Source organism: Micrasema longulum, unplaced genomic scaffold (assembly GCF_059751315.1).
Source record: "Micrasema longulum isolate JH-2025_06_02 unplaced genomic scaffold, ASM5975131v1 h1tg002307l, whole genome shotgun sequence".
NCBI lineage: Eukaryota > Metazoa > Arthropoda > Insecta > Trichoptera > Brachycentridae > Micrasema > Micrasema longulum.
The window spans coordinates 1-72,089 of record NW_028279459.1 but is presented as its reverse complement, the minus strand read 5'-3'; the positions used below and the strand labels follow the sequence as shown (position 1 = coordinate 72,089).

Genomic DNA, 72,089 nt, shown 5'->3' with positions numbered 1-72,089 from the left:
AAATGACTTCTTTTTAGGTTGATGCATACATAAGTTGCCTGTATTTTTTAATAATGGAATATAACATGGTATTGCAAACAAAGTTTTTTTATTATTGTTATGGTGCAAAAAATATTTGGTTTATATGTCCTGTAAGACTAAGAATACAGTTATAAGCGAGACACATACTAATAATCCTAATTTTGTAGTTGTAATAGCGCATCATTTGTCACATATATATCTAAGTTAATGCTGCGTCAGTAAAGAAATAATATGCAGCTTTGCATTTATTCAATAGCGCTAATCTGAAGGTTTGTGGCTTTATATTTGATATATTTAAGTGTGGCATATTTTCCCATTGGTTCTTCTATTGGATTTGTTATTTTTTTAATATTCATATTTACATACAATAAATCTGAGGTTCCACCAGAGGTTCAAGAAAAAAAATTAACATCCTAAATTAGTGATGGATCAGTATCTCATTATTAAAATTATCAATACTGGAAATTACATCTTCCTACTGATGTAAACAATGAATTCAATATATTCATTTGAATTCAATAGTTTTAAGAAAAATTCTTATAACGTATAAACATAAATGCTTCTACTATACGCATTCTTAATGTTAATATCCTATGTCATATTGACCATACATATAATATATATGTTATATTGAAGTATTTTTATGAATCTTGTCATGAAATTTAAAGGTTCAACTTATTTTTAAAAAAATCCAAAGAAATATTTCAATTGTGTATTTTTATTAATGAGCCTAGATATGGTGTGTGAGTTTTTCCATATTATATAAAGCGGTTATCTAGCTCTTAAATAAATGAAAATGTATTAGTTATATTGTGCTTTAATCAGCTTAGACCTGTATAAATAACCTAAATTCACAACTTTTTGTTGTATTTAGGGTAGGTATTTTTTTCAATTTAAAGCATAAGTTCATGATAGAAACAAAGTGCATTACAGAAATTCAGTTCTAAACAACTGTACGGCGGGAGCAAATTAGAGCATCAAATTTAAAGTGAATTATCACCATAGAGACTTTTAATATATTCTGATGTGAAAATAATAGTAAATCAACAAGCGTAAAATTTTGTTTATACGTATATTAATGTACTTAGTGTACATAATGCATCCTGTGGTTGTGGATAAAAAATTTGTGTTATTATTATAAAATGTATTTTTTAAATAACTTCCAGAGTATGACAGTGCAATTGAAGCACAATAATTAATTTTAAAGTATTATTTTGTAAGATTAAATAATTTTTGCCAAAATTAACAAATTAGTATGATGCGAATGTCTGGCATAAAAGAATATAACCACGAGTAGTATTGCGGCACATTCTGTCCTTCAATTAGTTTCGGAATTTCGCTAACCCTTATATTCCATAAATATATTATTTTATATCATGTGTTGTTCAAATTATTGGTACCATAATCTATGTCCATTTTATTTCATTACTTTTCACTTTGGCTATAAAATTGAATGAGGACTTCAGTTCTTTTTAAAACATAAACACTTAATAGAAGGATATCTCTTAAAATATAAAGAAGGCCAAATCAAGAAAAGTATCTAGTGTCATTTGTTTCAATGTTAATAGAGTAAGTGGTGATAAAAGGTGGATGAAAATGTTTTTATTTATAAAAATAAATTTATTTGCCTTAAATTGTTTATATTTGAACATTTGGCAGCACAGGTGACTATGAATCGTCGATATACTGGTAAAACTCTCTAAATGCATACAGTTTTTTCAACATATTTTGGACATGGTATATGCTTATTTATTTATTTATTTTATTAGGCTACATGCTTATGAAACCATCTTAGTTTCTTTAAATTGTTTCGATGAGTGAGATTTCCAAAAAAATAATGAATTTCACCAGGAAAAAAAATGTGTATATTGTGGGGGTTTATACATGATAACTTTGAAACTAGACCTCAGAGGATTTAAATGACATATAACTGCATTTAAAAATTGTTTTCTAAAATTTGGTCATTTAGAGCGTTTTACCAGTATATCCAAAAATATTCTACTGTTAACTAAAAAATGTATAATATCGACAACTAAAGCATGTTGGCCGGAAATATAATGATAATATCTGGTAACAACTGTCCAATTTCGGAAGACAATGCAATGGTGACGCGGCACTCAGTTGGAAAGCAGCTCCTGTGGTTACTTTGAAGTCCTATATGGGACGTATCCAGTTGACCACCTCCTTCAGTTGGTAATCACTTCGCAGCTGTCTCTTTAGCCTCTCCAGCCAGATGTTGCTGTGTGCTGTTATTGATAGGTTGGTGCTTATTAGGACTGGCACAAACAAAACATTAAAAAAAATCCAGATTGATTCAATGTACAGGATGGCCTGGCATTTGTGTTTTTTGAAATTGAAGTAAAAGTAAAACACGGTTAGCATTTGAAAACTTAAAAAAAAAACTTTTCCTATAACATGGGAAATTTAATATTACAAGGTTTTCAAAATGGTGTCCCCTTTTTTTTTTTTCATAATGTCCTTCATGGTCCACACACTCATGAAGCCTTTTTCGGACGTGCACTCTCAAGCATAACAATGGGTATATTTGCAATTTGTGCCTAAATATAAGCTCACAGGAAAAAACACAGCTGGCTAAATCAGAGGAGCATGCAGGCCAGTTAATGTTCCCTCTCAGGGGGATGAGTTGCTTGGGAAAGATTTTTCTCAAAAAGTCCATTAAAACCTCAGAGTAATAATGCGTATGCTATAAACAAGCCCAAACGTAGAAAAACCATTCTATGACTATTAAGTATTAAGTTAGCGACAGTTCGCAATAAAAAATAGGGCGGTACTCAGGTCGAGAATTGCAAAATTGATATTAATTTGCATTGTAATTACTTTTATTGTATTTATTATTGCAGGGTTATTCCAATTTATTTTTCTATAATTCTCCTATAATTATTTTATAAAACTGAAAATTCATGTGTGTTTGTATGTTTGTCTGTCACATCTCCGAAATAGCGAGTCGTAGCGGCCTGAAATTAGGACACATTCTAAATGCGATTTCTAGGTTAACGGTGCTCTTTTTTAGTCAAATTTGAATCAACCTCTACTCAATACAGACTCAAACTTTTTAACAATATATCGTAGAATACACATGTCGAGACAATAAATGCCAAAAATCAAATAAAAATATTTATCAAAATCAATTACCTGTGAAAACTGACTTCTTTAACACCTTTGACGCTCCTACTGCTGCAACCAAACATTCTGCAATTCACCATTGTCAATTTTTATTTATTGTAATGAGTAAATATCCAAGTTATTTACAAACAAAGCCAAGCACAACGACGAAAGTGTCAAAACAACTGGCCGCCACCAGAGTGAAGTTGTCGCTAACCAAAAATATGTAACGGTTTCCTTCTATGCAAAATAACGATAGGGCCCCTCTACAGCTAGCGCATTATTACTCTAAGATTAAAACCATAGTTTAGTGGTCTGTGGCCCCATCTTGTTGGAATCACACACTAGCTAGTTCCATAGCTTCGAGAGCTGGCATAAAATATCCTGGAGCATGGCCAAATAACATGCATTTACGATTGTTCCGATCATTCTCTTCCAAAAAAAAAAGTGCCGATGGTCCCTGTTCTTTATATGGCACACTTCAGTGACCCTGTATAAGTGAAGGGATATTTGGTGAAGTTCTCTGGGATTTGCTTCACTCCAGTGCAGCATATGAAATTATTGTACATTGTTATTGTAAGAGCACTTATAAGAATTATGTTTGTGTGCCCTATTTCGAGATTCAAAGTAAATATCAAATGGAAAGCCCGCTGCACAGCGCATCGGAAAAAGCTTTCCTGGTGAGTGGCACCACTGTACGTTTGCAACCGAAAACTATTGAAACTCAATAGTTTTCAGGTGCAAATTTCCCACCTGTCTTCTTCTAACGAGACTTTCTTTAAGACTGCAACCCCCCTGGTCATCATGGCGTCCTTTTAAAAAAACACAAATGTCACGCATTACCTTGTATAATGACTAAGTTTATTATTTTGTTAGTTTTAATAAATAAAACAACTAAATTATGCCTAGATTTTTTAAATCAATATCATTAACTATTGAGTTTTATCAAAAAATATCTATGAAAAACTTAAATTTTATCTGTGTAGAACTTTATTTATAGAATGGTGAAGTGTTTTTGAAAATATTTTTTTATATTCAATATAGCCTAATTATATTTTGCCATCCAAATTATTTCATCTATCCAATAGTTTTAAAAACTGTTCAGTTAGCTGTCAATATTTTATACAAAACCAAATTTTCCATCATCATATATGTAATAAATTGTACACATTTGGTGTTTTTCACTCTAACCCGAATTATTTATCTCTGAAAATGGCTTTTGAGTTAACTTACACTAGTAAAGTTAACCTAGCCTACCATTTGTTATACATACCCAAATACAGTTTTAAATGTACCAAATCAGAACTTAAAAAAAGATTAACAAGTTTAGACAAATTACTGCTAGCACACAGTCAAGTATTTTTTAAAAATAAATATGAAATTTACTTGAATAACTAATGTTTTTTTTCATGTTTTTTAGGTGCAAACTACTAGAAAATAGCGTAAATGAATTAAAAAAGGAATACAAGATAAAAGATGATCAGGCAAGTTATAATACTAAAGTATTTTAGTAAGATTACTAATAATAAGTAATTAATTTATTTTAAGAGTATTTTAATCATATAAACTTAAAAACATGAAATATTTTAAGGAATATGATTGGACCCGTGGCTAGTGCAGTAGATCAGTGATCTGAGGTTCAAACCCCACTACCACAACCAGAATTTTATGTCCTAATAGTGAATTATTTACAACTCATTAAAAATGGCCCTCAAAATAAAAATATTTGGGTCAATCTTTGGAACGTAGTGTTTAATCTTTTTTTGAAAAAAAAAAAAAATTGATAATTAGATTATTTAATAATTTGATTCATTTTCTGTTTGGAATCAGGCAAATATTAAACTGCTTGTCACTGGCCATCAAATGTAAGACAGTGACTTGAGTGTGATATTTATTGTATCGTATTTAAAAGTAGATGTTTATATGGTATGATAACTTCTAAATAATACGAGGGTTGATCCTTATGCTGTACCCCTGACCTACTATTAATACTTAAAATCAAATTCATACAATTTTATTATTTTATATAATCCGTCATGAGTTGAACACACTTCATCCACCTCCAACATTTCGTAACGGCGTTTAAGGCCATGTTGATCTTCACGCTCCCTCATAATGTCATAGGATACTGCATATTCCCCTAAAGTAACGCTTAAATCAGCATGAACTTTCTTTGGTGTAAACTCCTTTTTTGCTAATATTTTATCATGCACTTTTGGTCGTTGGCATCCATTCCAGTGCTGAGAGCGCACGTTAAGAAACAAATTTCCGCATTGTGATGTGATCAATGCAAGTTGAGATATACAAATTGAGGGGTGTTTATAATAGAAATGTAGCTTGCCATTGAATATACTTTTTTTTATTATCTTGAGAGGAAATAGGTCAAGTGTGGAGCATAGGAAACTCCCCGAGTTTTAAATTTGGCAATATCAAAGTGCAAAGATAATGAGAAATGTGTTTTTATTAGGGACATGAATAAGTTCTCGCTGTTTCCTGACAGACGGTGTTATTTAAGCCTTTTAACACCAAGCAATACTACAGCTAATTTTAACGTGAAACTCACCATTAGCCTTGAAATAATAATTTTTTTTCACAGCATTAAATAGGCCGAATTCGTGCCAAAAAGAGTATTTGCGGGGTTTTAAAAAAAAAAATATATATATAATCAAAAGAGTATTTTTACTACATTACCTTTTTCAAAAATCTGCAGCTGAAGCACATAGAATTCTTGTGGAGATTTACGGCGACCATGCTCTGCTGGAAGAAACATGCAGAGATTGGTGTCGACACATTAACAATAATGATTTAGATGTTGAACATAAAGAATGCTCTGGCGCACCGAAAAAGTTTGAAGACAAAGAATTGGAAGCATTACTCTATGAAAACTCATGTCAGATGCAAAATGAACTTGTAGAATCATTAGGAGTTAATCACGCAACAGTTGCCGAACGTTTTAAAGCATCAGGAATGATTCAACAGCACGGAAATTGGATGCCGTACAAATTGAAGCCGAGAGTCATTGAATGGCGTATTTTCATGTGTAAGTGTTTTCGCAAGTGTGAATGGCTGCTCCAATGGCAGAAAAGAAAAGGTTTTTTACACCGTATCGTAACAAGTGATGAAAAATGGATATATTACAATAACCCGAAGAGTAGAAAATCGTTGGGTAAACCCGACAACATGCACGGCAAAGCCGAATATCCATGGTTCCAAACTTATGCTCTGTATTTGGTGGGATCAGCTGAGTGCAGTGTGTGATGAGCTCCTCAAACCCAACGAAATTATCACGGGAGATCGTTTTCAACTACAATTCATGCGTTTGATCCAAGCATTGAAGGAAAAACGGCCGTAATACAAGGAGAGACACGACAAAGCAATTTTGCAGCATGACAACGCTTGGCCACATGTTGCATGGTCAGTCAAAACATACTTGGAAACGGTCAAATGGGAATCCCTTTCCCACGCCGTATTCACCGGACATTGCTCCTTCCGATTATCACTTGTTCTGATCGGTGATTCATAGCCTGGTTGAGCAGCACTTCCTTTGGCTAAATTCGTGGATAACCTCAAAAGATGAGTCGTTCTTTCTAGATGGTATTCATATGCTGCCAGAAAGATGGGAGAAAGTAGTCGCTAACAATGAACAATACTTTCAATGACATGGTTTTTACTAATTTTAAAAGTAAAACATTTATTTTCACGGAAAAACAGCGAGAACTTATTCAAGTCACACTATATTTTCTGAAAAATCTTTATTTCATTTTGAAGTCTTTTAGAAAGTTTGTATGTCATAAAATATTATAGTTTTCTGCTTAGTTTTTTTTTTTACTGTGAAAAGACCCTATTAGATTATTTTACCGTATATATAATATATTTTATAATGGTATCACAGCTTTCGAATATGAGTTTTATTATGTAATTTCAGTATATAAGGATGAAAGCTGCTTTCGACCATTTGCTAATGTCAATGAGCAGATTTCAGGATGATGCAATGAGAATTGTTCTAGTGCCGGAGGTAATATATTGCTTATTTATCTTTAACTTTTAAAATAAATAATTAACACATTTTAAATACACACATATGCCATTGAAATGCAGAAAACTAGGAAGACTGAGAAAGGCGTTGCATGACCAAATTCAATAAATACTTATATATAAATAGACATGCCAAAAGTCAAAATAATTAGCATGCGTGCGTGAGAAGATGCACGGGTAACCCATATGGGAAAACGACCTGATAATTTCTAAATTTGTTGCAACAGAGAGGGAAAACACTTTTGAGAAGGGAATATGACATTTACAGGGCTTATGACCTGTCATTGGCTGGTTTATGTGGCTACTATACTCACTGTGTAACATTCACCATTCTGCCCATGTTCTAAATTTCCATATTTCCTTCTCAAAAATGTTTTTCCTCTATGTTACAGCAAATTTTACAATGTTATAACTAAACATGTTGTTCTCTAGTCAATTGTGATGCTGAATAATTATGCGTTATATCTTTCTCATGTTTAAGAAGATGGCAGTACGTGTTATTGAGCAGCAAACACCCATTCAACACTCTGCACCCACTATCCATCTAATTCAAAATAGCCAACCGAGGGATGTTACTGGCACCCACTATGAAATCAGGCAGAATGTGAGTATATAAAATTAATTGTAACACGATTATTGCGCAAAATATTTTATTCCATGTTAGCAGGATAAAAAAGTCATTTATAATGTTACATGTATTTATTACAAAATGGCGCTATATAAATTATCCAACTATAAACTATACATTTTATTTTTGTCTTTATCAGAAATTTTACTGAAATAATGGAATAAAATAGATGTATGCGTTGTGGTAAATAAGCCACTGCACAACGGTTCCTGGCCTATAGGTGCGACAAAAATCAAAAATATTCTAAATGTATATTTTTATAACTGTAACTAATATAATTTGGGACAATAATATTTATTCAAATAAAAAAAGCAATGAAACAATTCACACACATATCGTCGGGATCATAGAACAATGATGTTGAACTTTCTTTTATATTTGATATTGAAAAAGTGATATAATAATAATAATAACAATAATAATTATGGTTTATTAACAAAAATAACAATTTCTTTATCTACTACATAAATACTTAGGTAATAGATTTCTCTGGATCATGTCTAGTCTGCCTAACTAGGTACAACATGTTTTAAGGCAGACATTTTTATGCTAAAATAAACTACTTTAATACTACCTTCTAGTTAATTAATTATACAGTTATACAATATTTATTTTTACCATTTATAATTTAAGAATGTTTTTGAGTAAATTTTCTGATTTTTCTCTACCTAAACCCAGTAACCAATTTTATACAAATTTATTTAATTAAATCCAGGTCATGGTTTTGCAATGTTTGGGTAATAAATTGAATGTTTTGGGGCTAATTTAGCGCCAATCGTTGAGATATAGTCTCACTCTCGACGATGAAATTAAAAGTACACATTTTTATGAATTCATTATATTTATAGTTTTGAACATGTTTGATGATGGGAGAAAAAAAAATCTAAAATTAAATATCTTAATTTTTGTCGTATGGGGGAAACCGCTGTGCACTGATGTAATATTTTTTAATGGTAAAATTGACAATGTGGAAGTCCATTACATATTTTTAAAAATTAATAAAATGGTCATAATATATTCTTTAATATAAATAAACCATTGTTTATTTAGATGATTAATACTTTCAGGGTCTTGTGCAGTCGGTACAATCTCTACCATCTGCACTTGAACAGCCCTCATATAATAATCAGGTGATTTTAATTGCATGAAGTGTCGCACTCCTTTTAATTTAGCAGAGTGCAAATTTTTTTTAGTAGATTATTACGAATTATTATGAAAATAAAACGTTGTTATTAGTGTCACACAATTTTTATTCTTTTACAAGAACACTACTACAGTTTCGGGAGAGCACTCCTCTCATCGACAGGTGATATAAAACTAATATAGTAACACTAATAACAAAGTTTTATTTTTATAATAATTTATAATGAAGTGTTACGAAGTGAATGCCGATTCAATTAACAATATTATTTTAGTAGGCTTACATTTTTGTAATATTTTGAGTTTGTCCAAATGTTTGTAGACAAAAGTTTAAATTTCACCCACTAGGGAGCTATTAAGGTTAACAAATTCTTCATCTCTGTCGTAATTGTTAATAACATTTTTGCATTTGCATAAATGTGATTGCGAGCAGTCTCAAGTTGTTTTTTTTTTCTTGCTAAAACAAAAAAGTTGAACAACGAGAATAACAATTGACAAGATTAGGGTTTTTTTCATATAATGTAGGCTCAATATCTTTCATGTAACCTACCTAAAAATAGCTCCTCATTTCTTCTTCATTTTAGATTTGTTGTTTTTATTTGATATCTATAATATAATATTTTATCTATTTAAGCATGCGATATATTTGGTTAATATGTATTTTTCAGTGTTCTTTTTTGTATCTCTTATTTTTTGAGAATTTTTACATGATTGCAGCCATTCCTCAATTGTGTTTATTAGATGCAAAAATATTATTTATTAAATACAAAAGAACATAAATTGAGTCAAATTTAAATGCACAGACAAAAAATAAGTTTTAAAATCCAGATAGGTACTTGCATAACATAATTGTAATATTTATGAGATACATCTGAAATCGAGCTACAATAGGCTCATTATTTTGTCATCGTTGCTTGGTTATGTTTTTAAGTTAAGAAAATGCTGTATTAAATAAAAAAGAAAATGTGTACAGTGAAACCTCTATCTATCGTTTTTAAAGGGACTTATTGAAATAAACCATGAATGCGGGAAAACAATGAATGCGGGAATAAGAGGTCAATACACAAGGAGATAAGATCGGGTAAAGATACCGCCCTGGCAATCTGCATTACCATTGGCAGGTTAAAATTCTAAAAAAGATACAAGTTTCAGGTGTAAATAAATGTATTTAAATAAAATGAGAAAGCAGAACAAAAACAAAAAAGAATATTAAAGTTTATTGCATTGGAAATAATCTTTCATCGACGTTTGTTTTTTTACTGTTTTATTCCCGTAAGTCAACATTATATTTTCGACTTTGCAAATAATATTTTTTTCGGCATCAGTTACTAAATGTGAGTAGTAGAATGTTTTTAATCTTTCGAAGATAGTGCATGCTTCTGAAAATGAAGGCACAGGCGGCGGCTCCTCTTCATTAATATCGACCTCTTCAGCTGTCTCCTTCAACCTTGCTTCACACAAGCTTTCGATAGTTTCTATTGTCGTCAAATGTAACAAAATTGTTGAAATTTGTCTGTGTATCAAGTGTTAGCCAATCATCTTCAGAAACCTTAACTTGTTCTAATTGTCATTATATCTCTCTTTCTCTCGAACGTTCTGCGCATAGAACATACACAAAATATAAAAATATGTCAAATACGCATCGTAATTCAAATGATAAATTAGGTAAAATGGTGGATAGAGAAATGATCGATGCGATAAGACAAAAACGACACATCCGGGAAAACGATTATTCGAGGAACGATAGATATAGGTTTCACTGTATATAAATTTATTAGCGCCCATGAGGATTGGATATTTGACAAGTTGATATTAATAAAATAAATGTGTTGAAAGCGTGTATATTTTACAATTTCTCTTTTATTTTAGTTTCCATATCGGCCTAGTAATCATCATCAGCAATTTGTAAACCAACCATCATTAAATGGACTACAGGTATTTATTACTAAATCTGTTAATAAAATGGTACATGAAGGTCGAGACTGCTTAGTAGCTGTCTAGGTTTTCTGATTACAGGCATTTTAACTAAAAAATTATAAAACACAAGATAATATATTTACTGTGATAATTTAGAGTCCACATAAATTATTAGTTTATGTTTAGCTGACAAGAGAGGTTTAGTTTGATTTTTTTAACAAAAAGCTTTAATATCTGAATTGAAATAATAGAGATGAAGTGTTGAATTACCGAGGCATTAAATACATTAAAACATTTTTTTTTGTGTTCACAATTTCAGCATCATTTTTTACATTTTCACTCAGTAGTGGCCTAAGAGTAATAACCAGCCAATGGCTAATAGAGTTGCACATACAGATAAAAACCATTCTATGATTATTAACCACAAAGTTAGTTACAGATTACATATATGCCATAGGTACTCGGGTATAGAATTGCAAACGCAAACCGAAACTGTCAGCTACACGTTTGTTGTTAAATTAATAATCAATCTGAAAACCCTACCACAAACTTGGAACGCTTTAATTTTGTTCTATGCAATGGAGCTAAAGGATTTCTCTATCTAAATTATTACTCTGAGGTAGTGGCTATATTTCACCATCAATAAAAATTTAGACACCTTAAATTTTTGGTTTTATTTTATCTCAATAAAGCTATTATTATGTCGGGTGTAATGGTCATCGCGTTTGCCTACCATGCAAGAGGTCTCAGGTTCGATTCTCCACATGGTTGATATGAAATATTTATTTAAAAGAGTGTTTATACGCTAGAATATTTCATAGTCCCTGGACTGGTGCCTGAAGCGTAAGACTGATCATCTTACCTTCATGCAACAAAATGGCATCAAGATTCGTGATGATGTTTTATTTAAATTTTAAATGATCATGAACAAAGTTCAAAATTTAACCGAATCGTGATGTATTAGGTGTGTGGCCAAGACAATGAACCGTTTTCGCGGGAATTTAAATTATACATTTTAAAATATTTTTCATGCTACTAATAAGACAAAAAAAAAAAATTTTTGCCCGACAATATTAATACAAAATAGTTTTAAAAAAAGTTATGTTTCCCTATTAACAGTGTATAGTGTTAATTATGTAGTGTTGAAGATAAATATTACTAAAACAACAATGATCTTTCCGATATGCAGTAGTAAAATAATAGGAAACTTTTATGTATCATGACAAAAAAAAAAACTAAAATCAACCGCATGTTCACACTCCATTTTAATAATTATAATGTCCCTATTTTCCTACTCACCTCTGAATATAATATTATGTTCTACTATAATATTAATCCACAAATATACTTTTTGGTTTTCTGCTTTAAATACAAAACTTAATAAAAAATTAAGATTCCTCTCTGTACCATAAAGGATTACATTTTAATTAGTAACACCCGGTTTCTCAACAGTGTTCATGTTATTTTGTATTTACAGTGATATATTTTTTTGTTGTAGACAAGACCCACACAAAATACACAGATGGGCCTTCAAAATTTTACTCAGGTAATGTTATTTTACAAAAATTATGCTATGCAGAATGCACAAATTTCTATCACTGTATCGGGTGTTTCTCTGAATGCATTATATTGAAACCAGGGGCCGGCACTCTGTATAGGTAGGGTAGCCAGATTTAGAAAAAACAAATTCAACATTTTCAGCGGGAAGATACTTCCACATTTGAATACTGGTATCTAATAAGCGCCCAAGTACCATAAAAATTATAAATTTATTTTCTGTACAAACAAGGTGTGTTGAGAAAATAACTGGAATTTCCTTTTTTTTTAAAATTATTTATTCGTCTACATTAATTTTGTCGCCTTCAAAATAGTCCATTAGATATTATGCACTTGTGCCAGCGCTTCTTCCAATCCTCCAAATACTTCTTAAACTCGATCTTTGGGATAGCCTGTAACTCTTTCAGCGATAGGGTTTTAATGTCATCTATGCTTGTAAAACGACAACCATTTAAGGTTCTCTTTATTTTTGGAAATAGGAAAAATTCACACGGAGCCATGTCTGGCGAATATGGTGGCTGGGGCATCGTTACAGTATTGTTTTTGGCCAAAAATTCACAAACTAGCAATGAAGTGTGAGCTGGTGCATTATCGTGGTGCAAAAGCCATGAATTGTTTTGCCACGAATCCAGGCGTTTTTTTCAGATTGCTTTACGCAAACGGCGTTGAACTTGTAGGTAGTACTCCTTATTGACCGTTTGACCTCAAGGCAAGAATTCATGATGCACTATGCCATTAAAATCGAAGAACTCTGTGAGCATCACCTTCTTGTTCGACTGCACTTGTCGAGTCTTTTTCAGTCTTGGCATCCAGAATGCCTCCACTGGGACGATTGAGCCTTAGTTTCGACGTCATATCTGTAAACCCATGTTTCGTCACCTGTTATAACATGTTTCAGTAATTCTGCATCGTTGACTTCATTTAGTGACACCTGAGCAACTTCCATTTGCCGCTGTTTTTGTTCAAATTCAACAATTTTGGAACAAATTTTGCTGCCTCGCGTTTGATACCCAAAACATTTGAAAAAATTTCATGGCATGAGCCAATCGATATGCCAACATCATCAGTGACTTCTCTGTTTGTGATTCGGCGATCGTTCATAACCATTTCATTAACTTTTTTCACGTTTTCATAGATTGTTGATGTGCTGGGGCGTCCGGGTCGTTTGTCATCTTCACCGTCTTCACGGACATCTTGGAAACGCTTACACCACTCGCAAACTCTTGTTTTACTCATAGCAGACTCACCACAGGCCTTTGTTAACATTTCACACACTTTGTTACACTTTATTTAATTTTTTAATAAAATTTGATACAAATTCTTTAATCCATTTTTTTTAACAAATGAAAATCGCCAAACTCATAAAATCACATCTTACCTTAGCGGCTGCCACAGGCAAAGTAAATAATGAATACAGCTGAAATTTTTTGCATACTTCAGGTGCATGTATACCAACATAATAAAAAAATATGACAATCGGACTCTCCGAACCTGCAAAACTTTAAAATTCCTGTTATTTTCTGAACTCACCTCGTATATGCTGGTACCAATGACCTAAAAAAGTATTGTTTGCCAATGCTCTCTAAAAAATTACTGAAAAGCTATAATGTTGATAAAATACTCCATTGTAAATCTCCGCAACCCCCACCTATCTATTTTACTATTCCAACCTATCTTAATAAAACTCCATTCACTTTTAAACTCTTCTCCCCTTCTAAATACACTATCTTTTCAGCATTTTTATTTTTGGGCGAGAGTTTTTTTTAGATCTAAGTTTGTTGCAACAGAGAGGGAAAACATTTTTGAGAAGGAAATATGGAAGTCTAGGCATTTACAGGGCTTATGGCCTGTCATTGGTTGGTTTAAGTGGCCACTTTACATACTGTGTAACATTCACCATTCAAGCTATGTTTAAACATCTACATTTCCTCTACTCTTCCATCTGTTGACTTTTGTGAAGTAAAAGAGTTGAAATCATCTGGCTGAACCAATTCTCAGCCAGATGAATCTCACCCACATGATAAAGGTTTCAGCACTTTTACTCCACAAAAGTCAACAGATGGAAGAGTTGAGGAAATGTGGATGTTTAAACATAGGCAGAATGGTGAATGTTACACAGTGTGTAAAGTGGTCACTTAAACCGGCCAATGATAGGTCATAAGCACTGTGAATGTCTAGACTACCATATTCCCTTCTTAAAAATATTTTCCTCTGTTGCAACAAATTTCAATCTAAAAACTCCCTAGGGAGAAAGTCCAGACTGTCTACAAACGCTTGGACGTACTTAAAACATTGTAGAGGATTTTTTAGATTACGATCCCTAGAATAATTTACATGACATAAACATAAATAGATATAAGTTGTTATTCTAACTTATGAGTCAAAATCAAATTTAATTCAATAGTTTAATTTTAATAATTAGTTTAGAAGTTTCTAGAGGCTCAATGTGATTATTATAGGCTCCCCCTTTCCAACAGAAGACTGTACAAGGGCATGATAAACAATTTATCTAGTGTTAGGATGAACATAACTAGTCAAACTTTTGTAAACATAGGTCAAATATCTTCAGTTTGTTAACATTTTTTTCAATATGATTAGTCCATTGAAATTGACAGTCGCCACTATTCATAGATAAATTAAATAAAGGATATAAAGGAGTCTTCATCTTGGTCTTGCAGAAACATTATGCCCAAATATTTTATGCACCTTTTAGATTCCATTTTTATAAATAAATACTTATGTCTCTTCTAGGTGATGCATAACCACAATCTAGAGAAAGTATTTCCATCTCAGCATTCATACAATAATAGTAAGTATCAACAAATAAGCAGTTTATTAAAATACAATATTTGTGGAGTGTTAAAAGTGTTCATTAGTATGTGCAATAATTCAGTAGAATCTCCAATAAATAGAAGAATCAAAGATGTTCAAACATAGACAGAATGATAATTTAAACCAGCCAAGTGATCACTTAAACCAGCCAAAGCTTAGACTTCAATATTCCCTTCTCAAAAAGTTGAAATTATTTTTTTTAAATAACTAAAAAAACTTGCCCCCAAGTAAAGTTGAGTTTGCAAAATCTCACTCGTTAAAAGGTCATATGGTTATCGTTAGACTTGAAAAAGGGTATGTAGGTTGTAGAGAACGAAATGACATTACAATTTTGTAAGTTACAAAGACTGCAGTCAGTAGGCATAAAAAAATTAAAGAAAAGTAGATTACCCAACAGTAACAGTCTGGAAGCTGTCCAATTCAATTTATACTTTTAAATACTATTTAATATCATTAAAAAATCATAATACCTTTATTTCTTATGTCAACATATACATTTCTTGCTATAAAACACGCCAAAAAACTATTTTGAGATATGCTTGACAAACATAATATGCATTCGAACTAAATGAATAATTATGAGTACTTTCTGATCCCCAACTCATTTTGAGGAAAATCTGACATAGGTCACTTCTAGCATTGAACTGACCTGAGCGTCCAAGAAATAAACCTATTTCAGAAATTATTTTGCCATCTAGTATATCCGAGGCATTTTCCTAGGTGTTTCCAATAGAAATTAATAAACGTGCCAATTCTTTTACTTCATACAAGTCAACAGGTAGAATAATGAGGAAGTTCAGTGCTACTGTAAATTAGATAAAAAAAATGTTTTCTTACACGTGGTTGGAGAAATTAGAGTATCTAATTGTAGGTTTCTCAAAAATGTATGAAAAATTTGATTAACTACTTCGCAATGCCACAGGTTTAGGTGACCACATGTTTGCAATAGGCAATAAATAGAGACCGGAAAACAGCGGTGTTAATACTTGTGAAAAGCGGGGTTATTTTTTAAAACTGGTGGTGTTATTTTTTAGAACGAATTTGAGTACACGGGTTGATAATAAAAGTCAAAGGCGTTGTTGAGTGCGTTAAAAATATTTATTTTACAATAATACAACATTAAAAACACTGAATATAAACTACATATTATAAACCGACTAGTAATATATTTTTTCAAAAACTGAATACAAAAAAATTAGCAAATATTACATAAAATGCGGAATATATGTGTGTTAAATGCACCCGCCAAAGATGGTCACCCAAAACCACCTTCAACGTCTCAAAAACAAATTTATTTTTTGTTTTGTAAAACTTCTTTCACTTTGCAAACTCTGTCGGCAGCTACACTTCCGAGATATTTCTCCCTTAATTATGGTTGGATAATTTATATAGCGCCATTTAGTAAAAATCGCCTCAAGGGCGCTGAAATGTTTTTGTGCACAGCAAATCTCCAGCACCTGAAAAAAAAACAATTGTAAACTGAGAAAGGAAAACTGTATTTTCGACAATTTTTTAAGTCTACTTTCAAATGTTCAAATTCGGCGTTAATCTTGAAATTATAATAGTGTTTGTAAAAGTTGTGGCTTTGGAAATTGTTTTGATCAGTAAGTTTACGAAACAAATTCACTGCGTACTATAAAAATTACAGGTTAAATGAATGTCGTATTTTTACCACTTTATAAATATGTGTCAAAAATAGTTAGGTTATCAAAATCGGGAAAATAACATTATAAATAAATGTTTTGCTCAGAATAAAGTAAATAATTAATAAATCAAATACCTTGCATATATTTGTCAATCCAGGCTCTACATGCAGATCATCGAGTTTTTCCGAAGGTATGTTGGCTTTGACAAAGGTTTCAGTCGTGTCTTTAGCCAATTCCATAATAGCGTCCTATCTTCTGGTTACATCTTTTATTTATAAGATTGTTTTGAAATGCAAGCTGAATTCTTTTCGTCATTTTTCCTATGTTTCACACCATGAATATGTTTTTCACAAGAATCCTTTCATTCCCAAGATATCGTCATATTCAGCAGAATCGGCACATACAATTTGACTGTTACGAAAACAAATGGCCTCCAATTCGAATCAAGCCAAGATTCCATAGAATGACGCAGATAAACGAGTGTGAAGTTATCAACTTAAAATATTCTTCGAAATATTTTATGGCTGTTCAAAGTTTGCTAAGCTTGTTATTTTACAAAAACACCGAATTTCGCATTATTTTCAAAAAACACCGAATTTTGCGTTATTTTTAATAAACACAAAATTTCGCATTATTCGCATAAAAATGCCAAATTTTGCGTTAATAAATTATAGCGTTGTTATGGCAACCGGTAACAGATTTCTGGTTTCTGGGTTAGCCATGTTTTTTTGACATTTAGCGGGTATAAATTATAATTGTATGGGGTTCAATTTTTAAATGTCAGAAACAAAACAAACTGTCATTCCTACAAACTAATCTGATCATAGAATGCCTGCAATTTAGCAGTTCGTATAATAAACATCAGTAAACCCCTTAATGGTCTTCGGTAATATGTTTTTACTACTTGCTAAAAGAAATCATTGAATATAATGATTTCTTATAATCATTGAATATAATGATGTATGTACACATATAAGTATTGAAAAAATAATTTCAAATTTCCCCAGAGTATTGCCCTATAAAGTGAAAACCCCATGTTTTCTTTGCTTCTTGCCTTTTTAAATTTTATTTTTAAGGACTATTGACTAATTGTGTTACATCATCTCTCTAGTGTAACGGGGTTAATTTATAAAGATAGTAATACGGCCCCTAATCGGCAAGTAAATATAAAACTGGAAGCAATCATAAAAAAATGGACCTATTGCTTTATTTGTGTAATGCGACAACATCAAACGGGGGCCTCCGATTTAATGAATAATATAATCAATTATAATATTCACATCAAAATGATTTACTGACACATGTATTTTTTTTTTAGGTCTACCCCAACAGCAGAGAACTAATGCAGATGGGTACATCTAATTACTACATTATAGTTAGTTATATTATATTTCTAGTTAGGTTTTTTATAATTTTAGTGGTAGCCTTTAGAAAACATTTATGCGATTTACTACTGTTTTTTTATTGCAATATTTTCATAACATGTTGATTATGGTGAAACTTTTTTTTTATAACCATTTTCATAATTTTTCAGCAGAGATGATTTTCTGTTTTGGATATACAAGAAACCAATATTAAATATAAAATAATATTATTAAATACCTTCATAAAATAAATGGGTAGAGATTCATTTTGTGCACTTCAAATATCTAAGATATGTATTATTTTTGTCGGACTCATGGTGTAGAGGTCAGCGCGTTTGCCTACCATGCGAGAGGTCTCTGGTTCGATTCCCGACATGGTTGAAATGAAATATTTATTTGAAAGGGTGTTTTCACATCAGAATATTTCATCCTCCCTGGACTGGTACCTGAAGCGTAAGACTGATCATCTTACCTTCATGTAATAAAAAATGATCAAGATACAATGCGATTGGTGTACCAATGCAGTGCCCTATGCACCATTAGGTGCGGAAAGGGAATGTTGTTGTTGTTTTATTATTTAAATAGAAAAACACATTATGAAAATGTCTTAGTCTGTTTTTGAAACCAAACCATGCAATTGTCCGTTTTTGAAACCAATAGAACTGCAAGTGTCCATTTTTAAAGGATATTTACTATGGTCAAAATTCATAAAATAATGATCAAGGGGGGTTTATGATCAGTATATAAAAATATATTTTTTTATACTTTTACTACACAGCAACACTCCTAAACTCTAAAAACGACAAAGACACTCCCACTTCACAATATTTTGATAAAATCCTTTTGGACCTAAAACTAGAGATAACAGAAACCATTCACTATTTTTATACATAACTGTGGTATTTAATTTGGGATAGACTTTCACCACAGCACAGCAGCTACAGTGGTTTAAAAATGAAGTTTCCGATAATCAGCATATTGATATAAGTATACAGTAAAACCCCTGTTTTACGTTTTTCAAGGGAGCAACAAAAAAAGTGTAAAACTGAGGAAAACTTTCAAGTGAGGAAATGAAAAATGAAATTTCTTTCAAATATAATTGTACTAGATTATACTAAATATACTGCAGAAAAATTATAAGAAATGTCACGATTGGGGATTATTCATATTAACCAATGATATAATTAAAAATATTTTGTATTTTTTTAAACAAAACTGCAATGTGTTATTTTTTATTGAATTAAAAAAAATACATGCATAAATAATTTTATCTAGGTTACTAAACCTTAAAAACATGAAAAAAAAAATTTGAATTTGCATAAAATGCCTATAACGATTTTTTCCCTAAATACTGTGAAATTTTATTAATATCACTTATTAGTATGGCACCACAAAATTTCCACTGTCTTTTACATCGCGGACTGTTTCACACTTTTATGATAACTGTTTAAACTATCTGCTTTTCACATTATGTGTGTATAACCTCAAATAATATTTATATTGCCATTTTTTTAAACTTTCTGCATCTTAATTTATTGATGTAAAGACTTTATTTATCCTAAACATTCGTCAACTGCATGTCACTATTTAGTAAAACATCAAAATTAGACACTTAAACAAAATGGTCAATTACACTGCACCCACTTTGAATTTAGTTTGAGACAATAATTTACACATTTTTTTATTTACCTCGATTTTATTCTCCATTCACGCGGCGGCGTGCAGTTCGTCATTTGACAGATCGAATGAGTTATAAAAAATTCGGCGTAAAACCGTAATTATGAAAAACGTAAAAGACGTTAATTGGGGGGAAAATTAAATGAGAATGTATGCAAAAAATGGGCCCTAAATATTTCGGTGTAAAAAGCGGGAAAACGTAAAAACGAGGAACGTAAAAGAGAGGTTTTACTGTATTTAATTTGTTCCTTTCATATTTAGTTGTTTCTTATTTTACATTAGTATATTTGTAAGTTTTTTTTTGTGTATTGAAATGTACCACAAAGATTTTGGCACCCACAAGTACACTGTTTACCTGCCATGTTAACAGAAATTATATTTTTTCTCATTAACCTATAATAGTTGTAATAATTTCTTGACTGGTCATAATACACATTTTTTTCATTTAAATAATTTTACGTGGTTTCTATTTATCTAAGTACCAAATAATAAAACAGTTTTGTACTATTTTTTATGATTGGTTTATGCATGTCGAACGCTGATTTATGATATGGTTTATTTAATTCATTGGGCATCAGTCTCAATAACATTCACACTATTCCAATTTACCACTGATCACTTGATTGTCTTGTTTCAGTTTTTCCTGTTAAAACAAAGGCGTTCTCTTTTTAAACTGTTATACTTATAAAATAATTTAACCGATGAATGTTAAAAGGTTCCTAAATGTATTATTTAAAAAACAGGGATAATTTTAATAAAACATTTTATTTCTTTCAGCATGAGCATTTTAAGATTCTTTTTAACACTAATTTATATATAATTAAATAAATATTTTTTAAGTATTAAAAATAGTTCCCACATTACACATTGATAAAGGCAGATCCAATAAAAAAAATATATTACCTATTAAACATAGTCAATTTTAATCTTCAACTTGTGTCTATTTTTCTTATTCTGTGCATTCTATATCGTCTTTTAATTTCTATTTATCAAATCATTTTCTTATTTTAATTAATTGCTAAAGGTTCTATAAATTAATAATAGTGCCCTCATATTCTCTCATAGAAATTGGATCTCCTGGAATTAGGAAACTTAGATACTTCAACAGAATTCACATTTTTTTGGCTATCACTGATTCCAACTAAGAATTAAATCTGAGGTCAACATCTTCACTGAAGACTCTTTTCTTGGCACTTTTTACAATAATCTCTCTTTTGGCATGTATTTAGATTTTTTGTAAATCAAACCAAAGTCTCTGTTATGTGAATGTCCACGTACAGAAATATGATGAACATTAAAAAAAATGAAACAACCTGCATCAACCAGAGCTCGGAACATTCTTATTATTGTATGATTTGATATTGCCTGCAAGCATCCGAATATAAGTTAAGTTCTACCACCGTATCCGGTATCTCAGTTGGGATGTCTGTGTAATTTACTGAACTTTTCTCACGCAGTTTGGAGGTTTTAGTATATTCAACTCTTCATTTTTAATTGTTTTGCTAACCTTGGTCACTGTTTCTTCAATAAACTGCATATTTTTAGTCTTTAAGTATAACCAGGACACATATTGTATACTCATAAAATGTTTATTATCTCAAAATAGACATTATTTTTTAACCTTAGCGTACTGTGAATCGAGTGTTTAAGGCAATTTAAGTGTACGACTTAGATACTTAACTCAAAAGCTAAATTTATAGTAGCGATTTTATATGACACAATATGTTTTTAGTGTAATTTTTATTCGAAAAATAAAGATAATACTTTCAAAATGGCATTAACACCAAACCGTTACAATTGTAAGATAATAATTTTTATTTTAACATTCATTGATTCAATTATTAAGACAGTTTGTAACTAAATCTGTGTTTTTGTAAATAATACGGGGTCCCACTGAGGAAACTGCACAGAGTTTTCAAATAAGAGATAGGTGCTTAGTCTTTTTTTTTATTTATGACAAAACATTGTGTCAATACTTAGAATTAAGAATAGTCCAGAAGGAGCGTAGAATCATATTTGAATACATTGGACTGTGTCCAAAAAACCCCCCACTTTTGCCGGGCGCATGCGTGAAGTCGCCGCATAATGTTTCCAGATTGCGAAAAATATAATCCTAACACAAATGTAAGATAATTATATTTAAAAAGCTATTTGTTAATTTCTCTAAAATTTTATTGTACACTCGAAAACATTGATTGACACAACAGAGTAGAAAAGTAAAGGGTCATTTAAAAGAGTAATTTAATTAATGAAATTAACTTTGAACTTTAAAAATAAAATAAATTATATTTTACATAAAATGAATATTTTAATGTCATCTTAAATAATATTTGATGTTTTAAAGATAATGTCAGTCAAATGTCCACCACGGCGTTGTTAATCTGAGAGGTCCAATTTTCATTAGCTCTCTAATTGGATGGTAAAAAAATTGACTACCCTGGCAACACTAACAAAATATCAATTTTGTGTTCTTTGACAATCTGACTAATTACATTTTTAAGTAATGCGTTTGCTACTCACACATGCATTTGCTACTTACACATGAAATGTGATCCCATCCTGTTTCTTTAAGATACCAGTAGTATTTCTACACTTTTAAACGACACAACACAGCATAGTTAAATTCAAATCGGGAGTTGCGTATTGAGCGACGTCTACAAAAAAAACTACGTTTAGTCGCCTTCTGTTTGATGGGCGTATGTGGTTTTTGGACTATTCTTAATTCTATGTGTCAATATTATGTTTTTTGGTTAAAAGTTGAAAAACATGGAAAGTGTTCCATTTTAAAACTTAAATGAAAAATATTTTTCACTAACTTTTGTCATAAATAAATTAATCGAATTTGACTGAGTACTTACTGTTTCCCCAACTGGCTCTGCAGATAAAAAGTTTGTAAAAATATTTATAATGGGAGTTGGATACTATAATAAAAAATAAAAGTTACAAGAATGCATTTTACAAACATTGCTTGTAAAAATAATTTGAAATATTTTAATAATTCAACTTAAGCTGAACAAGATGGAACAGTGGTTCTAAACACCAAAAATGTTTTGGTGATTTGCAAATTTCAGTATTGTCAATGTCTAGTGATTATTACAACTTTCGATTACTTATTGCAAATTGTGTTTGCAAGCTTGCAATGCTGAAAGGTATAAATAGTTTATGTATGCATATATGTAAATGTATATTTCCATATTCTTAAAATATTATGTAAAAGTGGTACATATTGCATTTTTGAGTGTATTTATTTGAAAATAATTGCAAAATATTCATAATATAAAATAAATGTTTAAAACAGTGTGTCACTCAAATGTTGCCCAATTTAAAGTTTAATATTTCTTTACGAAATATTGGGTAACTATTTTTACTACATTATTTAAGATAATAAGGTAATTTTAAATAGATTTAATTTTGCTGTTTGGTAAAAATAGCTGATTACAAAATAATAGTTGTAATAATAAATGTTGACAAATTACAACTCATGTTTAAAATATCGCCACTGGGAATTTTTTTTTTTTTGAGTAAACAAATGTAATAAAACGAGTTCTCCGATTTTTATTATCAGTTCATTGAGAGTACGAGGAGATAGCGTAAAGCTTCACCTTTTTGCAGACACAAATCTTTAGTACCACATTTTGTAGATTTATACACCGTGAGAGTCGGCAGACAGGATAGAATGCCACTTTAGTCTATCTTTGCATACATACCCCACTTTCTCCACCATATATCTTCTGCACGCATGACGATTAAAGTGTTTATTTAATGTTTAGTTTGATAATAAATACATTATTATAGTTTTAAACTTATTCTTTATTTGAAATCATGGTGTAGGACCATGTTTAGTCTGTCAAAAATTAATAAAAAATAATTGAAAGGGCGGCTGTTCTTATGGTTTTCCTTTATGAGTAATAATTAAAAACAGCAGTACTGAAATATAATGTCTTGACCTAGTAATAATTACAACACAAGCTACTTTTTTCTGTTTTCTACTCTTTTTTTTTTTTGACAGACTTGTTTTTTTTTTACCTAGTTTTAATTATTCCCTTATAAAAAATAGGATAATATAATATTTTGAAATTAAAATTACCAATTGAAGCTTGAAATATTTTTGTTTTATTTTTAAAATATCCCATTTTTTTATTTATTTATTTATTTATTTATTCACACTTATTATCAAATATCATTTACCACTTGAGATCACGATGTACCTACACAAGAGTACTTATATATGCAATACTCATCCAAGAAGACGAGAATTTATTTAGCATTTTCTCTTAATACAGTGTGTTCAAATATTTAATAGCCTGTGTCAGTGCCTGTCAGTGAACCTAAATAGTACCCCTCCATACGCATATCTACGCATTAAAAGTGACAAAAATTATATCCCACCGAGCAATTTTAAATAAAATTTTAATCATTCTGAGGTTGGCACTTCGAATTAAATTCCGACATAACTGTCAGTTTTGAAAATGAACACCTAGATGCACAGATAATGTGGTTAGATTCTGCCCTATAAGATCACCTAGGAGTAAAAATGTTGCCACTATAAAGAATAAATTTGGTTATTATATTATTTACATCTATCTATCTATACCAATTGCTCGGTATATAAATACAGACAAAAGTTCAGCATACCGCTTGGTAATTGTCAAAAGTCATATAAAAATTATGTTCAAGCGGATTTAGTGGAGTTTATAATCGCATTGAAGTGGCCTTTAAAATATAAATGAGAAGTATTTTTAATTTTTATTAAGGAATGCGGACTAAATTTTCGGGGCTATTCATTGGTTGGGTTTGACCATATTTATTTGTTTTTATTTATTTAATTTAACAATACGCCCAAGGGGCATTTACAAAAATAATACAGTAAAGTACAAACATGGTAAGTAATAATTTTAAAAATAAACAACACTTTTTATTTTTTGCATACATGCAGAAACAAAAAAAGGGATGCTGTAATGCAAAATTAAAAGGGAAACTTTGCATAGTAAAAAAAAAGAAAAATATGGATATAAGGAAAATGTTAGAATTAAAAAGCAAATTATAAAAAAATGGTTTTAACAAATTAATATTAAAAATAAATAATAAAAAATAATTCATAGTAAGTATAAAAGATAATATTATATATGGTAAACATATTAAAAATTAATTTCAGAAAGAGATAAGATAATAATCAAAAACAGAGAAAAAATTGTATGAAAAAGAAAGTTTTATTGCGACTTTAATAATTGGTTTAAAACAGCGCATTTAATAACGTTTGAAAATAAATTATTGTTGTATTAAAAATGTCTATAATACAAGTAAATGTGTTGGCTAAGGAATGTAAACGAGGAATCGGAGTGTCGTGCATAGTTAGTGTATGTGTGCAAACAACTCAGTACTTCTAGTAACTCGATTCGGTATTTTGAAGTTAATAAGATTCAGGAGTTCATAACAATCAAGCTCTGAATTTAAAATTTTAAACAAAAAAATAGGTCATTTATTTTTCTACGATCTTCTAATAAAATGAAATTTAAAGTGTCTAATAGATGCGTGTAATTGTGGTGACGCGAGAGAGGCGCGAAAGTTGTTTCCTCGATAGCTTAGAGAGCGCATGAACTAATCCAAGATGGTCCAACTTGTTGGACCTTGGTCAGCCAACACACACGTTACTAAGGACATTTACTGCCACTTAATATACAATGGAAATCGACTCACCTGTGTTAAAGTGTTCCCCCTGGCTCTACCAGATATTAAATGCGAGAATGATGCGGATGTTAGGTTTTTTCTTTATTCAGCTTTGGGTATCGGGATTTTTGGATATTGGTTGCGGTGATGATAATAATGCTATTGACAGTTTAAGCGGTAACTTTATATGATAGCGGTAGGAATATTATTTTTCGTTGTTAGTTTATCATGTGGATCACAGAAGACATTCATTTGTTTGAATAAAAATACAGATGTCAGTTTTATTTTAATATGGAATTTGTGAATTGTTGCGATGCAATAGGTACTGCCAGGCTGCTCAGGTTCCTACTTCTCAAGGAAAAGCCAACAACCAAAACATATAAATGACAGTAAACATTCACGCATAACTATGTTCTCCACCTTGGAAGCTCATAGAGCTTTCAAAACCATCAAAGCAAATAAAGGCGGAGAAAACCATATGTTGGATTTGAAAAATTATGAGGAAATAAAGCGTGATGATTATATAAGTATTATAAAGATAAATAAAGAATTAGGCAAAGTAACGTTGAGACAAATACTGCTGATTTGAATCAGTTACATAAATCATTTAATAGAAGCAGTTGTACTATCATTATCAATGAGGCAATTCTCTCATGAGTATACTAATGTTACACATTCAAAATAAAATAAACTAGAAGAGACGAGAAAATTAAACAATCATTACAAAATAGAAAAAAACTCAATTTATTATTGAGTCGAGACAGGGCAAAGCTTGCCTATTTAGGCGAGTATTTTGAATTTTTATCAACATGATCTTAATGGTTTCGTCCATTCCATGGTAGACTTTTATGATGCTGTCCTCTGAATAAAGAGAAAACACAGGTACTTTTAAGAGATATATATTTTTTAAACATTACTAAAAAAGGTACCAGAAGACAAGTCAGATGCGAGTTCTATGTGTACTGCATTAATTGCCAAACAGACAAATACTTAAAGATATACTTTTTGTGAACATTTTCCATGCTTAAGTGCATACACCTTTGTTTCTTGTATTCAGTATGGTGAAAGATCTCCCATTTTGTGGAGTTGAATGTGAAGGAAAATATGGAAACAAATATTACAATTTTTACTTGATTTCCGACAAATGATGCTTTTAGCAGAGAAAATCCAGAATCGTTAGCGTATGATATAGGCATTAAGAGTTGCGGTCATGTATGAAGATTAAACTTATGGAAATGATCAATTATTAAATTAACAACATGAACTTCTTTTGGAAGAAGTGCGGGTTGTTTTACTGCAAAAGGAAGTTTTGCTTTAGAACATTTTCCATCAATGCGAAGAATGTCTTCATCGTCCATGAAAGGACAAAGAAGTTTATTTATTTAGGCATAAGAAGATGCCATTTTAATCGTTTTATTTTAAAAGTAAAAAATATACTTTAACTGTTTTTATCCCTACCTTTTTTGTAACAATCAAGTCTGAGACTCTCAGTGGTGGTAGTAAGTTTGGGAATTGAAAGCTTGTTCGTAGTCTTGGTGAGCTGGGGTAGCTCAGTAGTACCCTCCTTTGAGCCAGAAAATTATCTTTTGGAACCTCTCTGCGAATAGGAACCTTGATAGTAAGCAGGAATAGCTTTAGAGTAAAAAGAAGCAACCTGAGAGTAAGACCCTTGAGAATAAGAAGGAGCAGAATGAGAGTAAGAAGGAGTGGAATGAGAGTAAGAAGGAGCGGAATGAGAGTAAAAAGGATTGGCATGAGAGTAAAAAGAAGTGGCCTTAGAGCAAGAAGAAGCAGAATGGGGGTAAGAAGGAGCGGAACGAGAGTAATAAGGAGCGGCCTGAGAGTAAGACCCCTGTGAATAGGAAGGAGCAGAATTAGAGATTTTGGCTGGGGCGATATATTTATCAGCGGTTTCAGTTGGGATTTTACCCAAAATAATATACCCAAGTGTTGTCTCTAACAGCGGTGGAGCGGGATGTGGTGCATTTATAAGACCACCCAATAAAATATATGGGAGTAATTGTGCGCCAAAAATCAAATCTATTCGGCTAGGTATATTCCAATTTTTATCTGCTAGCGGAAGATCCATCAAATAAGATAAATATGAGGAATCAATATATCACGATGGTAGTATATCTGTGATAGTATCTACAACTAAGACTTGTATATTATATCTATATTAATATTATTAGATTCAATAGTTAAATTCGTATATCCTCTAATAGGGCGTGAACCTATGCCTTTAAGAGTTGTGTTATTTAGCGGCGATATTCGTAAATTTAATTTATTGCAACATTTATATGTCATAATGTGATGTTGCGATGCGTTATCAATCAGGTTTCTGATTAAATGTTTATTATTGGTGTTCTTATATGCTAAAACTTGAGTGGTTGAAAGTAATATTGAATTAGATGATTCTAAATGTGGTTTGTGAGACGTTAGTAAAGTAGACAAGCTAATTTTAGGTATTTGAGCCCGAGTGAATAGCGAAAGCGGATTACACGATTCTAATACTGGAACAGATACATTGGTCTCCTGATTTGAATCATCCCTTGAGGACATTGTATTATTATCGTGTGAAGTTTCGAAATGTAATAAAGAATGATGGCGTCCAAAGGTTTGACCTTTGGATTTGCAGAATTTACTTGAATGGGTACAGCTAAGACAATTTAAGCATCCTTGGATTGTTTTCACAAACTCAAAACCTATAAAGTTTTGAAAGACCCATAAAGTTGCGAATGGTCCTGTTTGTGACATAATATACAACTTTTCGTGATCTCAGTATTAGAAAGTGCGTTGTTAACATTTCGAGATGAAGATGCGATATTATCAGTAGTGCGTTTTAAATTTTGACCTGATTCTTTAAGAATTTTACAAGCTCATTGTACGAAGCAATTTCTTTATCCCGCACAAACATTTAGAATTGTTGCGCGGTTTGAGTATCTAATTTTCGGATAGCGCAATTTAATCAAATTAAATCGGTAAGATCTTCTAAACCTAACTGTTTAATTGTGGCAACGGAAGATGAATAATTCTCAATAAATGTTTTTAAACTAGCAGCAGTATTATTGACCGGTTTTATATCTAAAATACATTTCAAATAATACGAATCTAAAGCTCTCTTATCCTGATACCCCTCTACTAAACTTGTCCACAAAGCATCGTAATTTTCTCCATCAGGGATGATTCCAGCAGTTGAGCTCAATGCACCCTGAGACAAATTTGAAATCAAATATTGCATCCTTTAAGATAGTTGTCTATTTAGATGAACGTCTGCTTTAAAAGATTCGTAAAATATGGGCCAATTTTCTTGGTTTCCATTAAAAGATGGAATCTGAATTGCGGGTAACTTAATTGATACTGCATTCATTTGGATTGTACCTATTGCGTGAGATTTATTTTTTACCAACTTAGATTTTCTATACTTGATATGTGAATAGAGATCTTCAAACGTACTAAGAATTTCAAAATCAGGTTCAAATTCCGGATTTTCATTTAACATAATATCTAATATCATAGATGTTTATAAAACAGGGTTGTCACAAATGCACGACTCTCGGTGAATTTTTACAGAGATTCGTAGGGAGTACAATAAAAACTTTTATTTTAATTTAGTAATGAGTTTACTAAAAACATTTTAAATAAATAAAAGTAAGCAACAATAAACATTATAAATGACATTGTGGGGTTAATTAATTAATTTGATAAACAAATATTCAATTATAATAAAAAGTAAAAATGCAAAAAAGTAAGTTTATTGATTTTGAAAGATAACCAATTTGTTGAAATGTTGTCTCACTCTGACGGCAGGTTGTACCGCTGATTTAGCTAGAAAGTGAAGCCTGACATCTAAATATTTAGAAGCAACTGCCCTAATTAAATGAACAGCGTGATTCTCCAGCGGGAACTGGTCTAACATGTGAGAAAGTAATATATCAAAACAATCTACAGTTAAGAAAATTTTTAATATATCTATAAAACCCCAATTAATTTTACTTCCATTACTGTCTAAAAACATTTTTTTGTCACCCAGTGCATTTCTTATTAATTTAAGCATATGACATGGGTCAAAAAAACCACAATAATTTCATTTTCAAAAATATGGTTTTAAATTATGCTCTTCAAACGAACAACCCAACTGCTTCACCATAGTTATATTTGGAGCAGCGCTATCAAACGTCAAAGAAATTGTATGAATACCTCATTCCTTTAGCAAAGAGAGACATTGAGTAAACAACATACTTTTTTGTTCCCCCGTTAAACTTTTGACCGGAAAATATCCAACAAGTATTTTCCACGATCCGTTAATACAAACTACAATGAAAGTTAGTATCTCACGGGCAAGGGGTATTTCTTCTCCTTTCAAATTTGCACCAACGTTAACGTATCCCATTTCCACTTGTCCAATTCTTTCTAATTTCTTATGGATGCTCATTTCATCCATCACAAGTGAGCAAAGAATTGGACGATCGCTATGCTGAACTTTAAGTTTGAGGGCATCAAACGACTCTTGAGTGAAGCCGGGATCACAATTAACTTGTTTATACCAATTTGAAAGTGTTTTGGCATGATGCAAGCACGTGTTAAATGTTTCCTTTACATAGTTATACGCTCTAGGCGAATAAAAATGCAAGGCAATGGCAAATTTTTTTAGCTCTGGGGCATACTTCCTGCCCTAAAGGAAGTCCCTTTACTTTCAAAATTTCCCGTTTTAAAAAATCCTTGCTAGGCCCGTCCATTGATGATAAAATCTCAATACCTTCACATTGAACATGTCCCATTTCTTTTAATTCCTGAATAACATATTATAAGTTCGCATTTTTTTTTATTGTCGACGTTTTGACTGTTGCAACGTTGACACTTTTCTCCGCAATTTAACAATTTTCTTATCTCTTAGATTTAACTGTTCTATTAAAGCTAATTTTCTGGGTGTGTCTACTTCAGGTGCCCTTACAGTGATGGAAGAAACGGGAATTATCTAAAATAAAAAATAAAATCTTTCATTTCCTTTTTCAACAAAAAACTACAAATTGAAAAACGAATTCCAGTTGAATATAATGCAAAATAAAATATACTTACATCATTGAAAACTGGATATAATGAGTTCTCCATTGCCAAAATAGTATCTGAATTATTTTTTTGACTTGTAACCTAAAAACAGTAATCGGGATTAAATTTTATGTTTTTGACAAAATAATAAAACTGATTTACATGTGAAACTTAACTTACATCTTCGAAAACTGGATGAAACGGAGTCTCCAATTTTCAAATATTCTCCGAATTCATTAGATTTGTGACCTGAAAACAGGATTCTCTGATAAATTTTATGTTTTAGTTGAATTAGTAAAACTAATTTTAGTACCTACGCGCAAAACTCAATGAACTTACATCTTTAAAAACTGGATAACAGGGGGTCTTCAACTCCAAAATATTTTCTAAATTCGTTGTTTGATTTGTGAACTGAAAACAGTAGTCTCTATTTAATTTTATTTTTAAACTTGCATATTTGAAAATTGGATAGAGTGAAGATGCCACTTCCGATTTGGTGAATTGGGGAAAAAGGAAAAGATAGAATTTCATATCTCTCTGTCTTTGCATACAGACCTCGCTTCCTCTACATTCATACATCTTCACATGCATGCACGTCGATTTATTCTTATTTTATATTTTATTATTAGGTATATAAATATTAAATAAATGTATATTTACCCTATCAACAGCGAGTTGAGTTTTTGAAAACATGATGGGTACGGCACCATTTATTACACGTACCAAAGATTCTTTTTTTTTTCAAATTATTGGAAAGAAAGTGGTCGGAACAGACCCAACTGTTATTTCCACTACTTATTCCGGGGACTAATTGTTCCGCCCTGTCGCATGGATCCATTTATTTCGCCTTATTTCATCTATCGGGAATCTAAAAAAAAACCTTCATCTTCATATGCTTATAAATTAAATGATAAAATTATTACACATATAAATAACATTTAAGTATTTACTTAATATTTTAAATATGCACAGCCCTGCTAGTCTTAATTTATAAAATAAATAACGTAAAAAAAACCCTTTTAAATTGGCGCAGATGTATTGTCATCTCTTTTAGTTACATTCAATACGCGACAATTTCATATTCTTTCAGTGATCTAAAAAGAGAAATAATTATTTCTAGATGTCGGTTGACTCGGTAAAAGGTCGTCGAGTTTGCATGTTTTTAACATTTTAAGATATATTTGGATTGAAACGTTTGAAAAAAATTGTTTAAATCACATAAATCCAATGTATAAGGTATTTGATTTACACAGAAAAAAATGCTATAATAATTGCTCAAATGATAGTACAAAAATAGTGGTGCATTTATCATGAAAACTACCAAAAAACGTATTAATTAAGTATTTGATAAATACCTGTGATAACTGAAGCGTTTTCTCCCTTTTCCAGTTCTATTTGAACATCCTTTCATGGCACAAGTCGGCATAATGAATTTTGATGTAATTAGCACTGAATACGTTAAACAATCATCAAAATAGTCAAAATACCGACAGAGCGTTTGACAGTTCGAAACAATACTGGCCGCGTACTTAAAAAAAAGAGCATCGTAAAATTCTAAAATCGACTACAAAACAAAAAATTAGGACCGTACCCACAGATTTTTTTTGTCTCTCTTTCTCTCATTTAGAACATATTGTAAAAAATGAGTCCGCTAGTCGGCAACATGCATTGGATTGGTAAAATGTTTTGTTATCCCTCTATATATGTTTATACTCTAAGATGTAAGTAGTTCATATAATTCGAATTATGAATTTGTTTCCTCTATATTGTAAAGGTAGGTACCGTATACAAAAAAAGAGTTCTATACAATTATTTTTAAACACATTAAAAATAATTCTAAATTCAAAGTGATAATACAAAAATGTAAATGTGAACAGCAGCAGGAGAATTATTTATTTTGGATAGTTGAAATATACATAGAATTAAGAATAGTCCAGAAACCGCATACAAACATCAAACAGAAGGCGATTAAACTACTCATAAATTAGTAGGTTTATGTTTTGACCCATTTTTCTTTGTAGATGTCGCTCAGTACGCAATTCCTGATTTTAATTCAACTATGCCGTGTTGTGTCGTTTTGAAGTGTAGAAATACTGCTAGGATCTTAAGAAACAGGATGGGATCACATTTCATTGTAATTAGCAAATAAATGTGTAAGTAGCAAATGCATTATAAAAAAATTGAATTATTTTTCCATCTGTTAGATTGTCGAAGAAAAGAAAATGTACATTTTTTAAGTGTTGCCAGGGTAGTAAATTTTTTTGCCCTACTTTGCTCATCTAATGAAAGAACTTACGAAAATTGGACCTCGAATTAAACAACTCTGTGGTGGACATTTGACCGACATTATCTTTAAAACATAAAATATTTAAGATGACATAAAAATGTTCATTTTATGTAAAATAAAATTTGTTTTATTTTTAAAGTTCAAAGTTAATTTCATTAATTATATAACTCTTATTAAATGACCCTTATCTACTCTGTTGTGTCAATCAATGTTTACGCGTGTACAATAAAATTTTAGAGAAATTAACAAAAAGCTTTTTTTAAATATAATTATCTTACATTTGTGTTATGATTATATTTTTCGTAATCTGGAAACATTACGCGGCGAATTCACGCATGCGCGTGGCAAAAGTGGGACAAAGTGGGAGGTTTTTTGGACACAATCTGATATATTCAAGTTAGTCTTGAAAAGAGACAGCGAATTAAAGTGAAGGAACAAAGGCTAGCTCGGGCGTTTAATGAAACTGCAACAGCCCTTGAAAAGAAGTTAGTTGTAACAAAACAGTCGAAAGGTAGTCGTCATTTGGGGCGTCGGGAGTCGCAAAGTGAACAAGAGTTGCAGTGAAAGTGGCGGTGTCGTCGTCACCAACGGGACTGAATCCCGAAAGCTGCCCAAGGCTCTATCCATGGCGAATCTCCGCACAGGACATCGCTCAGCTTGTGTTCGTCCAAGCACAGCATCCAGACCCATCATCCGTCAACTCTCCCATAGTAAAACCACCAGTAACATTGTGTTAAAAAAATATGATAGTGAAGGACGAAAATTGCAAATTGCTTTAGTTAAGAACCTAGCCATATATAAAACATTCAAGCTCTTTGAATTATTTTCCAATTTACACGTTTTCGAATTAAGTTTATTTATTTTCTTTTCATTTAGGTTGAATTAGAATAACATTATCATGGCGGGGACTTAAAATCGGGAAAACACATGGCGAATTAACTTCCTATCCCACAAATCTGAAAGGGCACCAAGAAGACGCGATCTCCTATTTAATCTCATGTTTCCGATCGGCATGGCGGATGTTCCCTTTCTCCTCAGTTAGCAGAGAGATGGACAGCTTCCATTGCGGAACTTTTTTTACAGCCTTCGAGACAAAATAATCCCTACTTAATTTTTCGCAACTCGCCACCATCTCAATAAAAAAACCACCCCATATAATAATTCTTATTCTTAATTATTTCCCTCCGTGAATTTTAACCGCTGCAAAGTTAAGTACTTACTATAGAATTAAGATAAAATTATGTCATTGGCAACACCAGATCCAAGCAAAGTGATGGATAATAATTTAGCATTTGTATTGTGAATTTGTAATGAAACTGATAAGCATTTATAATTGATATTGCTAAATGCAATGAAATGCTAAAAAAAACTTGTAGATAAATCCAAAACGTGCAAAGTGCACAAAGAAGCAAATCGCAGTATGCGCAAAGCATTAAGCGACCCATTTGGAATTCTAAGAGGTCTAAAAAAGATCACTTACCCTTTCTGGGGGAAAGGGATAAAAAAATGTTAAACCTGAGAAAACCTAACGATAAATCCCAGAGAAATAAAAAAGCCCAACAGTTTTGGGAGGGAACCTTCCTTCATTTTTATTTACATAATGAAATAGCGTTTAACATGCTACGCTATTCCAATTAGCATTCTAACTAAATTTGAGAAAAAATAGCATTAATTTCATCAGAACTAGACCTAGACGTACCGGATGTGACGTAATGAAACAATAGCGTGCCCGTTCTACACATCGTCAAAGGACTGGGAAGAAGTTAACAGCTCGGAGAGGTAGAGGAGTGAAATAACATCTGTACCACCGTCATCCGTCGCCATTTACACCATGGCTGAACCCGAAAAGACACCCCAACAGGTCAAGCCCGCAGCTGCCAAGACGGTTATCGGTGAGTAAATTACTGTTTATATCGAGCAAAGCCGGTCTTTTGCCGCAGGGAACGCCATTTTATATCATACCTTGGTTTGCACGTGGTTCTTGATATGTGATCTTATGCGTATTTTTGTTTATTTCTCGAGTTAATAACAAAAGTGATTGTCGTGTCTATTTTGCGCAATAATTTGAAATTCATGTTTTTCTTCGTAAAATTAAGCGGCTGTTGAACTTTTATTGATTTTTTCAGTTGTGTGACTTGCGCACATTTAAGAGATGCGATTCATGTACCCGGTGCACGATAATGTAACACGGCATTTCCTATGGAGTTTATTTACATGTTGCGACCTGCGACCCACCTTATTCCTTTTCCCTTCGATCCGAAATACTTGCAGCAAATGACCGGAAACGCTATTTGGCGCGCATAATTTTTCGTCTGCGATCTATTAAAAACGTATTATGGTATACTTACCGATGTATTTATAGTTTTAAGGAATTTTATGTCGTGTGTTTACCCCCTATTTGATTTAATTCCGTTATTCGGACGCTGATCCGGCACTAGCGCGGAGCATTATTATGTATTTATTTTGATAACAGAATGTAAACACACACACGATTATTATGAACATTGGCATTGGCGTTATCTCTAGTACAGTTAAACAGTATTTAAAAATACAATTATTTTATTTGAAACGAAAAGGTTCATACACAAAACCAAATAGTAAAGTAATTATTATGCAATGTCCACTTAGATAAAATCTATACTGCAAGTGTACCGTACCGTAAATATATAATAATAAAAATAACATTTTAATAACAATTAAATTGATACTCACAGCATCGCTTTGTAAAGCGCCCTTGAGATTAGGGAAATGGCGCAGTATAAGTTATCCATAATAATAATTCTAACAATTCCAGAGTGTCAAAAATTTAGGTACTTTGTAAACATTTCTAATTTAATGTTATTTTGAATTTATTGATCACCAACCCATTTAATTTTACTGTGCCGACTTACGTTAGGTCTATTATGCCAGTCACTGGTGCCTCATGATGATTAATAATATTCCCAACAATACTTACTTGACCGATGATAATATTTTAACATGTCCAGCTTGGTATTTTTTATATTTATGAAAACTGTTATTGGGTTACATTGAATTATTTCATCTTGGGTCATAGTGGATTGTTTTTCTTCATACAAATAAAAGCTGTAGTTTCCAGTTTTGTAGATTACCAAAGGGTCCAAGAAAATGGGAAGAGCGGAAAGGGAAGTCCATTATTGAAACCGTTATCCAAAATTGAAAATGTGACATTTATTTTATTTGAATAGCATAAATTAATGTATTTCAGTCTGATCCGCTGTGGCCCACTTCTGGGTCGCAGTGGATCGATTACCTTTAATAATATTATCTAATTAAATAATCTATAAATTGGCAAACCGAAACCAATACTTTGAAGGCCATGAATGCCTTTTTGGATTTTATCAGAGACCACAATTTAAAGATAAACTTCAGAACTACGAAGGTTTAAAAAAAAAGTCATCGACTGTAACCCACGTTTCACTAATTAAATTTATAAAAAAAATAAAATATTTTTAAATGTACCTTTTTGTTGAAATATGTATGCAAGGAATAGAATGAACAATGAAGATGTATTATTTAAAGTTTTTCAAAGCATCTTATTTTACTTTACATTCCCCTACATGAAGAACAGGTTTACTTTCGCAAGTTTTGCAATATATTTGTGGTTCTTTTCTTCCACCTGAAATTTTCCCATTTCCCTACTTCATGAACTATTTCTCTATTTTGATTCAAAATAAAAACATTATTGAAATATGAAATATGACAATATGCAGCCGCAGTATGCATTGAATGATGATATTTCTCAGCACAGTTAGTTAGCTTTTACAGTAATAATATACCAGTCAAGTGTATGTGACGTGACGCCCTTGGGACTTGTGTATGTCCGAACAAAGGATTCCATTATGTGTTGATATCTCACTTCCTCGAGTGTGATCGTTAATTAGATCATTAAAAATACCCTTATTTGCAGTACTAACCGATCTTTCAGCAGTGCATACACAACGATATATTTTTGCACAAAACAATCCTGATACTGAAACTTTTATTATAATTCATAATTTTTCTTAACTTAGGCTTCATATTGTAATATTAATTTGTACCAGGAAATTTATCCATGAATGAAACGATATGTTGAATTTTAGTAATTTTTTTTTACTTGTTTCTCGATCAAATTCCGTAACTTGTTATTTAATTTTACTTCAATGATCCTTGTTTAAAAAATTATTGAAAACTGTATATATAACCCCGTATATTCAAAATGTTGAGAAATAAGACTATATTTGCATGCGGTCATAGCGGCAGCTCTCGAGTTATTCTGCAGATCATGCATGCGGCCTCTATGGTGGAATTTGAGTGTCAACGGTTGAGACACCATTCCTATTTCAATAGCCTTTCAACGCTCTTTCATAATGGACGGTGCAAGTGAGATAATATTAATTGTTTATAAGAACTGCGCTATATGTATGAAAGAGATAGCAAAGATGTCTTTGCTAGCAAGATAATATACTCGCGAATTTAAATGACCTAAATATTGCAAATATTTTTAATGATTTTATTTGCATGACAATTCAATCCTTCAGGATATTAATATCAGCTCATCAGTATTAATCCTTTTCAGGGTTTTAAACTAAGACCCATGGAAACAGTTGAATATTCTGCTTTAGTATGAAAAATTGCAAAATAAAGGAGAAAATGATAAGAGGCAAATTCTTAAAAATTTATAGTGAATTTGGATATTTGTCATTTTAGGATATACATTAATAATTGACTTGTCTTCTACAACATTTTAATTTTGAATCTTTATTTTGATTTGTATTAACACAAATATATATTTCTTTGCTGATGTGTTGATAATTTTTTTTACAGCTGAAAAGGTGCCGGGAATCGTTAAATGGTTCAATGTAAAAAGTGGATACGGGTTTATTAACAGGTGAACATTTTAAAAATTATATATTACATATTTTTATACGAGAGGTTAAGAACAGAAAGTGTATGTAGATTGAGAAGGTATTAATATCTAGTACCCCAAAGCTTCAAAGTTTTTTTAGTTTCTTTTGCCTCAGGACTTGAACTTTGCCTTGTATTTGAATGCTTGGCTTGAGCCAGCGACACACATCTACACAGAGATGCCATTTTAGTTCATATAACATTAAAATTGCCTTGGACTTTTAGGACTCAAACGCCGTCTCGAAATGGATTAATTATATATATGGTGCCACTGTAATCTGTTTTAAAAAAAATAAACAATCTGTCACATGCCAAATGACAAAATACCCTAATTGGGAATGAAGAATAATTTTACTTTATTTAAATTACTAATATTTTTTTAAATAAATTATTTTTCTCCCTAATCAGAACCTTTGTTCTTATTTAACATTTAATGTGTATACATTATAAAAATGTAATTAAAGAAATTGCTTCCTGTAAATTTGGCACGTGTGATAGTATTTCTTAACCCCTCGAATACAGATAGAGTGACCCTTAACATTTATTCTGATGTCAATTGATACGAGTATATTGCATGGTTCTGAAAATAACTAATTATTATTTATTACAAAAGAAGATTTGTAACAAACGACTTGCGAATACAATCATTGTTTTCGTAGATTTGAATGATTGGGTAAATTCTGTGTTTTTACTCTGCATTGATGCTTCAACCTTGTAGGTATTTCCAGGATGCAAATAGAAATTGTAATATGGCCAGTTATGATGAAATATGTCCAAAATAGCTCAAATAACAATCTTACTATGCATGATATCTGGTTATGGGTTCGAATCCTGATAGAATTAGGAGAGAGCTAAATTAAAATGATTTAAAAAAAAAGTTATAATAGTTTATTAAAAAATATAAACTTTATTAGAAAATAGTTTAAAGTTCTTTGATTAATTTTGCTTGCCCTTTGATATTGTAGTAACTGTAGAATGCAAGTCAAACATGTTCACCATTATCAAAACTAATTTCAAAGCGATATTTGCGTAATTTCAATTTACCAGTCTTTAATTTACACAAAGCGATTTATCCAAATTTTGTTTTCATAATGTACGAGTCGCTGAGGGCTAAATAAGTTTTTGTGACCATCATTGATTTTGAGATGATTTTTTTTAGATGATGCTTAAATTTCTCTGGCTCTCAGCGACTCGTATTATGCGTTACAATGTTTGATGTTTTCAAATGTTTTTGCATACAATTAATTTGTTTATATCTTTTAAATAATCCCATTTTGTCGGAAAAACATTAAATGGTCAAATTAGAATCTAGAATAAACAATGTGTTTATATAAATAAAATTCGGACAAACGCTTATCAGTTAAAGGTTTGACTTTCTGGAACTAATTTTGGCAGGTACAATCTAATAGTAGTAATTGGTTTCTTTATTTCTCTTCGTGGTGCCCTGGGTCTGACCCCCGATTAAATCGATATGATATATTGATTTAAATGTTTTATTTTTATACAGTATTTTAAAATCCCCGACATTTGAAGCATACAACTGGTCATCTTCACTTCATGTAACGAGCAAGTTACAAAACCCTTTCTGGAGGCTTTTTGTACATTTCAGAAAATCTTGCAAAAAACTCTTTTTTCGAAATTTGTCCGGAGCAGAATTTGTAACTCTGCGACTCAAATGTTTATGGTACACTGTGATAGGTGTAAAAATGCAGTACTGTATGCATCATTAAATGTAAATAAGGGCTTCTTTCTATAGGTTCATAGTCGTAAGAAGTTGCGTGGAAGGAGGTATAGACTACAGGCTCTATGTTCAAGGTAATGTGTTTTGACGCTGCCCTAACGGTATTGATAAAAATTGGCACCTCGATATTCAAGACTATAATTTATTCGTAAATATCAACCGGCTAATTTTTATCTAAACTCAACTGGACAGCGTCACAACACACTACCGCATTCCCTCTGTGCATCTTGAACATAGACCCTGACTATAGGAATGGTTGAGTTTTCGGACGGTCAAAAGATAAAATGTGACGTTATAAATATACCTATACTTTAAATTTTTTTTGGCAGGTCCTGGGTATTGATTTACCTGAATTACACATAAAAAATATGACAACTTGTAAATTTTAGGTTTTATTTACAGAATAATTTACAGAAACGTCGGTTTGGTTTCAGAAATGATACAAAGGAGGATGTGTTTGTACACCAGACAGCCATAGCCAAGAACAACCCACGTAAGCTGGTTCGCTCCGTGGGGGACGGAGAGGCGGTGGAGTTTGCAGTGGTGGAGGGGGACAAAGGGTTCGAGGCAGCGTCCGTCACGGGGCCTGGAGGAGTGCCCGTCAAGGGCTCACCCTACGCCGCTGAGAAACGCCGAGGGTACAGGCAGTATGTTGTGTCCCTTGCAGAATGAAAGGGGTCTGTGCAGTCGTTTAACTGGGACATGACACTCGTCTTGTTGAATGGGTTTGCCGTATGAGTGTAGGTCAAATTCTTAGTACATAAGAAAGACTTCATAGTCTGCATTCACTGAGGTATTAATTCATAAAGGAATAAAGTACACTGGAACCTCTTTTTCTTTTTTTACACGGGAGGTACGTTCAACTGAGTACCGTGTAAAGAACCCTTTAAAAAAAAATCTAAAAAGTTCAATGTTTGTCTAAAAATCAATTAGTGTTTTAAAAAAAAAATGTTTATTGTTTATGACCTTGACCTTAGTTTTTTTTTTCTTAAAAGTAACATGACGTCAAAATACTTAAAAAATTGTAACAAATATTATTCACCATCACTATTATAATATATTATGTGCCAAGTAAAAGAGCAATGTAGAGCATTCCAGTAAGAAAAATTCTTAAATTGTTAAATTAATTTTAAATTTTTTATTTAATTTAAATTTTGGATGGTGTTAAAAAAGAATGTTTAAAGTGAGGTTCCAGTGTTACTTTGCATTTAAGATTAATATTGAAATAAATCAAGAGAGAAAATCACTATTTTGTATTTGTAGTAGTCATTACATTTTTAGTTTCGAATAATCAATTGAAATATAGTATTACTATTTTAACTTTTCTAGCAGCTTAAAGCTTAGTTGTTAGCGCACTTTAACCTTTCCAAGAACAAACCTCAGCTATCCCAACGGAAATGAAATATCCTGTCGAAAATAATTCCTGCTTAGTGGATAGAGCATCATACTGGTAATGAGTAGTACTAAGGTTCAAATCCAGGAGCAGGAAGTTCAGTGTTACCTTAGTGATTTTTCTCTTTTGATTTGTTTATGTACTGAATTAACTTTGATTACAATGATTAATTTTGGGGACAGATTCTACCAGCGTCAGCCTGGTGGCGGACGCGGCGGTGAAGGTGGCGGGGGCCGGGGACGCGGGCGCGGTCGGGGAGGGGCGGCCGGTGGAGTCCCCGGGGGTGCAGGCGAGGGCCGCGAGGAGGGCGCGCAGCCGCAGCGGCGCTTCTTCCGCAGCAACGTGCGCGGTGGTCGGCGCGGCGGCGGGCGCGGTGGCGCTGGCGCTGGCGGGGGTGTGGGAGCAGGCGGCGGCGAGCCGGGCGGTGAGGGGGGCGCGGCGCGCGGCGTGTACGTACCGCGCCGCCCGCGCCAGCCGCGTGGGGGCAAGGCCCCGCCCGCCTCTGGCGCCCCCGATGGAGAGAAGAACTGGGAGGGAAACCAGGGCAAGGATGTCGCCAACACAACAACCGAGAGCCAAGCTTAAAATTTCCTTTTAACACCCAAACTATGGAATCTCCAAATTTTTGTTGAGTTTTGGAGATTATTTTAAATGTTTGACTCCAAATTTTTTTACTGTATAACTTAATATGCGTAACAAGCTCGCTTTTATTTCAACTAATTCCAGAGATCTTCCTGGTTGCCAGGGTTTTTGTTTATTTTTTTTTGTTTTACTATGTTTTTCTGCCTGAAGTTGTGGATAAATAAATAGGATTTTTTTTTTTCTTTTTTATTATCTCTCTTATTACAAATTAAGATTTCATCTTATTTATTATTACGAATTGAAGTGACTTTGAAGAATTAGAGAAAATGTAAACTAATTCCAGAGATCTTCCTGGTTGCCAGGGTTTTTGTTTATTTTTTTTGTTTCAATTCAAATGTACTATGTTTTTCTGCCTGAAGTTGTGGATAAATAAATAGGATTTTTTTTTTTTTTTCATTTTTTATTATCAAAATGAAGAGTATTAGTATCTCTCTTATTACAAATTAAGATTTCATCTTATTTATTATTATCAATTGAAGTGACTTTGAAGAATTAGAGAAAATGTAAACTAATTCTAGAGATCTTCCTGGTTGCCAGGTTCCAGAGATCTTCCTGGTTGCCAGGGTTTTTGTTTATTTTTTGTTTATTTTTTGTTTGTTTATTTTTTGTTTGTTTATTTTTTTTTTGTTTTAATTCAAATGTACTATGTTTTTCTGCCTGAAGTTGTGGATTAATAAATAGGAATATTTTTTTTTTCTTTTTTTATTATCTAAATGAAGAGTATTAGTATCTCTCTTATTACAAATTTAGATTTCAACTTATTTATTATTATGAATCGAAGTGACTTTGAAGAATTAGAGAAAATGTTGATTGTTCTAAATACACGAATTCATCACCTTTAAATGTTTATTTAAAAATTAAATGTATGGTGACTAAATAAACAAAAAAAACTGTAATATTTTGTTTAATTTCCATTCAACTGTTGGATTATGTATAAGTCACTGCACAACTCTGCTCTTGGATATCTAAGAGAACTATGCATTCTCAGATCAGCTGCATCTACTGCGAGAGGAAAAGTATTTATACCTCTATGCAACCAGCACACTAAATTCGGTGATTATGCATTTGGGGTCGCAGGCCCTGTGGCATGAAATGCTCCCCAGCAGAAGTCCGAAACTGTGAAAGTGAAGTGATGTTTCGAAAAAAAACTTATAGCCCACTTGTTTCTAAATCATTTGAATAAATTTGTAGCATGTGGATAGCAACAAAGTAAATTGTTTGAATTAGATTACAAAGTTAAAATTAAATTTATTTATTTAAAGTATCACTTTATAGCACCCTTAAGGTATTATGTTATGAAAATGGCACAACATACGTTATTCATAATAATAATTAGACAATTTATTTTTTCAAAAACGCCATCTGATAATTAAGGCGTACTTAACAAGTTTTAAGTTTGTTTTTTTTTTTTACAACTATCTAAATGAATACATTATATTACATAAATTCAAATACCCATATTATTTTTCCGGAAATCTGTGTTGTTGTTGAAAATATGATAAAAATAAACCAGATTGATTTCTTATTTATAAATTCAAGATGGAGATCTTCAATAACTAATGTAAAAACCTATCCTGGTCTGGTATTCCAAACGCTCTCATGGCTGTACTATGTCGTGTATTTTGTATGAAAAAACGTTCTCTCGTGCCGCAAGAGTGGTTCAGAATAGCACCCCTGGGGCAGATTGCGGTTCTGACCATCAGCTTTTAATAGCCGGATAAAGAAATAAAACTTTGCAATGCCAAGGTTAGGGCTAAAATCACACAAATGTCTTAACAAGGTAGCTCTTTCAAAGTACAAAGACTTAATACAAGAGAGGCTAAACGATTTCGTACCGAAGCAGACCTCGGACCCTGAAACGGAATGGTTCAGACTTAAAAGTGTTCGCTGCTGCAGTAGCCGAATGTAGTGTATCTGAGCAGACAAGACAGCGTAAACATTGGTTAACTGAACAGACATGGGATCTCATCAACAGGAGGAACGAGCTTAAGCAATCAATTCAGTAGAAGAAAAACACGCATACGCAGAAATAAACAACTACGTAGAAAGATCTCGCAGAAAAGACAAGATGGAAATGATTAACACCATTTGCTCAGAAATAAAAATCACGCTTATCGGTTTGAAACCAAAGACCTATTTTTACAAAAACCGAATCTTGACTAGTGACCGCAAGTGCAGAACATGGGACCATAGAAGATGAGAATGGTATATGCCTAAATGAAATCTCCCTTCTATTAAATAGATGGAAAGATTATTGTTCTGACCTTTACAATGACCCCGGATAAATGGTAGATTTAAACTCTGATCTAGAACTAGAGCTCAATATTTCGAAAAGTGAAGTGGTAAATGCTATTAAATATCTCAAGTTAAATAAAGCAGTCGGGTCAGATGGAATACTAGCTGAGTAAAAGCTAATCTAAATTTCAAATGAATTATAAATTGAGATATTAATGGAGTCTCCAGCTTCAACTTTTGCAGCTTAGGGACCGTCAGAAGTGAAGTATGCAACCGGGCATTGCCGTGAAGCAGCAGTAGCAATGAGCAAATGATCAGCTTTGGTTGCTTTACTGCAAGTTCTCCATCATTGTCTCCAATTATTGAAAATATACGTCTGCAGTTATAATTGATTGCCAGATCTTATGAACGGGAAGGGGTAATGCTGATGCAGGACCACCATAATGGTTCTACAAGCTTCTTTTGGGTGATCTTTCGTTTTAGACATTGTTTGGCTAGAACCCCTTTATCCAACCACTAAGATAAACGCTTGCGGTTGTCTTACAAAATACATTTCTCATCGCAAGTAATGATCTGACTTAGAATTCCATCGTTGTTATATCAGCTTAGCAGTTGAATTCACTGTTATCGGCTGAAAACTCATCCCAGTTTCTTTGAGTCATTATATTATATTTTCGTCTGGCACTGTTTTGCGCAAAACTGTAAACGCCCACCATTCACAATTGTTTTTTCACAAATTTTGTGATAATTCTAATCTTTCTTTTAAACCACAAAAATTAATGAAACTTTAAACAGATCTAAGTTAACTTTAAGCAGACCGTTACTGCAGTTTAGTCAAATGTGATCAATCAAATACACACAGTCAATAATCTCATATTTTTCTGGTTTCCCTGTGTGAAAGTAAAGGAATATAGTGTCGATTCAAGATTGTAACCACAGCCATGCCTCTTCAGATCCTGCTCCGGAAAGAACAAAGAAGAATTGGGTTGTGGTTCCGTGGCTAGTGTTGCGGACTCGCATATCAGAGGTCTGAGGTTCGAACCCCACTTTACCCAAGGCAGAGAACCAGTCATTCAATCTATTTTTATAATTAGTTTTTTGTGAACTTTACTGAGCTTTGGGAAGAGCCTACTAGACCTGTAAGCTCTGGGATAGTCCCGTTGGGATGATCAGCAGGAATCTTTCTTTCCAAAATCCCTTAAGGCAGCAACTCTTAAGGGTTGGAAATTCAAAGCAAAGCCTCGGATATTTTTTATAATTTTGCCATTATCCTTTTCAAGAAGTCTGTCTTTGCTATGAAAGATTTTATATTTTCTGATACAATATGGGTTTAAATGTAGTGCCTCTTTTTGGTGGGTTGTTCTTATTAATCACTCAATTATTTGTCTGGCACATAATGATGCTGGTGAGGTTAGACTTTGAATAGGCAGCTGCAATCCTGAAGGGTGTGCCTTTCTTACTTCTTTCTACATATCTTACGATGAGGTTTAGAATATAAGCTTGACTCTGGTTTTAAAATTTGCTGATAAGAAACATAACTGGCTAAGGGCTGTGATCTAATATTGCTATAGGAAGAGAACAAACTGATTGTCATATTAAGTATTATTTTGTCCAAGGGACAAACACTCACAAACAAGTATGCTCTAAACTGGGTTAAAAACTGGTAGCTGACGGTTCTTTTGAAACTGAAGAGCAAGCTTTGCCCAGGGGAGGCTCTTCCTGGCCTCCAATTAAAATGAGAAGGTAAGAGATTTATTATTTAGATTTACAAAAAGATCTAGAATCTTTCAGTAGATACTGTGATGAGAATCAATTGTTTCTCAATATAGATAAGTGCACTCAAGTATCTTTCACCCGTAAACGTAACAAAATAACATATCCATATAATGTTCATTCAATTTTGTTAAATAATGTTAATGAAATCCGGGATTTAGGATTGATGTTGGACGGGAGATTGAGTTATGTAAGCCACATTGATAATATTGCTCAGAGAGCATATACAATGCTGGGATTTGTGATTCGAGTGTCAAAGCCGTTACATAAATGTTTTGTTAATATTGTATTTTTCATATGTGCACAGTATACTTGAATTTGGTTTAATTATATGGAATCCTATTTATGATTGTCATACAAAAAGAATTGAAAACATCCAAAACAAATTTATTAAACATTGAAATTACAAAACAATGGATAATTTTCCTAATAATGTAGATGCAGCAAAACACTTTGGAATTAGTTCTCTTAAAGATCGAAGAATTGTTCAAGAGCAGGTGTATTTATATAAAATCCTAAATAACGAAATTGATTCTGCTGAACAAATAAAATCAAATCAATCACTAATAAAATTTAGAATACACAGGTTTAATAGTAGACTCAATCATCTTTTTTCAACATCTCTTCAACAATTGAATACATTTATCGAGTATTCTTGTCATATGATAAAAATTTTAGCACGATAGATTTTTTTAACGAAAAAAAGAATACATCAATATTGCGATAGAGACGTCATAAGAGCAAAATTTTTAGTTACTATTTTTTTTATCATTTTACTTATTAGTTTTCATTATTTTATTTAAATTACATATATGTACGTGAAAGTATGTGCATTAGTGTATGCGTATATGTTCATGTATGTATGTATGTATATATATATATATATATATGGATGTGTGTGTGTATGTATATGTATGTATGTATGTTGTATGTGTACATTTATGTATATTTTTATTTCTTTTTTCATTGTTTTATATTTACTTACCATTTCTCCTTCTTCTCTTCCTTCCCTATTTTCCCATCCCACTTCTTTTCACCCCTAGCGAACTGTATGTTTTGTTTTTTTAATTATTATATTGTTGTTATTCTTTATGTATTGTTTATTACTATGACTGTGCTTGTTTCAAAAATAAAAAAATATAATGTTTGTCTGTAGAGTAAACTCGAATTTTGTATTTCAAAATTAAAGAAAAAAATGTAATTGCCTTCCTCGGTTACATAATATCAATCATGTAACAGATGAAATTTCATACAAATGTTAAAATTTTGGCCTAGAAAATGGAGTTCTATGAACCGTCCCATTGCAATCACTGTCGACTAATTTGTTGGGAGACAGGTCATATCAGGTAAGAGAATCTTCTATAGGATGAATGCTGGTCTCAGTTCCTGGGCTGGGCTGTGGAACTTACTATTTGATGACATTTTGCAACTTCTACGGAGTGTTTTTATTTTTTTACCACAGCTCAAGGCCATTTACAGAATAAAATATAATAATAACCCATGTGAATACATACATACATTTCACAAGGTACATCAAGAAAGTATGTTCTGTTTGTATTTCTTCCCATCGCAGCGATGCGATCGGAGTTTCGCGCATGCGTAGTGCTTACCCTGACTTATTGAGGAGTTGACACCATTATGAGTTAACTGACTGTTGTGTACGCCTCTTGGTGCTTGTTTGAAATGCTGAATAAAACTGAAAATCCCACTGCTTGTGAGATAAGGTCCGTAATTCGTTTCCTTAATGCGAAGAACATTATTTAATCAGTCTACATCAGTGGTTCTGAACCTTTTTGAAGTCAGGGAGCACTTTTGATCATAAGGAAAATTCGTGGTACACCAAAACTTACAAAAATAACTTTTATTAAAAATAAAACTGATTAGTTTTTTAAGGGCAAGTTAAAAATTACATTCATTAAAAAAAAACATAAATACTTCAATGAAACTTTTTGAGGCGAAAATGATTTAATGTGACACCTGAGCTTATCGGCTTTTATGAATTTCAGCAATATTGGGTCTAATATTTGATATAGCTACTCTCATTTCTTCAACCAAAGTCTTTAACGTTTCTTCATTTGAATATTGGCTAATGTTGAGAAACCTAGCTCACACAAATATGAGGTTAAAAATTTTAGTAAAATTTTCAGTGCCCTTGTGGCTATTCTTATTGAGCAAAAATACAAAATTCATCCTGAGTTATTTGTGAGAATTTTATTTTTAGAGTACGATCTGTTGATAGAGTAATTAATTGTTCTTCTTGATACGAAAATGCACGATTCGATGTATACCTGGAAGTATCAATTGCCGCAAAGAGATTTCGTATCCAGTCATAATTTTCTATATTTATTGAAGGAAAGTAATATTCAATCTTTTCTTCCAATAAAGTTAAATTTTCTGTTATAGCTAAAATAATTTCCTCAGCAGTGTTTTCATTTAACGAAGGAAACACATCTACTCTTTTTTTTTCTAAAATGCGATTTTTCTAAAGTTACTTTTCTCCAAAAGGCTATAAATTTGTCAGTGGATGTCAAAAAAATTTCTTTTCTTCCTTGAATGCTGGCATTGACGCTGTTCAGGAAATCAAAAATATCAGCTAAATATGCCATTTTAGCACACCAGATATCATTTTAAAGACATGGTACAAAATCATTCACACCTTCATTTTGGAAAAAGTCACCAATTCATTCTTAAGTTCCAAAAATCGGCATAGCACTTTTCCTCTGGATAACCACCTCACCTCAGTGTGCAAAAGCAAACATTTGTATTTGGATTCCATAGACTTGCAAAGTTTTTTAAAAACACGTGTATTTAAAGGTCTCAATTTTATGTAGTTTACCATATTTCAACTTTGTCTAGTACAGGTTTTAAAACAAATGGTAATGTTTTCTCTGTGCAAAAAACAGTGTGTAAATATTATACCAGAGTTTTTTTTTCAGAACTGCTTCAAAATTTCAAAAGGAAAACATTACGCTCTCATTCAACCTAATATCCCATCACATCTTTGGTTTAAGAAAATTTTGCTGAACAAAAAAGATACGTACACCATTTGTCGAATGAGGATAGGGCATTGCTGTACGAGCATTCACCTTGCGAGAATTGGTGTCTTTGACTCCCCCATTTGTGAGTGTCGTTTTGAAGAAGAAGATCTCAACCACTTATTATTTGTTTGCCCCATAAATGACCAAATGCCAACCTTTTTCAAGACTTTGACTCCACTAATATCTCTTCCTACAAATATCCAACTTATCTTAGCGAGCAGGAATCCATCTTAAATTTTTGAAAAACAACGGAATCGATTTGTAATGCTCGACTGGGACCTGTTGTTGGATCGGTGACAGTAGCATGAGTATGGGTGGATGATTGATCGTTTGGGATTCTCCGTTTTAGTTTTGAAACGAGAAAGGAGAGAACTTTCTCGGAACTGTTAGACTAACCTATGTTTATGTTGCTTGCCTGTTGGGCCTGGTTTCTGGTAGCGTACTGTGAAACAGTATGATTATAAAATAATTCAACAAGACATTGGCAAAAGCATCAAATTTATTATGCAATGCCATTTTATTTTAAAAAAAATAAAAAAAGATGTCACAAATCCTTTCAATGAACCTACTATTGATGGGGCACCGTCTGTACAAATTCCTACTCACAACTCCCATGATATTTTCAATTGTTCTAAGTATGACGATATAGAATCAAAGGCATCTCGGCAATCTCGGCAAGGTCCTTGCAGCAAAGAAATTGATTCACTATTTCATTTTCCTAGTCAATTTGCCAAGCAAAATGTCGGTCCGAAAGTTTATTGGAGATTGTTTTCTCGATATCATTCGACGTATTTTTAATTCTATTTTTTATTGTATCATCCGAATGAGGAATTTTCATTATTTTTTTTATTGTTTCACCGCCAACCATAATTTTAACTATTTCACAACATACAGGTATAATTAAAGTCTCTGCTATAGTATGTGGTGTTAACTGAACATCAATCAATTCAGCAACCTTATGTAAAGCTAGCTGTGCCTTATCAGAAATTTTCAGTTTTTTAAAAATATTTCGTTTTTGTAGCTAGATTAGCGTGCATTGATGTAAGGTGACGTTTCAATTTGGTAGAACCATCGCACTATTGGACAATTTTTCTCCATACACAATACATTGTGGAATGTGATATTCTTCCTCATATATGTATGTAAAACCGAAACTTAAATATTCGTCGGAATACTGTCGATTGATTTTTCTTACTTTACTTCGAATAATTCTACCTTTTGTATCAGGGCAAATATTTGCAGCGACAGCATAACTACTGCTTCCACTTTTATTCGCTTTGTCATGACTATTTTGCCCTTTTGAATCTTTCGGTTTTCGTTTAATAACGCAAGGGGAATCCCCTCCGTGGAAGTGCTAGTAACTAGTAACCGAGCAACAGTTCTCGATAGGGTACTTGATCGCTGTTGTGAGGTGAGCGCACACAACTTCACTTTGCAAGGGTGCCGCCATCTAGCCATTATATTTGCAACTCAAATCGCACAGTAAATGAGTCAACATTAAATTTTAGTTTTCATAATTTCGCGGAGCACTTGCAACAAGCTCGCGGAACACCAAAGCTCCGCGGAGCACCGGTTAAGAACCACTGGTCTACATTCATCAACAGATTTATAAGGTGTACGGAGAATATGTGTTAAGTGATTAAATGGCAAGGAGATGGGTGAGACCTCAGACTAATAATACACCACCCACTTAAAGAGTCATTCATTGCAAAAACCATTCTATGATTATCGATCACAAAGTTAGCTACAGTTTACAGCAATGCAATAGTTAATAGTTTAGTTAATACCATATATCTAATAAGTAATTAAAAAATGCAGTGGGCTGCAAGTACTCTGGTCGAGAATTGCAAGTGCAAACTGAAACCGTCCGTTATCGTTTGTTGTTAAACCAAAAATTCGAATGCTATTGTTCAATGCAATAGAGCAAAAGGGCATCTCTATAAGCTGGAGCAAATTATTACTCTGAGGGTAAGACAGTTTAATGAAGGTTGTGATAATGTGTATGACAACAAATAAAGTGGTCATTCATCTTTGATTAGTGATGAACTGGTTGGTGCAGTTGAAGAAAAAAATTATAGAAAAACTAAAGTTTACACTTTCTGCTCTCTCTGAGCACTATTCTACAGTCAACTTAAGAAGAGACTTTTAACGTTTGCACGCTCATGAAGTTCTGTAAATGTTGACAGTTTAGTGTAGGAAACAAATGCCATAATTCATTGTTAAGTCACCGCAATAGTGACATACCACCACCATAAAACTTCACCATCGATCGACAATATTGACTTTATATTGAATTATATTGTGCATCTTCATTTTAAGGAGTTTGTAATACGATTAATTAAAATTGATTGATGATCATTTTGACGTTGAACTCTTACGTATTAAGTCATGAAAACCCGTTTCTAATTACTCCATCTGACAGAAAAATATTTTTAATCGATGCCAAAAGTACCTTCTTATATTGTCTACACTGTAAGTTTTTGAAACTCCAGTTTTTTATAAACAATTTTATGAAGAAGTGATCTTGAAATTTGAAGAAATTCCGTAGAATGATAACAACTTCTAATGAGAAAACTTGCCATCACACCGCACCGCAATAATGTAGTGTAATTGAAATGTTGTAAAATGATTTCCTCGGCACGGGACACCAGTAGCTTTTCTGTAAAAAAAATTAAAATTGTGAAAGAATAAACAAATAATTAAATTATTAGTATCCCTAAAAAAATAGATGCTAGTGATTGATGCCTTGAATGATATTTTGGGGTGAAAGAAACAAGCTCTCCTTGACTCACAAGACCTTACAATAGTACTTGATGCTGTATCAGAACCTGATAAGGTATAGAAATCCTGGATGGATGGGAAGAGCATCAGGTTTTAGGACCATGCCATGGTGTTCAACATGACCGGTCTCGGTTATATCTCTATATTTAAATTGTATTTCCAACGGAGTTATATTACGAGCTGTGTTTAGGGGTGTGCCTGTTTGAGTCATATCTTTAAAGTTTCGGTATAGTAAATAAAACAAGCATATTTATTTATAAATATATAATTAATTTTGAACCAATTATATTTCTCTTTTAAGTATTTTTTTATGCAACATTATTTTATATTAATATTAACTTTTTTATAAGATCACATTATATTTTCAATAAATAATTACAAAATGATACAGCAAACCAAAAATACATTATCAGTTGTTATAATTTATTTATTGGTTTAAAGTAAATAATATATAAATGGTACATAATATTGCGGGTTTTCTGTGCAAATTGCAGAATTGAAAAAAAGTATGAAGTAGAGATTGATAGTATGTTACAAAGACTGCAGTCAGTTTCAGGCATTAAAAATTAAAGATAAGTGGGTTCCCCAATAGGACAGCCCAGAGGCAGCCAAGTTCCACTTTTACTTGAAAACAATGTTTAATAAAAACAAATAACAATGCGTACTATTAAAAATGTGTTCTCTAATGATTTAAAAATAAACCCATTTCAGAAATTATTTTGCCTTTAAATTAACATATTATGAAAGAATTATAAAAAAAATTACATGTTATATAAGGGATGTCAATCATAGTATATGCTAGGAGGAGATATTGTGTCCCCATAAAAAACAGTCAGCAATAAAAGTGTTCCAGTATCAGTCAAATAATATTTACTTCAAACCATCAACTTAACATAGTTATGCAAAAAGCAGCCAGTCCACAATTTTTAGTATTTATCACCTTCTGAAAATGGTGTCTATCACAAAAACGGCATTTCTCAATTTGCAGAAAACACCCGCACACAGCACTAGAAAAATCTTACGGTACTTTAATAATCATTAAAACTGGTCAAACACATAAGATTCTTGTTTTAAATGCAAAAAAAAAATATTCTTTGTTTATCATTTGTTAAAGTCGAAAACATTACAACTGTTGTGTAAATTCGATTATGCACCCTTTTCACAAAAGTGCTATTATCTCAGTTTTACTTTTCTATGGCTGGCTGCTTTCTGCATAACTACGTTCAAGTATGGTCCAATTGGAAGTGAAATATTCCAAAAAAATAAGAAAGTTATGATCTTGAGCTGCTCCAACGACAGAAAACGAAAGGTTTTTTGCATCATATTGTGACTGGTGATAAAAGGTGGATACACTACACTAACCCGAAGTGTAAAAAATCGTAGGATAAGCCTGGCCATGCATCGACATCGATGGCAAAGCCGAAAATCCACGGTTCCGAGCTGACGTTCTGTATTTGGTGGGATCAGCTGGGTGTAGTGTATTTTGAGGACCCCAAACCCAATGAAACCATCATGGGAGATTGCTATCGACTACGACTGATGAGTTTGAGCTGAGATATACTGGAACGCAAATAGGAAGGCCTACACCTAAGATAGCCAATACTTTCAATGACATGTTCTTTACTAATTTTTAAAAATAAAATATGAATTTTCACAAAAAAACAGCGAGAACTGATTCAAGTACCCAATACAATGTTAAACCTTAATACAATGAGTTTTGAGACTCTGTTTTTTGTGCTTTTTGGAAGATACATGATTTACATCAATGAGTTCTTTTGTAAAATGAAGATTTTAGAGTAGTGTCAATTTTTTAAAATCATTAATGAATATGTACAAATACTTATAGATATACTGGTCGATGGAAATCCATCACCGTGTATGAAAATTTGACCATTTTAGAGGAGAGAGAAAAAAACTGTTTTTTTAATGTGTGTTCAGTAAACTTATGGCAATCAATTTTTTAAAATATTTGAAAACCTTCAGATTGTGTATACTGTTTTTTAATGTTTTTATTAGCAATGTTTGAATATATTTACCGCCGAATGCTATATCCGCAGTGATGGATTGCCGTCGACGATATGTCGGCGGCATTGACTCATGACTAAAAAAAAAAACTTTTGCAAAACTTACTCGTTTGTATTTTACCATGATTAAAACGAAAAAATTGTCAAAGAAACTTGTTAAATTTGTAACTCTGCAACAGTACATCACAGTGCTATGCAGTACTATGCACTATACATTCCTAGTTTTGTTACAACCTATAATGAGATAACACTAGCGAGCATCGCAATGCTACTGTTAGATATTGAAATGAATATAAAAAAAACTTGTTTGAGTTGGACCACAGGCAAAGATTACCTATCTACGGTTCATAAATATTCTTCAACCTAAGCGATGGATTTTACTCGATATACATATATGCATTTTGGAAAATAGTGATGACCTATACCAATTCAATGCAATATAGAATGATCGTCAAGTTTATCTCTGGTTGCTTTATATGCCTCTCTTTCTTGGTCTGGGTATTTGGTAGGAAGATTGGGCGAATGCAGATTAACTTTAGCATCATATCTGCAAGAAAAGTAAAAGAACAAAAAATAGTATAAAGTTACATTTATTTTCATTGAAATAAGACAAATAAACATTTTTTGTTATTTAAAACAAAAAAATTACATCTACATAACATAACATAGGTAAGATTGTCTTTTTCCTAAAAACTTGTGAAGAAAAAAGTTGTAAAAGTTAACTATGATGAATATATTATAAATACCTAGCAAATTTTGCAAATTAAAATGAACAATTAAAATTGAAAAAAACACATGGACAAAAAATAGTAAAGGTTAGACAAAAGACATACATAAAAATTTACAATGCACAGATGTTTGATTTATTTGAAGATATTACACAACCATTTTAATTTTAAAAAAATGTTTATGGAGATCAGAATCTAACCTTGTTAATTTTGAATTTGATAAATTTATTTATGAATAAAACGAGCACATTGTAATGGATAGCTATAGTTTCCTACCTTATTCCTCCTATATCGACTTCGTAATCTCCAGATAATATGTAATCATTTTTAACAGGTTGAGCATTACCATCAGCATCAAAGTTTTGTATGAAACCCAGGCACACCTAAAATATGCTAATTTTACAGTACATATCAAAATAATATAATGTTGATCGATTAATAAAAACGATAAGCCAAGTAAAGACCGAGCATGTAAAACAAATTAAACTGTATACCATACGTTTTTAAAGTGTTTAAATCAATAAATAAATAAGTTTAGTAAGTACGGTACTAACTTGTTTTTGAAAGGTGAACCCATAGCTGGTAGTGGTGGTTTGTCCACAATACTCGCCATTTCTATAAATGGGTTCTCCTCCCCAACTCCATTGGTCAGTCTCAGGATTGTGATCATTGAGAAGTAATTGAACATATTGTCTCTTTATGCCCTCGTCTCGTTGCTTTAATAAAGCCTCTTTACCAATAAAATCCTTTTTCTAAAATGAGTATATAAAGAACGCAAATAAATTAGTTTGAAATTTATTGCAAACAAGGAAAACATATTTAAAAGGGGATACGGAAGTTAAGCATTTACAGGGCTTATGATCTACCATTGGCTGGTTTAAGTGGCCACTTTACACACTTTGTAACATTCACCATAGTTTGAATTTTGTGACGTACAGTGTCATGCAAATTAATTGAAACACAGGGTAAATATAGTCAAAAATTGCTCTAATATACAACATTGAAAGCATTGGTTTTGATAGTGAATATGCGCCTCCTTTGCATTGACAACAACTTTGACTTAAGTAGGCATATGATGTACCAGGTTTCAATTGTTCATCATAAAAACAAACACTAATCATGTTGGTTTTCGTTGCACAATCCATCTTAGACAGACGTCTTTTGCAAATGACCTAGAGGTTTTCGATCTGATTTAGATCATGGAGTAATCCGGTCATTCCAGTACAGAAATTTAAAGATCAGAAAGGTCATGTTGAAAAAAAACCTCCACCAGTGGGATATACCTTGTGTAGCTCAGGTATCATATGAGTTGATAGGATTTGATATACCGATCTGATTTCATTATCCCATTAACTGACACAAGTGTTCCATTGCCATGGTAGGAGAAGCAACCCTAAAACATCTTTGTGAGAGAGTGATTTAATCTGAGTAGGTGAAGTTAGACTATCGGACCATTTTTCTAATACTGGTATTTTTTCAATATTACAATTTCAAATATTGGAAACCTGTTTTTTTTTATTTTTTCTAAATATTTGATAAATACCTAAAAATCATTATCTTTTTTGCTTCACCGTATTCAGTTTTCAGGTTAAAATTGTTGTAAAAGATGGAATCCTGTAAATAAGTGTTTCAAAGTAAATCAACAATATTATTAAAATTTAAAGCATTAGTTTTGTGGTCACACATTTTACTACATGCTATAAAATATTTTTTTATAACCTTATCAGTGCATGTTTGTACTAATCGGTGCTTATTAAAATGCATGCTATGTTGGTTTTATATATTTGTGCAACAACTATGGTGAAGGTGTATAGTGGGTTTTGCATGTTGGTTTAATTGGTGTCCTACAAAGAGACGGGTACATCTCGAAACCGGTAGACATAGAAAAGTCGGTAAGTGGTTATATACAAATATTAATGTACATTTAGTAAATCAACAATAATGATTTAAATTCAATGTTTATTTTTGAGGTTAAAAAGGGTTAAGGTTTTAAGGTTTTTAAACTTAGCCTATATAAAATGGTTGAATATGTGTTTTTTTTAATAGACATCAACCCTTTACAAGAAAAAAACGAAATCCGACATCAGGCCTTTTAAACTCAAGACACAGAACTTTTATAAAGATGATTTTAATAATTGGCCTGGCACAAATCAATAAATGTGAAAATGTTGACGTCCTTTGATTGTTCACTTTAAATTGTGCATGTAATAAACGTTAGTAAGTCAAAAGAGGTCAATTTTATAGTTAGTATTATGAATTTATTAAGCTTATTACACTTCTCTAAAAGTATATATATATATGTAGACATAAATTTACTTTGATTGGTACACATAAAACATTTTATTATATAATTTGAATAAAACAAAACTTTTTAAAATTTGCAGCTGGAGAGTTTTGCAATATATATTTAAGGTTTATTGATAGTTAATAAGGTGCCTGTAGATGCTTTTTAACTCTTCAAGTATGAGTTTGACCATATGGTAACAGTAGACGTTGTGACAAAACACTATCCTCGCTGCTCCTGGTTTTAGGTAAATATGGTTGCGTTTACTATATTTTAGTCCCAACAGGCATCTTTTTTAGGCTGTGGTGGTCCACAATGGAATAAATAGGGAAATAAACAGAATCGAAAGCGAATTTTTAATTAAAACAATAGTTCATAAAAGAAAAAAGATACCCGTTCTTCAAGGATTCAGTAATACAATATACTCACGCTGAATTTTACTCTCCATGCCCGTCCGCATTCCAATGGTGTTGTCATAGTATCTAAATCCTGCCCCCAGAAAGCGTAAAACTTTTCAACTCTTAAGGACCGCATTGCATAATATCCGACGTGTGCGAGTTCATACTTCTCACCAATTTCCATCAGACGAGAGTAAACATGAAGGGCAAACTGTAAATAGCATTGGGATAATCATAAACTCTTAAATTTAAATGAAAAAATAATAAATAATTTTTAGAAATAAGCAGTTTTTATTTACGCATCAAATATACAAAAAAAAGTGTAAATTAAAATTTAAGAATATACTTAAAGACACGAGTATTAGAGATTTAAAAAAAAATATATATTTATTAACACTTACAGATTATAACATTCATTTTACAAGAATAATATATAATCTTTTATTCATACTCTGTTGTTAATAATATTTTTTTTACATCTTTCGAAAAGTTTGTCTGAGTCTTTTGTTTAGTTTTGTCTGGTAGTTTATTGTATGATTTCAGTCCCTGGTTTATTAGTCTCGACTGTCCTTGTCTCGTTTTAGAAGGTTGTTTATGATATTTTTCTGATATTCTCGTATTTTGTCCTAAATTACTACAATTTTTTAAAAGTTAAGTTAAGTTTCTTCATCTACAATTACATTAGTGGCTAATTTATGAATAAATTTTAAGGATTTTAGTTTAGAGAGTTTAGTTACATTTAACTGCTTGGTTTGTTTAAAGAGTTCTTTTGCTGTTGATAGGGGATGTCATATACTAACTTTAATATTTTATTTTGCTGTCTTTGTAGTCTTTTTATGACATTTTGATTTCATTCGGTACATTTCAATACATCATTTTTGTTTTGGCTCGAGATTTAAGCAAAATTCCTTTACAATGTTGATTGCATAAAGGCAAAACCAACCTTTGTTTATTTTGATTTAAAAAACAAATGGCTTAATAGTTTATGAAATTAAAGAAAAACAAATCTAACAGCATTGATCACAAAAGCGCAAATGACCATTTTATTACGTTTACTGGTGTTTAATGTCCAACAAATTTAACTGAATGATAAAAAATAAAAACCTAATCTCTATGTATTTTTATTTAAAATTCTGATTTGTAGAAAGTGCCTTTAGTAAACGGTTAGAGTTTATCTAGGTTGGTATTTAAGAGGTTGTAAGTTATCCGTGATCAAGAGTACAGTCTGTTTGTGAAATAGAACCAAAACCCTGGACGAGCACTTTTGACTCAATGGCTACTCTCAGATGAAAATCCTGAAAAAGGAAAGAAAAAGGAGTGGAGATAAGCCCGCCTCGTGGTTGGTGCGTTCTCCAACTATGCTTGGGCTCCAGGGTTTTATTACTGGCAGGGAAAATGTGAAATATTTATTTTAAAGGCAGTTCTTTGCGATGTTTCACTGCTAAATTCCTGGACTGGCATCTAAATGATCACCTTATCTTCATGTAACAGATGTTAGATATACGCTGCTATATCGTTTGTTGTTTTGGCATTTACGCTACATCATCAGATGTGATGGGTTATTCTGAATACCCAAAACTTGTGTTCATAAGAACGATAACGATATTAAACATGTTTCATGTTGTATGTTGCATAAAACACAGTCTTTTTTAAAATAGGGTACTTGAAATACACTTCATTTGGACTACCAATGCAGTGATATATGCACTACCACCATGCGAATGATGATGTCGTAAGAGCATAATGTGACCAGTTCAGATAATGGACTAAACACTGAAAACTAACAGCAATTTTTTTTACGGCTAAAGTATTTGACATAAAAAATAGTTTTGATTATAAATATTATAATAATACCAACCTCATTTGGAATATAAAGTACATAGCCCAATTCACCAGTATGCGTGAGATTTAAAGCTCTTATTCCATTGGCTAGACCTACATCAAGCTCTTTAAATGTGAAAAAAGGAAAGTTAGTAGGGCTCAAATCAGTGTCAGTAAGTTCAGACAAAAGAACTCTGGTGAATGGACCCATCAAACAAATCGCTGTATACATGGAGGTTACATCAGTCATGGTCACTGCACCGTTTGATGGAAGTCTTCGGTTTATCCACACTTTACAACGAGTTTGTTGGATTGTCGGAGCAATCATCATGTAACTAGAAAAAAGTACATTTATTTAAAGCTGTGAGGTAGATAAGTAATTTTATATTTAAAACTTAACATTCAAATAAGATTTGCATTTGACACAAATATCAATCAACCAAAAACAGTAAAATTATTATTATATGCCCGAACATTGCACAATATGCGAGACTGGCCAGCAGAGGGCGCTGTCAAAACGTTATAAAATAAGAAGAAAACAAGAGAGATTGCTTTCTTTTCCACGCCGACAACCTCTGAAATTATTCAATCTTTAAAGTTTTTGGTTGTAAATTAATTTCAAATATCTGTACTTAAACAATATCAAATTATTTATTTATTTAACACAATATATACATATACAGTTTATATACATATAAAGGCGGGCATATTGCCTTGAGGCAATTTCTTCCTACTAACCCAAACAGTTCAGTTTTAGAGATTTTTTTTTTAAAAAGATTAGGAAAATAAAAATAGATAAAAAATTAACACTATACTATGAAGAGAGGAGAGGGGATGGGAAGGAAAGAAGGATAAAGGAACAACTTAAATATTTAGATAGTGACATTTCAATCTTGACTTAAATGTAAATAAAGAAAGGGCGTCTCTAACATTCGTGGGTAGATTATTCTACAATCGAGCAGCTACTACTGTGAAAGAGGAGGCAAGAAAGTTAGAGCGATGAAAGGGTATTAAAAGGGTTCTCTCGTCACTAGAACGAAGAGATAGTCCGTGTTGTGATAGAGGTTGGAAGAGCTCTCTCAGATAAACTAACAACAGATCATATTCCCATAGATATATCAAGATTTCTTGGATTACACAATAACAGTATCGTGTATTATGCAGACAGTTATAAAATTAGACTTCAAAATTCTTTTTTAATTTGTTTTAAAACTGGATTGACACTTGAATTTAGTTTGAAAGATGAAACCTTTTTGATGTAGGTATCCAGTACTCATTTACCAAGCTTTGAAAGCTGCAAACTGCAAGTATTATTTATATTACAGTATGCTGTTTGATCCACTGATAAAACAAAACTCCACTCCCTCCACCTCTGATTGAACATTAAAGACAAACTTACTGGTTATTCGATAATCTTGCTAAAGAGCAATCATTTTCATATCCTCCATTTACATTCTGCATACCCGTGTGTATAATACTACCTACTGGTACATCAACATTATTTGAACATATATACTGTAGAGTATCCACAACTTCATTTCCCTTCGACTGAAACAAAACAAAGCATGTTTACTGGTGATAGCAAAAAGACAATAGTTTTGATAAACAAACAAGTACCTACCCATAGATCAATTTTAGTGAAAGAGGAATAGTCGCAGAGTCCAACCCTCTCTCTGCAAGCTGCATATTCTCTAGCTACTATGTCAAACCATGCTGGTTTTTCAAAAGAATTCGTCTTAGCAATTCGAAATGGTCTTAAGCCATTATTTTTCTTTTCTTCTGTAATATGAATAAGGCATTGTTTAAACATGAAAGTAAAAACTTACAATTTGATTTTGTATATAAAAAGTTATACCATTTTGAATGTCAAAATAAGACGGTCTTTCATATCCCATAACTTGTCCAAATACAGCTCCAGCTTCTTTGAGCACTGGATATATTGGTGACATTCTTAAATTTCTTCCAGTTTGGTATTCATGGAAGGGGTACGGGATTCTATAATGAACACCTAAAGACATACCCATTATTTATCCATACAAATGCAGAATATTCAAATTAATAGCTATTATCTACATATGTGCATGTTTCATACAATAAATCCAAGACTTACTCGGAACTTCACGTACTCTGTCCCTTAGAAACTTTCTGTTATTGTGTAAACCGAGGAATCTTGATATATCTAATTCATGTATATCAAAGAAGGTGTATCCATCGACAATAATATCGGCAGTGGCCAATCCCACACCGCCAGCTGATGATACACCGACCGTTTTCATCCCAGCTGCAACTAAGTAGTTTGCTATCTATTCACAAAAAATATTATTTTAGAATTAAATCTGTGGAATAGAGTTAATATTTACTAGCAGGCAACAGTCGGCTATCGCCGACTGTTACGTGCTAAAAGATTCGGCCCTTCGGGCCTCGCTTTATCGGCTTCTTCGGGCCTCAGTCGATCAATTAGGATTTCGGGCACTGTGAAATTTCACCACTTTGAACCTTACAATTTATTTTTTGCTGTTAGGGATCAGAGGTGCAAACTTCGCACCCCGCTCTACTACAATTTGGTTCTCATTTTTTAATAAATAAATAGTTTGGGTAAATCATAAGAACACAAATCAGGGCATTGGAAGCAAAGATAGCAAACTCCCATTTTGGTGTTTTTGAGAAAAACAATAACTGTTAAATTAATGCCAAAGAGAGTCAGAAGCTAATTTAACGCATATTTAATGAGTTATTAGTATTATTCGTTATTAGTACAACAAGAATTGTTTATTTTAATATGCAAAGTACCAACTTATGGAGTTTGCTACATTTGCTTCTGACTTTATGGGAGATTGCTATCTTTGCATCCAAAATTCTAATGTGATGTCACAGGACGTAAGTTACATGTGGTTCAGAATAATACTGTATATTATGCAAGTATTTGAAAAAAATACCTTATTGAGAAAGTGATTTTCCTTTATTATTTAGATATATACAAATACGTATTTGTTATATTCATTGTGCAGTATATTTTTTAAAGCCTAATAAATATATTAATCATAGCTGATTTTAGTAGACATATATAAGGCATCTGTCAATACTCGTGGCAGACACATTTTTTTTTGCTCTTTACTATGAAATAAAAATGTTTGCATGTATGTATATAAGTTTTGGTTCCGCAGTAAGTTTGAGGTTCACATCCCACTATACCACAACTCGATGCACATTTTACCAGCACAAGTTATTTATCACTTTAAGGAAATGATCTGAAAATTAAAAGATTTGAGTAAATAATAACTTCTTCAATATTTATTTAGATTTTGAATATAATATACATTATATATATTACAACAGAGATGAAAAACATTTTTAAAGAAGGAAATATAGAAGTCTAGGCATTTATATGGCTTATAGCCTGTCATTGGCTGGTTTAAGTGCCCTTTTAACACAGTATTAACATTCACCATTCTGCCTATGTTTAAACACCCAAAATCCTTTGATTCCATCGTATGTTGATATTTTTAAGAACTATGTTAATTACATAATGATTTCTATAAGCAAACACTAGGCCGATAACATTAGACTGGCCAAGAAAAAATAAAGTGACTCCAAATACTAGTTTTATAAATTTTAAAAAAACTTTTAAAAATACATGTTAACATTTTAACATTGATACATATCAATACTAATGGGGACAATTTGGTATATGAACCAAACTAAAATAAAAATCGTACATAAATATTTTGACTTATAACTGTACATTGGTGAACCAACTGTCAACTTACTTCTGTTTTTTGGCTACGTTTCTTTTTCGGTTTTCTGGAGTTCTTGACACTTTTTTAGCCTTCTTTGAAGTCACAGGTCTAGCGAGACATTCCATATTTATGTTAGAAATGTTATTTTCACTGAACTTAAACTTTAAGATACTAATAAATTAGCTTTAATAGGAACACAAATTCAAAATATTTTCCTAATATTAGGATGGGACGGCCATTTTGAAAATTTAAATCTCAAGCCTGTCATTGGTCGAATAAAATGGCTGATAGATATTGCTATGTTTGCTTCCAAACAATATTTTCAAACCACCAGAACATAGAATTAAGAATAGTTCAGAAACCGTATACGCGCATCAAACAGAGGGCGACTAAACTACTCTTAAAAGAGTAGTTATACGTTTGGACGCATTAGTTTCTTTGTAGACGTCGCTCAGTACGCAACTCCTGATTCGAATTTAACCATGCCGTGTTGTGTCCTTTTAAAGTGTAGAAATACTGCTAGGATCTTAAAGAAACAGGATGCAATCACATTTCATGTGTAATTATCAAATAAATGTGTTTGTCACAAATGCATTACTTAAAAATGGAATTATTTTTCCATCTGTCAAATTGTCGAAGAAATAAAATGGAAATTTCGTAAGTGTTGCTAGGGTAGTAACATTTTTTACCCTACTTTGCTCATATAATAAGAGAAATAATGAAAATTGAATCTCGGATTAAACAACGCCGTGGTGGATATTTGGCCGGCATTATCTCTAAAACATAAAATATTATTTTACATGTTATAAAAATATCCGTTTTATTTTATTTGATTGAAATAAACGGCACTTAGTGCCTTTTACATATAAGTTGCATATTATAAAATACATACATGTAAGTGAAATAAGTAAAATATAGTATTTAAAAGAAATTATTACTAAACATTTGCAAATTAAGGAGTCAAAAAAGATACACGGTTTAAAAATAATATTACTAGTTATAAAAATACTTGAAAAATCAAATATTTGGTGATAGATATATTTTTTAACCTGTAAAAAACGAGAAAAAAAAGTAAGAAAGCAATACATATTAATAAAAATAAAATTGGTTTTATATTTTAAGTTCAAAGTTCATTAATTAAATTACTCTTATTAAATGACCATTTACTTATCCACTCTCTTGTGTCAATCAATGATTCCGCCTGCAAAATAAAATTTTAGAGAAATTAACAAATTCCTTTTTTTTTACCTTACATTTGTTTTTTGATTATATTTTTTTCCATCTGGCAACATTACGAATGGGCGCGGCGAAAGTGGGGGGATTTTCGGACACAGTACGATGCATTCAAATATGATTCTACGCTCCTTCTGGACTATTCTTAATTCTATGCTTCAGAAGTATGATTTTAAACTATATTTGCAACTTAACTCATGATTTTTATAATAATAAAGTTGATGAACTACAGAATGACATCATATACAAAAAAAAAATTTTTTTTGGAGGTTGCTATCTTTGCTTCCAATGCCTTCAAATATTAATTTAAAAAATATTATAATCTGTCACTCAAAATAATGCTTGCAAAACCACATAGTTATAATATATTAAATATCCCGGTGGCCTCCGTAGTGTAGTGGTTAAGACGCTTGACTCACGCATGGAAGGTTCCGGGTTCGATTCCTGGTGAGAACACAAAAATTAAATGTGATTTTTCTCAAAAAACCGAATAATCGGTAGGGTGCCAACCCAATCCTCCCAAAATCTACCGATCATCAATTAATAAACCAAATACTCACTTTTTTCTGTTTTCTCAGCAAGCTATTGTTTCTGCCTGTCTGTTATTTTTATTTTCTTATTACACCATGACAGGCCAAAAAGGCCAATTCTAGTGGAGAATTGTAGCACAGAATAGTCAGGCTTGAGAAAAATCACACTTTGAATTTATGTATTCTCACGGGGAATCGAACCCGGAACCTTCCGTTCGTGAGTTAAGCGTCTTAACAAATAAACCACGGAAGCCACCTATTATGTTATAATTATTACGCCTTTATATATCTGTACCTTAAAGCTTAAACGGTAGAAGACATTTTTTGCAAAATTGACTTATGAATGTCTTTTTGTTCATATATTCAGATTCGATAAATGTTCAAAACATTGGAGTCCTCAGGTATACCACTACTGAAATAGCTAGTTCTAAAACACCAGTCCAGTAATACTTAAGAGCTGAATTTGACGTCCATTTATATGTTTTCTAGACTGTGAATTCGTTATGATTTTTTTTTCTGTCAATTGAGTTTTAAGGAAGGCTTATATTATTCTCCTACAAACATTGAAGTCCCATAGTTATTTTAACAGTCCATATTTTAAATGTTTTTTTCTTAAATATACTTACCGAAAGCCTATAAATAAAAAATAAAAAACAGCAATCAATTGTGTTTTTACTTCAAGAGATACATTTGAATCTATTTTACAACTCAAAACTGCTTTCCTAAACAAAATTGAACATGTTTGAACATAAATCAACCCATTTTAATATAGCAAACCAGAGAATTAAGAATAATCCAGAAGGAGCGTAAAATCATATTTGAATACATCGGACTGTATCTAAAAATCCCCCCACTTTGCCATACTTTCGCCACGCGCATGCTTGAAGTCGCCGCGTAATGTTGCCAGATAGCGAAAAATATAACCTAAACACAAATGTAAGATAACCATTTTTAAAAAAAGCAATTAGTTAATTTCTCTAAAATCTTATTGTACACGCGGAAACATTGATTGACACAACAGAGTAGATAAGTAAAGGGTCATTTAATAAGAGTAATTGAATTAATGAACTTTGAACTTAAATAAAACGAATTTTATTTTACATATAACTGATATTTTTATGTGATGTTAAATAACATTTGATGTTTTAAAGATAATGTCGGTCAAATGACCGCGACGGCGTTGTTTAATCCAAGAGGTCCAATTTTCGTTAGTTCTCTCATTAGATGTGCAAAGTGATAGTCCATGATTAGAAAGTTAAACTAAATTCTCAGATAGATACCGAGGTGCCGGGTTTCGAAGAATGTTGTATAAAAGAGAAAGAAATAGAAAGTTTATGCCCTGTCAAAAAGAAAACCATTTTAATTGTTTTCGATAGAAAGACATCAACGACTTTTTTCAAATGAAGAGTTCAGTAAAACGTTTTACTTATTTCATTTGATAAGAACATATCAATACAGTCTACCCAATAGTTTTAATTTCTCCTTTGTCGAGTAAGCTTTTTGTAATATTTCCTTTTAGAAATAGAACTAATCATTAGAGTTTTACATTTAGATATATGACTTTTTGTGTCATAAAAACATTTCTCCTCAAAATGCATTGAGCAAATTATGCTTGGCTTTGTTGGTTTCCTCGCCGTACTCTTTGTATTATTTTTATCCACTCCGTTTTCCTTCTTTCATCAGTAGGGAAGCTAAAATTTCACTAAATCAATTGAAACTAATGTTCTTTTAAATAAAAAGTAGCGTAAAAAAATTGACCATCCTGACAACACTAACAAAACGTCCATTTTGTTTTCTTTGACAATCTGACAGGTGGAAAAATAATAAAATTTTTGAGTAATGCATCTGCTGCTTACACATGCATTTGCTACTTACACATGAAATGTGATCCCATCCTGTTTCTTGTTGATCCAAGTAGCATTTTTAAACTTTAACGACACAACACGGCAAATCGGGAGTTGCGTACTGAGCGACGTCTACAAAGAAACTAATGGGTCAAAACACAAAACTACTTGTTTAATAGTAGTTTAGTTGCCTTATGTATGATGGTTTCTGGACTATTCTTAATTCTATGTGGCAAACAAACTTTAATTTCAGCATTTTTTACGTCATAAACAAACTAACACAGAGTAATATAAACTTCAATATATTATATCGATACGGTATAAAGTAAAATTTATTTTTACATACATTAAAGTATCTTCACTGAGAACTAACCTAAAAACGTTTGAAAACATTTAATGACAGCGAGAGAGACAGCAATCGGACGCAAGAGAGACACAGCGCCTTACAAAATAATTAATGACGCATGTGTATTCCTTTCCAAATGACGTATGTCTTCTGCTACCGCTGACTTGCTGTACAACAATGACTGAACAACGAAAGACATTAGGTGGATTCAATAAACATTATTTTAAAAATGATTTTATTTATCAATAGGCAGGTATAAACACGAAACAGTACACCATGAGGTCGACTAATCTCCACTCGATTTCTTTTAGCAAAATTTTCACCCGCGAGTAGAAACTAATTAAATGAAACCAAAAAGGAAAATAATAAATATGTTTCACCCACTCTTATTTTACCGGACCGAGTGAATTTGCGCGATACGTGTGAACGGGCCCGTACATGACAGACTTAATCAATAATTTAAGGACTATAAACATTATAGAGAACGTTTTACCTCTGGAGCTTCACCGAGGATCGATTTACAGTCCGGTGAAAATGCTTCTGGACAGTTACACAATTGTTCCAATATTGCTTCCTTTAAAGATGGCACACGAATAAGAATTTGCTCTAGAAGAACATGAAAATGGTCCCAGTCTTCTGAGAGGCGACGATCGTTTTTAGTCACTAGAAAATGAATCATGTAAGTAAGCATTTATTGGGTAATAAGAATCGAGGAACATTTTAATTACAAATATTTACAGGTTTTTTCATCATGCGCATATATGGCTTTAGCAGAAGGTTCGAAGCCACCGGCAAGAATCCGTCCATTGTTTTCTCTAAAGTAAATGTGTCCATCTGGATCTCTCACCACTGAAATACATAAATAAATGATTAAAGTGACAGAATGCAAAGCAAACGACACAGTAGGTTAGTTACATTGATCAATAAATATCAACAACGCATTAACAAATAGTTGTAAAATATAAACTATTATTTTGCAATTTTCACTTATAAAATAATTAGATTTTAATTCACACAAAAATGTAACAAATTTTAACCAACAATGCCATACGTACGAAACTAGGAATAATGAGATAATATTACCAATGAGGAGGAAAACAGTCTCAAAACTCATTGTACACGGGTTAAAAACTGTACAATCAGTTACCTGAAGAAATAGAAGAAATGGAAAGCTTTGAAATAATTTTATTCAATTTGAAAGAATAAGTTTTTGAGAAATGATAAAAGTATTAGGTGCTAACACAAGTTGTATTAGTTTTTTTTCAAATTTAAAAATGAGCCCCAAAAGTAAAACAAAATTATAATGATTATAAGTCATTTGAAAGAAAATTTTCTGCTCTACATCATATTGTGTTTGCTTTCAAATTATACCCATTATTTTATTTGATTAAAAGCCTTCAAAATGGAATGTCGATTAGACAAAAATGAGCATTTTGGACACTTCCTTCTGTTTGCGTTCAATAGAGATAAAGGAGAATACATTATCGACTAATTTGTCATCTTGTTCTCTTCATTTGGAAAAAAGCGGACACAACTTATGTTAACACTCATACTTAAGGTAAAAGTTTTATAACGAAACTTTTATGTCAGTTTTCGAATAAGGCGTTCTTATTTAATATTGACCTTGATGATTTTCCTTCATTATTTTACAACAAATTAGTGAGTAGAGTATTGTCCTTATTTGTTTTTCCCTTAATTCCCCCGATTGAACGCGAACAAATAGAGGTGTCAAAAATGCTCAATTTTGTCTACTTGACATTCCGTTTTGAAGGCTTTCAATAAAATAAAATAATATATGTAATATAAAAGCAAACACAATATTTTCTAGAGTGAAAATTTTTGTTTATTTTCGAAATATTAGAACTTGAACAATTTGTTTTACTTTACAATAATTAGAGGCTGAAGTGAAAATAGACGTGCTCCGCCTAATTCTGGAATAAAGAACTGTATAACTCCGTTGATTCCTTTGAGGCAAGCTCTTAGTACTAAATTCAAAATCCGTGCACACTTCGATCTTTGGAAGTCAAAGAAGCAGCTTGACCAAACCAATTCATGCTTATTTTTCATGCATTGGGACGGTTTTATAATAAATTAAACACTGACACATTGGTATTTTGATAAAACTTTGGAATATAAATATTTTAAAACTAAATTGTGGCATAACATCGTTTGTGAGTTTATTTTCAAATACTAAGTTGTTAATTTGCTCTACCCTTTTTTACATTTTCGAAATAATAACAATGAATTTCAAACCAATATAGTGTTACAAACAAATCTATTAGAAACATTACTTATGTCCCCCAATGTGCCTTTCGGTTCTGTAAAATCAAGCAGTTGTAAGAGCTATAGCTGCTTAGTTAGTTCATCATTTTTAACATACATATCGATATAAAATAAAAATAAAAGTTTTTTTTAAATTCCAGAGGTAATAATTACCTAATTCCATAAGGTTATACAGACCTGGAGTCATAGGGTCAAGCCCTTCGATAAGTTTGGTGTGAAGGTAATAATGTTCGGTAGCATGAAGAGGAACTTTGACCACTGGTTGGGAAAGTTTTCCAATTTCTCGTGCCCAAAATCCTCCGCAGTTAACGAAATAGTCACATTCAATATCGCCCAGAGAAGTCTCTACCAGGCTGACTTTTCCCCTTTTACTTTTGATGCCTTGCACAACACAGTTTTCCATCACATTAAGTCCTGGAATAATAAAAAAAAGTAATCTAGTTGTTGTGTAAAAGAAAGTTTGTGACATTTTAGTTAGTAGAAATATTAAAAAAATAATCAAACAATGTTAAATAAAATTAATTGCACGAGAGAGGAAAACATTTTTAAGGCATTTACAGGGCTTATGACCTGTCATTGGCTGGTTTAAGTGGTCACTGAAAAATATTTTCAGGCATTGCCTAGAAGGTGAAAAATTCAGCAGATGTATCTCACCCACCACAATAAAAGCTTCAGCTCTTTGACTTCACAAGTCACAACAGATGGAAAAGTTGAGGAAATATGAATGTTTAAACATAGACAGATTGGTGAATGTTTCACAGTGTGTAAATTGACCACTTAAGCCAGCCAATGTTAGCATCTCAAAATTGTTTTCCCAATCTGTTGTAATAAATTGAAATCTTAATAACTTCTTAGGGAGAGAACTCCAACCTGGTCTACAAACATTTGGACATACTCAAAATATTATTGAATATTAAATCGAATTTATGCAGAAGTCAATTATCACAATCAGATATTATTAATAACATTTTAATTTTATTTATAGGTGCATTAATTTTACTATACGGCGTGACGGCAAATGATGATGTTTTGAAACTGGATTTAAAAATGACTTCCTTAGACTTGTTAATAATATAAACATAAACTATAACACACATTATTATTTGATTCAATACAACATTTAACAGTTTTTGTAATTGGCAATGTAAATAATAGCAAATATACTAGAAAACTAATGGTTGTTAATAAGCAGATTACATAGAGTTAATAACTTACCAGTAATAATTAATCATGAGATTGAAGGGATAGAAATGGGATTGCATGGATGAAGATACATAGTCTGAAAAGGTGGATATGTTATTGGAAGGAAGAAAGTTAACGACCAACCGCCTTTAAGCTTTTCAGCGTAATAATCAACATACATATGCTAATATACTTAAATAATTATAGAAGAAAAAGAAAGAAAACAACTCCATAAAAAATATTCATTGGTAGTTATTGAATTTGATTTTCCCCCTTTTTTTAAAGGTACACCCACTGACGTATAAAAAATAGACCCCCTACTTACCTGATATTGATTTTATATAAATTTCTAACTGTAGTGAAGTTTAGTGTTAAAAATTTAAAGTTAAAATAAATGTTAAGTTTTATATATTTATTAATTGAATTAAAATTAAAACTACTCAAAATAAAATTTTGTATCTGTTATATAAAATAAACGTAACATTAAATAAACATAAAATAAACTAAGCAAAAAGTAAATGTTTTAGTGGGAAGGATGAACCTGATGCTTTAATAATAAATTATCAACATTCGGCGTCAATTTTGTCAGATTTAATCTTAAATCTCCTCGGCCAATGATGTCCAGTCTGTTTCTTTTTTTCTTAGGAGGTTGGTAACAGCGCTGAACCCCCTTTCCACTAGGTATGACGATGGAAAGGAAATTAAAAATTTGCTAGCTATATTCCATAATACAGGATAAGTAACAGGTATGTTTTTTTGCAGCCAGAAGTACAGAAGTACTATCAGTGTATGTTGAGATCCAATATCGTGGACCCCCAAATTATTTTTTTCGTCGACGTAGACCCCTTGCAGGTTGTCATAGACCCCTGGGAGTCGATATATACCACCTTGGGAATCACTGGTTTAAAGGAATAAATAAAATTACTTTGTTTTATGAACCATTTATTTATTGTCACAATCACTGGTTTCGGCAACTCACGTTGCCCTCTTCAGGGTTATATAATGACTAAATATACATACTTAAAAGACACAGTGAACAGTGGGTGTCGATAAGAATAGAGGAGGGGGTAATTGTGTTTATGGATGGGTAGGGGTAGGGGAGGGGGTAGTTGTATGCATTTTAAAAAGCACATGCACTGATTAGGACAAACATGCACTGTTCAATTGAATGTTGCATCGTTTAATAAATGTTCTTCTTTCTAAACTTAACTTCGAAAATGAATTAAATTTAATAAAGAAATTGCTATTAATAATGGAAATACAATTGATTAAAAAAACTCTTTTAAATAGAAAACTAAAGAAAAAACCAATTAAACAATTTTTCTATCCTGTCAACAGTAATTATAATAAAACTAATAATGATAATAAATGGAGAAGAATTCTTTACATAAATACCATATCCACAAATGTATCCAAATGTTTACCAAATAATATCGAACCTGCTTTTTATACAAATAACAATATTGGTAAATTATTGCTTAATAATAAAGATAAAAACAGTTTATTAAATGATTCAGGTGTTTACTAATTAAAATGCAATTCTTGTCCTTCAATTTACGTTGGAAGAACATCAAGAAATTTTGATATTTGTGTTAAAGAACATATATACATATGAGGTGTCTCCACAATAACAATTATGATCCGTTATATGATATTCCATTGAAATTGTCACCCTAAACCTATTAAACTCAAGCCCCTCCTTCCATACCCTCTCCTTTTTTAAACTATTTCTCAAACATAAAATATTTTCACAATGTAATCAGAGGATGTTTGTCCTAATCAGTGCATGTGCTTATAAAAATGCATGTCGTGTTGGTTTTATACTTTTGTGTAGCAAATATGGTGAGGGTGTTTATTGGGTTTTGCATGTTGGTGTAATTGGTGTCCTGATGAAGAGACGGGTACGTCTCGGAACCGGTGGACATAAAAAAGTCGTGATTCGTGATAAAAAAGTGGTTATATTCAAATATTTAATAACATTTAGTAAAAAAGGTGAAGTTTTTAATGAACTTTGCTTGACATCTTTATGTAAGTATTTAATGTGATTCCAATTCGCTGAATTATTTAAAATGCAATAAAATCTGGCGCCCGTTAACCCAAATAATTATTGGATTTTTACTGTAATACCAAACAAGAATGTTAAAAATGTTTATTTCACATACGAAGCATAAATTTTGATACCATTACAGCCATTATTTTTAGAAGAAATTATGTTAACACTTGACTGA

At 31.9% G+C, this 72,089-nt stretch overlaps 3 protein-coding genes and 1 long non-coding RNA gene across 12 annotated transcripts in view; 2 read left to right on the top strand and 2 right to left on the bottom strand.

Moving 5' to 3' along the window:
- Positions 1-24,043, top strand: part of LOC148272528 (uncharacterized) — a 24,079-nt gene extending 36 nt beyond the window's left edge. Inside the window, exons 1-10 of one of the 5 annotated variants that reach the window (XM_088239936.1) lie at positions 1-2,280; positions 4,565-4,628; positions 7,070-7,159; positions 7,661-7,783; positions 8,875-8,937; positions 10,817-10,882; positions 12,363-12,410; positions 15,173-15,230; positions 18,218-18,274; positions 20,578-24,043. The exon at positions 1-2,280 is cut by the window's left edge and continues 36 nt beyond it. In XM_088239936.1, coding sequence (XP_088096062.1) covers positions 2,255-2,280; positions 4,565-4,628; positions 7,070-7,159; positions 7,661-7,783; positions 8,875-8,937; positions 10,817-10,882; positions 12,363-12,410; positions 15,173-15,230; positions 18,218-18,261 — 582 coding nt within the window. In that variant the 5' untranslated portion in view covers positions 1-2,254 and the 3' untranslated portion in view covers positions 18,262-18,274; positions 20,578-24,043. Of the gene's footprint in view, positions 2,281-4,564; positions 4,629-7,069; positions 7,160-7,660; positions 7,784-8,874; positions 8,938-10,816; positions 10,883-12,362; positions 12,411-15,172; positions 15,231-18,217 lie in introns of all 5 variants that reach the window. The other 4 variants (XM_088239937.1, XM_088239935.1, XM_088239939.1 and 1 more) reach the window with 4 other exon arrangements.
- A 5,163-nt stretch (positions 24,044-29,206) lies between these two features.
- LOC148272527 (uncharacterized) lies at positions 29,207-32,374 on the bottom strand. Of its 2 annotated transcripts, XR_015824823.1 has the most exons (6): positions 32,012-32,374; positions 31,317-31,524; positions 30,996-31,067; positions 30,837-30,905; positions 30,687-30,758; positions 29,207-30,585 (listed from the first exon to the last, which is right to left on the bottom strand). It is a non-coding gene; the product is annotated as an uncharacterized LOC148272527 (long non-coding RNA). The 2 variants fall into 2 exon arrangements; XR_015824822.1 differs by lacking the exon at positions 32,012-32,374 and having other exon boundaries at positions 30,837-30,921; positions 31,317-31,480.
- A 2,282-nt stretch (positions 32,375-34,656) lies between these two features.
- Positions 34,657-42,520, top strand: yps (Y-box binding protein ypsilon schachtel). Of its 2 annotated transcripts, none has more exons than XM_088239929.1 (4): positions 34,657-34,835; positions 37,768-37,831; positions 40,024-40,236; positions 41,165-42,520. In XM_088239929.1, the coding sequence occupies exons 1-4, from the start codon at positions 34,775-34,777 to the stop codon at positions 41,565-41,567; spliced, it is 741 nt and encodes a 246-aa protein (XP_088096055.1). In that variant the 5' UTR covers positions 34,657-34,774; the 3' UTR covers positions 41,568-42,520. The 2 variants fall into 2 exon arrangements, with proteins under 2 accessions (XP_088096055.1, XP_088096056.1); XM_088239930.1 differs by having other exon boundaries at positions 34,660-34,835; positions 40,024-40,227.
- A 10,952-nt stretch (positions 42,521-53,472) lies between these two features.
- Positions 53,473-69,273, bottom strand: LOC148272525 (pyruvate dehydrogenase phosphatase regulatory subunit, mitochondrial). Of its 3 annotated transcripts, XM_088239933.1 has the most exons (13): positions 68,857-69,095; positions 67,135-67,245; positions 66,890-67,059; positions 61,643-61,954; positions 60,817-61,009; positions 60,562-60,714; positions 60,328-60,485; positions 60,106-60,254; positions 58,744-59,041; positions 56,917-57,096; positions 54,758-54,955; positions 54,480-54,586; positions 53,473-54,022 (listed from the first exon to the last, which is right to left on the bottom strand). In XM_088239933.1, the coding sequence occupies exons 5-13, from the start codon at positions 60,980-60,982 to the stop codon at positions 53,905-53,907; spliced, it is 1,527 nt and encodes a 508-aa protein (XP_088096059.1). In that variant the 5' UTR covers positions 60,983-61,009; positions 61,643-61,954; positions 66,890-67,059; positions 67,135-67,245; positions 68,857-69,095; the 3' UTR covers positions 53,473-53,904. The 3 variants fall into 3 exon arrangements, with proteins under 3 accessions (XP_088096059.1, XP_088096058.1, XP_088096060.1); XM_088239932.1 differs by lacking the exon at positions 61,643-61,954 and having other exon boundaries at positions 68,857-69,273; XM_088239934.1 differs by lacking the exons at positions 66,890-67,059; positions 67,135-67,245; positions 68,857-69,095 and adding an exon at positions 62,474-62,604.
- Between the last annotated feature and the right edge of the window lie 2,816 nt (positions 69,274-72,089).

What these genes read in the sequence shown, in the direction of transcription:
- LOC148272525 (XM_088239932.1), bottom strand. Translation starts at nt 69,148, where the DNA reads ATGTCACAAACTTTCTTTTACACAACAACTAGATTACTTTTTTTTATT. An exon ending in CAGAGTACGTGAAGTTCCGA is followed by an intron (nt 60,715 to 60,816) that starts GTAAGTCTTGGA and finishes GTATGTCTTTAG; the next exon opens with GTGTTCATTATAGAATCCCG. An exon ending in GTCGATATAGGAGGAATAAG is followed by an intron (nt 54,023 to 54,479) that starts GTAGGAAACTAT and finishes CTTTTCTTGCAG; the next exon opens with ATATGATGCTAAAGTTAATC.
- yps (XM_088239929.1), top strand. Translation starts at nt 34,775, where the DNA reads ATGGCTGAACCCGAAAAGACACCCCAACAGGTCAAGCCCGCAGCTGCC. An exon ending in GGATACGGGTTTATTAACAG is followed by an intron (nt 37,832 to 40,023) that starts GTGAACATTTTA and finishes GTTTGGTTTCAG; the next exon opens with AAATGATACAAAGGAGGATG. An exon ending in AAACGCCGAGGGTACAGGCA is followed by an intron (nt 40,237 to 41,164) that starts GTATGTTGTGTC and finishes TTTTGGGGACAG; the next exon opens with ATTCTACCAGCGTCAGCCTG.